Raw genomic sequence first — 72,089 nt, 5'->3', positions numbered from 1 at the left:
CCTGTAAGTCGCGTACTGGCAAAATACCAGCGCGTTTTGAAACAATTATTGCACTTTTTGTAACACTTCTGGCGGCAAAATTTTCTGGATCTGTTCCACCGCCCTCCTACCATCCACTATACTCAATTTTGCTTTTTGCACTCTGACCACATCTACACCACTCGGCCGCCGGCTTAAATAATCCCGCCTGGCTGCGAGCTTTCACTGTTGCTGGCATTGTTACGGCAAGCTGCGTGCTTATACTCTGAAGCAGTCTCTTTTGCACCCGGGCTGCAATAAACTGACTGTTAAAGCTTTGGCCGAGGCTCCCCGCCTCCGCAGCTCGCGAAAGCCTCTTCTGAGTCGGCCCTGGAAGCAGCCACTCGCTCTCAGCACTGTGAAACTCCAGTGGGCTTATATTCCCGAACTGTACGGGACATATCTACGCATCCGGTTTGAACGTCGTTTCGGTTTTTTTTTTTTTTGCCCCAAGTGCCGGACACCAGCAGCGGCATAGTGAAACAGCAGTCGCTTCTAAATCAAATAAACCCACCCTCTCCTCATCCCTTTTTCGAGCACGCGGAGCTGAAAGACATGGCAATGCCACTGCATCCGGCGTTAGTGCGAGCCAAACTCTGTTAAGTCTTGAGGCCGCTTGCTCGCGCACCGCCCACCAAGCGGCTTCGTTTCTTTGTACACCCTCTTGGAGCTATTATTTTTTCTTTACGACACAGCCGCGGGAAGGCATTCCGGGAAAAGGCAAGGCGCAGCCGATATATAAGAGAGGAGGTCGCGTGGGGAGCAAATGTATCAACGCTGTCAACCGAATAGCCGCTACAGAAAGCTCAAGGTTGCAGCGTAATAACCGTATCCGTCCCATATAACCCTAAGCAGTGGAAGTTGAGGAGAGTGTGTGTGGGGGAGGGGGTAGAAGGAAGGCAGGGGGGTGGGGGGGGGGGGCTCCACCAAAGCATCGTTGTCAAAGAACCGTCTCGACCAAAGGCGAAGGCGTCGTCAGCCGCGCGGCAAACAGGAAACATGCCTTTTTCCCTCAGAGCGTCTTATTGCGCTCACGTCGCGTCAAAAATAGCTGACCGTCAGTTTTCGCTCAGCGGGAGGTGCGGGAAGCGAGGGGAAATACGAGACAGCGTATAGGGATGATAGGAGGGAGGTAGTGAGAATACAAGAAAGAATAAGGCAGCGGTGGTGGAGAAGAAGCCCGGACCGAAATAAGGGACCAAAACGTTGATGACTGTTTCCAAGGGATGTCATGGTATTTTTCTACCGGGGTGTCCGTGTATTTCGTGCCACAGCGTTGGATATATTCGTTACTTACACATTGAAATCGATAAGTAAAAACAAGGCGACATGGACAGCAATCAGCTAGGATCCAGGACTCTTAGTTTGTTGCTCACGTCTAGCGGGGAGAACCCGAGAAGGCATCGCGGAGCGCGTCCTTTATCTCGTCCGCATTCCGCTACTCTTTAATCTCATTCTCTCTCTCTCTTTTTTTTTTTTCCATTCACATAGTTACATCGTTTATCATGAAACTCCGTGTTTGATTCGGCAAAAGCAAATTCTTCCATAAGTTATTGTTGTATCTAGCTTTAGTGGCTTTCGGGGTAAAAAGTGCGAGACGAGGAATTGCAGTTCCTGAGAGGAGAGTGAAAATGGCACGAAAAAAAAACGAATCTCTTGAAAAATAAATTTATTGCTTACTGTCATTCTTATCGCGTTCCCTTGTATTGTTACCCTTCGAAAGCAAACAGTGCTAGTTTTAAGACGGGAGACGGGAAGGGTTGGGGGGGGCTTCTCCAAACTTGAACTGCATCGGGAACTTCCTTTCGGTACCGATGAAAGAACTGATCGAAACCTAAGAGACTACAGACGATAAAGGCACTTGCTTTAATTGATGCGGAAAAGCACTACTATTTTATTATCACTGATATATTACATTCGAGTGTTCTGCTGCATCCACAACAGTACCTGTCATTTCTAAATGTCCTTGTCGAGGTTGTTAATTCTACCCATGGTCCTACAAAAAAAGCGCCTGCATTGAGAGTAGGGTTTGTTGCTACCCCTTGTTGTCGACGTCGGACCGAATAATATGATAAATCCTTCCACGAAGTTTATTCTCATTGTACTCATGCATTCATACGTTAAAGACAGTTGCGAACCGGTGGCGAAGATTGCTCATTCAAGTGCACGTTTTGCCTACGCCAGCTTCGATACTTAAAGGAGTATGACACCATTTTCTGAAGCACCGGAAGGAATGAGATTGTCTCCCTGTTTATACGCAGGGAGATGCCCGAAGGGAGATGCCATGTTTATACCGGAGATGCCCAACGTTGATGCCCGAAGCTAGGCTGAAGCGCCGCTCGAAGACGATATTTTCCTGCAAGTGCGATCACAAGCACACCACAAAGGCTATCCGTATGCGTCATTATATTCCGTCACCACCTAATCACCAGTCTTGCCAGTAGAAGGCGCTCGTGTGGCAAGTTCTCGCTAAAGTCCTTTAGTTTTCTCTAGTTCTCGCATCATTGGTGTCATCGGGTGCTCATCTCGGAGAGATCGAAACCGAAAATTGTCCTGATAAATGCCCTGATAATTAATAAAAAAATTGAGAGCACTGTAGAATCTACACTGCAGAAATGCGAAAGCTTGAGTTTTGGTGCTGCATACGGTGCGTTACGTTTGCTCTCATCATTATTATCAACTAAATGCCCCGTCATTATCAATGCTACTGTCATACAGCTGTATAACGTCACAACACCTGTGGCGCTCCTGGCGGAGTGAGGGGCAGTTAGGCCGCCGTTCATGCGCACCACCGTCTCTCATGGACGGCGCGAGTTGGTCGCCCAGCTTTGAGGCGTGACGTCATAACACCTGTGGCGCTCCTGGCGAAGAGAGCGGGAGTTAGTACGCCGTTCATGCGCACCGCCGTCTCTCACGGACGGCGCGAGTTGGTCGTCCAACTTTGAGGCGTGACGTCATAACACCTGTGGCGCTCCTGGCGGATAAAGTGGGAGTTAGGCCGCCGTTCATGCGCACCGCCGTCTTTCACGGACGGCGCGAGTTGGTCGCCCAGCTTTGTGGCGTAATGTCACACAGAGGTCATGCGAAAGGTCATTTCATCTGCACCGCCGTCGCACCGCAAAGGCTTGAAAGTGAAAGTAGTATTGCTTTCGCAATAAAACTGAGCTATGCTGGAATCTTTCGTGCTGCAGTCCCTCTGTTTTGGACCGTGGAGGATCGATTAAAGCAAAAATATTGAAACAGAAACTGTGCGTGTCCATACTCCTTTAAAGCTGCAAACTGAGCTCAGTGCGCTCCTTACAGCAGCATATTAGAATGAGCATATACGCGCTTGCCGTACGAACAAGATCGTTTAATTCATGCATGGCTAGTACCATCTTTACTTCAAGTCAATGCATGGTTAAACTGCTTAATGTCGATAAAACTAAAACAAAAAGCCAGGTTAAAAACAATGAGCTGAAAGATGGTTTGTCCTGAATATCTGAATGCTTTGTTTCGAAATGCGAGAACGAACCCGCGCAGAGCGAACGCGCGAGCGAGATCAGAAAAAAAAAAAAAAAAAAGGCGTCCAATGTTTTGTTAAAAGCTGACAGATCCATGGGCTTGATGATACTTTCGATACCACGCCTCTGGAGATGACTTTGCAGCCAAGTGAGCAGTACTAGTAATGCGAGCATAATCTTTGTATATATCGAAGAAAACGAAGGAGACAGGAACTGATCATGAAGCAAAACACATTTTGTTAATCTTCCCCAGTACCCTTTCTTTCTGTTCCTCTTCCTTTCTTTTTTTTTTTTTTTTTTCTTCACGGAGACCTCGCTCGCAATCTACTCGAACGTACGTGACTCAAAAGCAACTACCGTCCGTTCAGAAACCCGCAGCAAAAGCGGGCGTTGCTCTACAAAACTGCGATAAGTCAATTGAGAGGCATCTGCATTATTGAATTTCAAGAATGAAATCTGGACGCTGCTGGTGCGACGCTCGCCATGCGCCGCTCACGCGTAACACACAAAGGAAGACAAATGACAAGAAAAAATCAAGAAAAACAGAAAGCTGCAAAAGGCTACAGCCGAAGACAAAGCTTGCCTGCCGTGCACTCGGCGGAAGGAACCTCCTTGAATGTTTTATTGGCTGTGCCGAGCCACTGAATTGCGACGATAATACGGCTGCGTTGCTCTGAGAAACAGTCAGGTGCAGGTAGGCGGAAACGTCCGTGCGGCACGACTACCGAAGGAAGCGTTTTGATAAAAAAAAAAAAAAAAAAAAAAACGAGAAAAAATTGAAAACGGGGGAGGTAAGCGAGCAAGGGGCAATGACCATTGAACGTGCCTCACGCCTATTTGTGTATTTGTGTTTATTTTTGATTCCGTTTGTTCCACCGATCAGCCTTTGAAGAAATCGTTAGAGCGTGTATAAACACCGTTCACAATCACTAGGGCCCACTGATTAGAATGTGCACAACAAAGAATTCCATATTTGCGTCCTAAAGTGTTCATCGGTAAGGTCTTGGAAAGGCGTGTGCATAGTTTGTGCTGCGCACTATATTAAGCTTTCTCCAAGATTGCTCATTTTTAGCACTCGTGAATACGTTTTAGATTTAATTTAGGTTTACTGCGTACGCCGATTGGTATGCTTGATTGCACTTATCTATTTTCTACTTCAGGACCAAAAGGCCTTATGTATGTGCATAAACAAAACCCTTCTTTCACGAAAAGAGTCTGAACAATAAAGGTTAGAAGAGGAAGACAGAGCATAATAATGAATACAAGTAAACTCCACGAAATAACGAGACAGAAGTAAAAGTGGTCTTACGTTCTGCTTCATATATTAGGAGATATTTGGTAGAATACAGCAGCGCACTGTAGAAAATGTGATAAGTATAAGCCGCGGTAAAACAGATATGGTAACAGGAGTGCCCTATGACCACAGCTTAGGCACTGCGGTTCCCAGCTATCGTGGATCTTTAACGAGTTCTGTATATAGGTGTAAAACGAACTCGTGTTATGCGTGCGCAAGAAAATGTAGGGCGCATGTGTTCTCTCTTTTCTATATATTACTCATGAAATGCCCCATCCATTCTTTGGTGAGTGTATAGATAGATAATCGGTGCAATGGCATTCGAGATGCCTGTGTGATACCAGTTTTGGCCAGGTATGCTATATGTACTTTAATCGTATACAGTCACTAAAGTTAGTAGGTGCAAGGCAAGTAATACTTATAGCTTATAGCGGTATTATAGCTATGGATTTTTTCAGGTAGCCTCTCTCGCATTGAGAAAATTACGTCACTTCATTCCCCCATTAAACACAGCAAATTTTCAATATTCCGACTAACTGGAAGACTTACTTTGAGTTTGTTTCTATTCAATTTTTTTTGCAAACATTACGTTCGAACGTAGTAGGTCGTAGGACATTTGAGGCTGTTTTTATTCATTTATGAAGGCGGAAATCTCGCTTCTCCTTCAGTGACGCTATAGCTCTGGCAGGATTGCTTTTCATCTGAACGGCTCTGAAAACCACCAGAATCTCATAACAGGCCCCCATTTACAGCTGTCTATACGGCATTTACTCGTGTATTGAACGCAACTCGCTTTATCTAAAATCTCTGAAAATTATCTGAAGGCAACTGCATAGAAAGGAAACCAGCGAATACAGACGGAGAACAAGAGTAAAGAAGGCACAAACCAGAAGGCACACATCAGCACGCTGGTCCAGCGTTGTGATGTGCGCCTTCTTTGTTCTTGTCCAGCGTCTGTTTTCGCTGTTTTCCTTCTATGCACAATATGAACAAACTAGCCAGAAGTTTACTCCCCTGAACTAGAGTTCACTCTGTTGACTAAGACGAATATCTAAAAAATGTTAAGCGGTATCAAACGAGTTCTGCATATAGAACGGTAGCGTCTTCAAAAAAAAAGAAGAAAAAAAATGAGAATGGTTCAACGCTGCTGAACGGAATGTGGAGCGAAAGCATTAGCTGCGGGTGATCGAGCGTTCTTCTTCCTCTTCTTCTTCTTATTCTCCTTCTTCGTCGTCCTCTTCTTCGTTGTCTTCTTCTTCTTCTTTATCTTCGTCTTCTTCTCCGTATTCTTCTCCCCAGTGTTCTGCATCTTCGGCTTCTTCTTCGTCTTGATCTTCTTCTCGGCTGTTCAAGGTCATTCGTGACTGCGGCCACGGACTACGCGATGGGCCGAAACCTGGCTTAGTGTTGCTTTCCAAAAAAACGGGTCAAGTGCATTTCTTTCTCTGCTCGAGATCTTAGTCGACAGCGCTGATTTTAGACCTGCTTGTGTCATTCTTATAGAGGCCCGTAATGATGTCCAAAGTGAGCACAACTACGCTTCATTGTCAATAGCACAACTGCCAATATTCAAGCTGAAGCCCCAGTCGAAACATGTTTCTACAATCATTAATATGACAAATCCAACAGTTACCAAACAGTGACCCCATGTGGATGTTATACTGACGTGGCACAGTTTTCCAGAAAATGCAGCGTGACCGCTTTGCGAGTTAAAAATCGCTGACAGGTGACATGGCCAGCCGTTTATTGGTCAGTGGATCGGTCGATATCACGAAAACACATGGCATGGCTGAGCTGGCTGCCAACTCTGCCGCTGTTAGATGGAAAGATGATACCAAAAAAATTGGCGTGGATTAGCTCAGCTAGCCAGGATATACTTAGCCAAAGCATGTGTGCCTGGAGCTGGGCTGCCTACTCCTCTCCATCCAATCCAATCTAATCCAATGCAATCCAGTCTAATCTAATCCAATCCAAACCAATCCAGTCTAATCAAATGCAGTCCAGTCAAGTACAATCCATTCCAGAGAACTACAATCCAATCAGTGCTGTCCAATTTAATTCAAACAAGTCCAATCGAGTCCAATTCAGTCCAATCTCATCATGTCCAGTGCTGAGTACACGCTCGCCAGAATTGCGCCGCTGACGTCAAGTCAGGGGCGCAATTCTGGCGAGCACTCATCATCACTACTGTCATCCTCACGCTAGAGAAGGAGAATTAAGATGCGGTACGGTTGCTCAGTTCAGTTCAGGCGTTCAGTCGTGTCCGACTCTTCGTGACCCTATGGACCATGTCACGCCACGCTTTCCGGTCTCTCACTATCTTCTTAACATCACATAGCTTCATCTGCAATGCCTCGAGAATGCCATCTAACCATCGCGTTCGCTGCCTACCCCTTCTCCGGCGACCCTCAACCTTTCCCAACATCAAATCTTTCTCCAGCGACTCCTCTCTTCTCATCAGATGACCAAAGTAGCTGAGCTTTAACTTTAGAATTTGACCCTCCAATGAGCAGTCAGGGTATATGGTCGACAATATCGACTGATTTGATCTTCTGGCAGTCCAAGGAACTCTTAAGAGTCTTCGCCAGCACCACAATTCAAACGCGTCAATTCTTCGGCGGTCAGCCTTTTTCACAGTCCAACTCTCGCATCCATACATCACAACTGGAAAGACCATAGCACGAGTTATACGGATCTTGGTTGGCAGACTAATGTCTCTGCTCTTTACTAGGCGGTCAAGGCTAACCATTGCTCTCTTTCCCAGAAGCAGGCGTCTCCTAATTTCATGGCTGCAGTCTCCTTCCGAGGTAATCTTGGCGCCCAAGAACAGAAAATCTGTCACAGCTTCCACTTCTTGTCCATTGATGCTCCAGGATTTGATAGGGCAAGACGCCATGATCTTCGTCTTTTTAACGTTCAGTTTAAGCCCAAACTTCTCACTCTCTTCTTGTATGCGCATCAGAAGTCTCTTGAGTTCCACTTCACTTTCTGCCATTAAAGTGGTATCATCCGCATATCTAAGGTTGTTGATACGTTTTCCAGCAATCTTCACTCCAGCTGAAGACTCGTCCAGACCGGCCTTCCTCATGATGCACTCTGCATATAGGTTAAATAGGCAGGGCGACAGTATGCAGCCTTGCCTCACCCCTTTCTCAATCGGAAACCAATCAGTAAGACCATGCCCAGTTCTGACTGTGGCCTCTTGCCCTTCATAAAGGTTCCTGAGGAGACAGATGAGGTGAATTGGAACTCCCATCTCTTGGAGAGCTTGCCACAATCTGCTGTGATCTACGCAGTCAAACGCTTTCGCATAATCAATAAAGCAGAAGTAAATGGGTTTCTGGAACTCTCTTGCTTTTTCCATGATCCAGCGAAGGTTGGCAATTTGGTCTCTAGTTCCTCTGCCCTTGCGAAACCCAGCTTGCACGTCCGGAAGCTCCCGATCCACATACTGCTGCAGCCTACCTTGCAGGATTTTTAACATCACCTTGCTAGCATGCGAAATAAGCGCGATCGTACGGTTGCTAGGCAATGACTATGTGCCTCCCGCCACGCGAAACTTCTCATTCGTGGCCTATGCAGGTTTCGCTACAATAGAATTCCGAACACTCGGGTCCCATGTTAGATGCGGTGCCCCTAAGCATACATGGCAAAATTAATTTTGAAAAATAAATAAATTACATTACTAATAACTTTACAGAAAATCCCCAAAAAGTAATTAAATTTCGTTACACATCACTGCTTCCCAAAAGTAATGAAATTACTTTATAATTACTTCTGCTGAGTAATTCAATTACTTTTAAACGACTTTATAGTTTCTATTCATGCAAAAAAAAAAAAACTAAGTAAAGCTAGTAAACAAAACAACAACTTCCTCTCCAGACCTAGCGTCTTGCTGGCGCGGTGCTGTCTCCGCCATTTCAAGAGACCAAAGAAGCTGGTTATTTATTACTTCCTCGGTCCCAAGAATCGACATCGGCACCTTGTGCTCACTGCTCAGTAATGCTCAAACCACGGTTGCTCACGCCTATCTCCCCCCTCCCCCTCCAAAATCCTCCCTCGGCCCGTGGTGACGAGTGTAACCAGGCACCACTGTGGCCTAGCCGACGCGACAGGGAGTGCCATTGCGCCGCGCTCCCAACTAGTTTTCAACTCCAGCCTTCTTGCACCCACTCTCCCTTTGGCATTCCCTTGACGCCTTATATCCTGCTGCTCGTAGCTCAGACTCACTGTTCTGCTCAAGGCAGTCTCCTTTTGCCGATCCGTTACGCTGGCTTCGGCTTGCCGCACGTCGCTTCTGCTGTCGCGGCACTCTGTTGTCTATTGAAGTATTAGTGGCGCACTTTAGTAATTAGTAATTTTGAAAGGAATTAATTACTTTTGCTGCGAAATTACTACCATAAAGTAATTCATTACATTGCTAAATTACCAACCCGAAAAAGTAATCCATTACATTACAAATTACCGACAAAATTAAATTATAGCAATTTCATTACTGTAATTCAATTGCTGCCATGTCTACCCCTAAGCAACTCTGACCCGTTCGTATACGGCTTGGTTAAAGCCTTGCTTTACATCTTTGTCAGGTCACCCTTCACGTAATGTTCCAGCTTAGGAGTGTATGCCACATGAGCACATGTCAGATATCAAAAATTTAGGTTTAGCGATTAAGCGATTAATTTGCACGCATACAAATGTGCGTGCACGTGGAAAAGAGACAAGGAGAGCAGAGAGCGGGATCTATTTTACGTTGTTGCGTTGTAATCTCAAAGACGAAGTTTCAAAAACTCCAAATGTTTGGTTCACGGAATCACGGATCCGCCACCTTGCATTATTGATTGGTCTTCTCCCGGTCAGTTAAGGCTCACATTAATCTGTAATTCAACCGATAGCTCTTTACACTGTGGTGCAGTTCTTTAGGCTCTCCGAAAAGGCTACCCGGTTTAGCATTCAATATCATCATAAGCAGGCTATATGCACCGAAAAAAGATGAATGAGTTCATTACCGGGAGTAACTATGCATATCTTGGCTGCCAAAGTAAGAGACTTAGTTCATTATGCGGGAACGTTCATTATACGAGTAAATGGGTTAATATGGCTGTTTCTCTTCTTTTCTCATTCTCTGTATATATGTTTCTCGTCGCCTTTTTGCTTGGACAAAATTTTGCCCCGGAATATTCTACTGTCAGCTCTCTAGGTTTGATACTATATATCTTTTCTCCTCACCTGTCGGTTAAGCAGCATGATGGACGCTTCCAAGTACGGTATGGAGAGATTTTTGTTTTCTTCGAGCGAAGCACTGCGTCAGATATGGTAAGTATGCTTCTCATTTTTGTACTTACGTTTCTCGCCAATGTGAACTATCCTCGTTATGCTTTAACATGCTATATAAATATGCGAAAAAGAAAAATATATAATAATTGGCGCTCTACAGAGTGTATAAGCGTAATCTATAATACTGATCATAATGTCGTAGATGTCGCGCTAAGTGGGCCAGCCTTTACTATCTTCTTCCACCGGCGTTCACTGGGAGAAAGAGATAGAAACTTTTATTAACGAAAACCTAATATGCTGTCATAGAATACCATTTCGGTGTCCACTTCTTTTTAACCATGATATTGCATCGGAAAACGTGCATCTATAACCAACTTGTCAGGCGCATAGAGATTGGGCGCGTTTTCCTAACCGGAATTCGATTTTGTGATCCACTTTCCGCACAGCCTCTTTTTCGTTCTTAGACTCAATACATTCTATAAATTGAGAAAGAAGCGACGAAAAAGCAATACAGCAGAGGAGATGACAAGCGGTTGAGTTTACCTTTTTCTTCACATCTATTTTTCATGTTGTTAAAGTTTTTTTTTTTTTTTTTTTTCAAAATCGAGAATGTGAGCTCTACTTAGTAGCCCAAACTTCGTACGTCCTGTGCCGGCTTCGAGAAAACAAGCATCAATCGTCGTCTACAGGTTTATCGGCATATGTTCGGGCATAGGGCGTTCTTCCTCCGTTCGATGACGCTCTCTAATGAGCCACAGTTGCTCCCTTTATACAAAATAAGCTTTGTGGGAATCTTTAAAATGAGGCAACTATTGAATATTGTAGGATACTGCTATATGTTGATCGGAGAGAGTGGTCGAAAGTTCCGGTGCCTAGGAAAATGGGCTTTTTAAGAGCTTTTTTTTTTTGTGTGTGTGTGCATTTCGTTCCGATAGTACACTGCATGACAGTGGCTGTGAGCGAATGAGATGGATTGAATAGAAAATTGTATTTCTGACGCATGTTGTGAGCAGGCCCCTGTATAAATGACAAGAGAAAAGTAAACACCGAAAATCACTCCTTACTAGCTTTCCGTGATAATCACGTCAATATTTCAACGCAAGTCACGCTGTTCTGTACGAGGCCGGTCCCTGCTTCTTCTTGACAATCTTTATTTTGTAGAAGCGGATGCCGGCAAAACGTTTTTTTTTTTTCTTTTTTTTAACATTTTGATGTGAAAACTTCACTCTAGTCAACTTCGAGTATCGCGTGTGCTCCATCGTTGGCAGGAGCTGCCAACTCGGGTCGCTTCTTTCATACCGGAGGATGATATCAGAATCAGCCTGCCAGAACGCTTTGTATTCACATTACCCCTAGAACACGCAGGCACGTCCATACGGCTTAGTTAAAGTGGGACTTTATATGTGGGCTCGTAGCTTACGCTCTCGCGTCATACCTTTAAAGGCTGAGGTTAAGTGTCCTCAAACGTAACGCCCTGCACTGATATGGTGGGATAGGATAATAATGTAGCAGGCAAAGGAAGTTTTCGCTTCTATCAGGGTTTAACCAGAGCCAAACCACAGCTACTTTTTTTCTATGAGAGATCGGTAACACCCACTGACGACTTCCGGGCAATGCGACCTTTTCTGTATATAACCCTCTAGAATGCACGCAATTTTAGTGTCCCTTTCGAGAAAGTGCCCCAACAAACTATTGGTGCGAATGCGATTCGCACGTATTTCAAGCGCACTTGGTGTAGCTATGGTGCACTATCTATTGCGACGGAAATGGTCCTGACATGTGGCGGGGTTGTGGCAGATAGCCTAGGGTGACAAGTACTACTGCCGCTGGAAACTTGTGAAAAGGCATCAGTTTTAAGCGGAAGTACCTCATCCTCAGGTAGGTCATAAGAACATACTAACGAGACTTACATTCACATTCAAGGTAGGAAATGGCACAATAGATTTCTTTCAGTTGGCCACGAATATTATTAGCATTCAATTTATTAACACTCGTGACCTCGTATCCACGACGCAATAGTCGATCATGTGCAAACTGCGATCAGTTATTATTTTTTTTTTTGCTTAAGAAAAGCGCATCATACAATTTTTTTAAGTGCGAAAAACTAGCTGAACACTTAAAAAAAAAAGAAAAGAAAGGTTAGGGTGATTTTGAATTCTCGGTTTCGGAAACAAACACATTCAGTATTATATAATAGGACTTTCTTCGCGTTTTAGCAAGGTTTGCCTGAAAATTCTGCTTATAGCCGCTAGTCTGCAACGCAAGGTTATCATAATTTCCTCCACCTTAGGAGCCGAATTGCGAAAAGTCATCCCCGAATTTCGATAAAGCCTGATTTCAAAAAATCAACTGATGAATATTTTTGTCCTCACGTACGGCTAAGAAAGTGATCATAACAGCGCACCGCGTCCGAGAGCACTGTCTCGTCGTAGAGCAGAAAGCGCGCTCTCAGAAAGCATGTTTGAATATGCCGCCAAGGACAGAAAATAAAGAAGAAAAATTGCAAAAAGAGAGCGCGCCGAGCATGGCGCCGAGCCTCTTCGATCGTTACGTCATCGCGCTCTGCGTCATCTCGAGCGCCGCTGTCGGCGGTCCCAAGGCGCATGCGCGAATCGGGGCAACGCGTCTGGCGTTCCCCCTTGGAGCCGGGGATCACCCCCACGAGACCGTAATATAAAAAGCGCGATTGTTTTTCTCTTTATTTTCGTCTCCCACTGCGTTCAGCGAGCTCCGACAGACGGTGAGCTGCGGCTCGTGTCGTCGACATTTTCTAGGGACCGGTTCGTTCGATTCCTGTGTGCGCAAAACGTGTAGAACGAAGCCGCTCAAAGTGGAACAAGACTGACCATGGCGAAGTGCCCCATCGTGACGCTGTCTGACGGGAACAAGATTCCGGCGCTCGGCCTTGGAACTTGGAAGGTGAGCGGGGTGTTCCTTTTTCTGCTCCGCTCCGTACTGCTTTCCAGGAAGCGCTGAACGGAGGCCAGATTGCCGGCGTGCGCCTTTAACGGTTCAGGCACGTTTTTCTCCGTGTTGTAGGCGCCGAGTGTTGAAAACGGCAAGTAAGTAGGTAGCGGCTAACATACTCCGCGCGTAATGGAAGTATAAAAAGCGCCGCACGACTGCCGCTTTATTTCGCTTAGACGCTTAATTTGCTTGTTCGTTTCGTTCACCGATAGGTGGTTCAACGCACGTGGGCGGTCTTCTCTACCGCATTCACATGAAAACATCGCATTCAGAATAACGCCGCCACAGACGCTACCGTCGCTGAAAACAGGTGCTACCGCTGCTTGCGGTCAAGTTAATAGGACGCGTAAATCATGCGTCTGCTGCGGTAAGCAACTTTGGGTTTACCAGGGCATTGAATGATGTGCTAGTTGCGTGCATTGCGAAGCGGGGAGTGCTAATCAGTTATTGTGACGGGGGACGAACCCGGTGCGTTGTAGCCTAAATTTTGGGAGTAGGTTCGGACGCAGAATTCGTAGCATATCTCGGCGAATTTTTTATGCTTGCACTTGAACTGAAAATAGAACAGTCCAGCCAACTTTGGCGCTTACATTGTAAGCTCTTACCGCATCGCCGATTGCGCATGGTGCACTGTGTCGCATTTGACATTGTAATAGCGAACAGTCGCGCTGCGGGTAACTTGTATTTCATATATTGCCTGGATTACACGCTATTTCAAGATTAATTGAATGACGCAATAACGCAGAGCGCGGAGCACGCGCCGCACGTGGACGTCTTTCGCACGATCTCCTTGTGTTGTGCGATATCTACGCATCAAAAATCCCCAAGGGGTCTAAATTAATTCCGAGACCTCCATTATGGCGATCCTCATAGCTTCAGTAGCTTCGGGACCTTAAATCCCACATACTATACCATACCGCTGCATACCGTACCGTACCTTACCATACCGTGGCATAACCTTGTCATATTATGCCTATGACACGTCATACCACACCGGGCCGTATCATACCGTGTTATGATAATACATGACATTCCATACGTATTAGCAAAACAAAATTCGGAAGCTCAACTAGCTATCAGTTGACGCACAACATTTATTTCAAATCACTGACAGTCAATTTAAGCTTTGCGCTGAGGCTTCTCCTACATGAATAACACGTTCGTTATATCCGCAGTTTGTGCAACAGCCGTGCCGCCTTTTAAAGCTCTTATCATGAACTCATAAACATCACAAAGCATCGGCATCCTTGAGAGTGCGGTACAGTAGGTTGCCATAATGGCTAACTGTGCCACGGCGACTGTGAATTTAATGGAGGCGAAACGCTAGTGGTCAATGTATTCTGCGACATTCATGCCTGTTAATGTAAAGAATATCAGACAAAATTTAACCGGCCCCTTCCAAAGGTTCCATTAGGCGTGCTTTGCTCATAGCACATTGGCGCGTTACAACCCAGCTACCAATTGAATACGAGCCATTTAGTTTCGCTACCATTTTGAATGCGAATCGCCCATCGGATCGGATACGAATATGTTTTAGAATATTCACTGCATACACAAATATTTGTGCTAAGCGAATGACCATCCTAAACGGCAAAGCGCTAGCGACGACGCTGATGCTAACTTAGAATAGGTAGTGCTTTATTAGTGCTATAATGAATGGAGGGCGTTATATCTATAGCTGTAGAAAGGGGCAACACTGATTATCATCGGTGAACAGGGAACACTGAGTCAAGCTACTAACTCCAAGACCGTCATATATAGAAAAGTTATCATTTACTGCCGAATACATTATCCTCGTATCTAAGTTGGCGAGAGGGCCAATGAGTACTGGTAAGCCATTGACTCCTGTATTGGTTACCACGGGAGTTCTTCCTAAACCTCTTTAACGCATTGCCTTGTGCGAGTTAGTTACGGGTTCCTAAGCTCAATATTTCCCGCGAAATCGCGGAAGCAGAGAGAAAATAAGGGCAGCCTCTAGTTTGGGACGCGTGTATTCTACCACAAGCATTGGCGCGTCGCATAACTAGAGCTCAGAAGAGGGGTATATTTAAAGGTACTGGGGGCATGTATGTAGCTGTTGCGCTGACCGTGGTTGCCTCCTCTAGGAGTGATGAAAAAAAAAAATTAGTAGGTCGCTTTTACGCTTTCTCTTGGGAGTAGACGCGGGAACGCCTTTCGTTCCGCGAATTTTCGGCGCTGATATCGACACTGACACAGAGTTTGGCAAATTGGACAACATTGCTCTCATCACGTGGACACCACAGTTCATTGAAAATGTCAAAACCTTCCTGTTATTGTGATTATGTATTCTTACTCTTGCCACCCCTTATGTAACACCCCTTTTTAGGGGCTTTTAAGGTAACGAAATGTTATGTGTTGTTCAGAAGATAGTGATAGACCGGAAAGCGTGGCGTGACATGGTATATAGGGTCACGAAGAGTCGGAGACGCCTGAACGACTGAACTGAACTGAAGGTAACAAAATGAAATGAAATGAAATGCTAAACGCCTTTAGTTGGTTCGGCTTTTCGGGAAGGGAAGTCCCAGTATCTCTCTCTCTTCTCGGTGGACACCTGCGCTTACAATAAGTGGCACACTATTTGAGCTACGTACTGCACGTATGCCGTCGCTACGAATCGCTGTCGCAAAGCAGCCTCCGACGTGATTTACGTAGGGATGCTAAATGGGAATAGAAATGGTATGACGACACCCTGAACGCTGCGCAAAGAACGGTTTCACCACAATTCTGACAGGAAATCACGTAATGTTCGCTGCACGTTTTAAACAAACCTGGCTTACGGCGGCGCCCCTTTGGACCGGGCGAGCTTCATGGGGCATTGCGTAATACCAGCCAGAAAGTACACCAGGCAGGGAGACACGACCTCTTCACTGTTTGTTTACAGGAGAGTTTATCAAAGTTTATGGAGAATAATCTGCCAGCGGCTGCTCACAGTCTGCCAAAAATGCGCCTCAGACTTCAGCTTAACAGCAGCTCATACATATGTCGTTGGCAGGGATTGTGATGTAAATTCGGTAACAGTTCATGCGGATGAGAGCGCTGCACGTAACTGATTAACTTCGAACAATTATTAAAAGTGGCGGAAGGAAATAGCTACTAGCCAAGCTCCCTACAACATTTTCTTGATTTCAGTTCGGAAGAACTGTGCTTTTTGTGTATTGATCCATTTTATCTTAGAGCGCCTGTGTCACCAACAGGCAGGACCATGTGATTTGAAAAATGATGGCAAGAAGAACAAAACAATAATCGCTTCCGAACCATCCTTACAGAGCACATCTATTCCATGTAATGGTAACCTTACCGAAATGCTTGAGCTCCAGGATGTTGGAAGCTGTGTGCATGTTCTGAGCTCCAGCGACGTTTGCCTTCACTACAGTCTGCGCCTTCGCAAGTGTACGAGGCGGTCAAGGAGGCGATCCGCGTCGGCTACCGGCACATCGACTGCGCGCTCGTCTACGGCAACGAGGTGGAAGTGGGACAGGCCATCGCGCACGCCATCAAGGAGGGCCTCGTCACCAGGGAGGAACTCTTCATCACCAGCAAGGTGAGGTGTAACGACCTATATATACTTCTTCGTTTATTGCTTTTCGCTCTCTCCTTGTTTTGAAATCTGGACACTTCAGGACAAGGTTACGCGGCGCGGTGGCGCAGAGGTTAGGGTGCTTGACTGCTGTGCCCAGGGATGCAGAATCCAATCCCGGCCGCGGCGGCCGCTTTTCGATTAAGGCGGAAATCAAAGGCGCCCGTGTGCTGTGCGATATCAGTGCATGTTAAAGGAACCCTCCGGGTTCGGACAAGCCATCACTGCCAAAACGAGCATGTGCAAACTGGAAGACTGGCGGTACATAAAGTCAGCGAGTGCACCTTTTCTACTTGCGCCTGTCTGAGATTAGATACGGGAAAACGAGCATGTCCTCAGGAGTAAGGCCTACCTGAAGCCGCTGAACTTAATACCAGGGAGATCTATCACACGGGAGACGTACTAGTGTAGCACACTCTTAACTGGTGTGGCAAAGCGTGGCCACTGCGTTTGCGTAGGAGGCGTCATCTATTAGCTGTAAGTCTTAACTTCTTAGCATAGTACAGGCCTGGGCGCGAACGTCATGACGGTAACGAAACGCTGGAGAGCTTTCTTTTTTTTTTTTTTTTATCACCTCGAACGAGTTTTGAAATACCACTGAGACAGCATCTTCGTGTGTATTTTCAGTGCGAAATTAGGGAAAATGCCGGCAAGCGATCGAGGCATTCGAAAGCTGTGACGTAGACTCTAGGACGGTAAAAATATAGGCGATAAATATACGCGTAGACACTAGGGAAAACGATAGCCTCAGAAACAGTTTTATAGGTGAAATGTAGAAATGCGCTGTTTCGTGTTCTATAATTATTAGCCTGTATTTGCAGAGTGCGATAGAAAGCTCAGAGAAATACGGATATAGTGCTCAGAGCTGACGCGAAAACTTGCAGAAATGTCCACTGTGTGCAACTAAAAAATCAGTTTGGGTGGCAATAGGGATATAAAATTTGGGCATTAGGGTGAGAAACAATAGAACTTGTTTTAAATTCCAAAGATTTATTCTCCAGTGCTTAAGGTTAGGTGAGACCAACGCGTCTATAAGACGAGAATGATAAGCAGAAATGAAGAGCTGTGGAACACGAAACCGTAGGCAGGAGTGTAAGTGCTAGATCCAGTTGCAATGTTGTTTCGGCCTCAAGGTGTCCACAACGGCATCCTTCTTTCACGGCAAGCTGGTTTCGGTACATGGCGCGTGAAACAATAAAGGCTATATGAATCTTATATATTTCTCTTTGCGTCACGTATTCGAAAAGATGGGCCCTCTTGCTGATTTCGTTTAGTCGCGATTTGTCACTCTACTCGCAAATGTTTTCGTACGTCGATGTAAAGTGGTTCTGGTCGTTGCACTGACTGCGCCTTTGTCAGTTTGACTTTTACTCGTGTACGTACAATAGGGCTTCCGCGAAATACTGCAAGAACTGGCATTTTTTGCCGTAGCAGCGGCTTCGTGTAGTTGCTGCGCGTATAGGGCTCGTTTTGTTTTCCGTTTTGTTTCCTTACTGCCTGCAGCTGCAACGACAGGTTGCTAAGGAACGAAAAAAGAGAGCGCCTCATGAATTTTACTGCATATCAGCTGCTTAATAGCCGCGAAGGTTATTCATCGCGCATGTTATATTATACGCATAACCTAAGCCGTCGTCTATGCCAGCTGCCGGGTCATTTTAAATTTAGAAACGGTTGCACTCCCTCGTGTCGAAGGCGGAGCTCTGCGTCCATTGTGCACTTTGTATTTACATGTTAAGTTGTAATGGTACTAGTGAAGAAAAAAAAAACATCAAAAGGACGACTGCCGGCCTGCACGCATCAATGCCTAATACAGCCACTTTCTCGTCCCAATATACCCATACGGACTTCCTTGCCCGGCGTCCTAGAACCAGAATGTCTAACTTATCAAATTCTCAGGGGTCAAAAAGCGTCAGCTACTCTGTAAGAGTTTGTCATTCTCTCCAAGCTGCTGCTTTATTGTGTTCATGTTGCTTTCTCTCTGCAGCTAGTTCACAAGTTACTGTAGCGCCAATATCTGCGCGAGGCGCCAGCTTTACAAGTTCGCTGTTCAAGCGTACACGCTCGAGCTAATAGTACACATGCCGAGAAGTCGTCGGCTCACGTTTGTATATTACTACCCCTCCAACTAGTTCAGAGATGGAACATCGCAGTGCCTTAATTTACAATTTATAACGTGCGGAGTTAGTGCGCTTTCTGCTGATGCCACAATTGCACGGGCAATGAGCGGGACATGGAGGCGGGCGCAACGAGATAAGTACGCTACCAGAGACCCAAGATCTTGTCCGCTGTTGTTACTGCTCTCTTTTTTCTTGGCAGCTGAATTTAGCGTTCGTTTGACGCCTCTCGATATTCTTATCTATCACCCTAAAGGTTCCCAGTAATTGGTGTGCAAGAATGCAGAGTAGGTGATTTTTAAGAAAGTTGAAGTCGGATAATGTATCTGGCGTTTATGCTGTGTATGGCAAAAGTGGGATTGTAAGCGTGGATTCACACAGACTCCTCTCGCACAGAGAAATGATCACGGTGCTTTAATTATCGAGTCAACAGTTGCAAGCATATAGGTGCAGTGGTGGAACAGCTGCGCCATTTGCGCCAAACTGCGCGCCGAATGAAAGATCCTGCTTCATGCTGATACAGAATCGTATTCTTGCTTAGGTTTGCGCCACACCTGCGCCCCACCTGCGTCAAAACTTCATTGAAACTTTGGCTAGAGCGAATTTGAAACCTTCGCTTTTAAATGACAGCTGCGCGCTCCTTTCAGCACTGTGCCGTAAAGTGTATGGATTTCAGAAACATTCGAAATTTCAGATAGCCTGTGAACAGAATCTAGACAAAGATTTGAGCTGTACCACGCGTTTTCTTTCAGAGTCCCGAAAAAAAAATATAAAAAAGCATGTTCCTGTATCTAGTATATATATCCTGTATGTATTCCCTTCAATTACGCCGTCACGGAGCAGCAGGAAATGCAAATAAATAAATAAAAATAAATACTGATTCTAATCTTTTGCAGTAGAGGGTAATTTCATCGTGCGATAAAGGCCTGATCGAGTAGGCGCGCAGTCCCAACTTCGGCGACAGCTCTTGACGTCCTGCGCTGCACATTTTCCCTTCTCCGGTGTCGTTTTCTCATTTTGCTGCGATGGAGGTAGAACCAGTCCAGCTGACGTATACGAGCCCAGAGGTTTCCAAGCCACGGTCGGACTGAATGCAGCGGCGCGCCATTCAGTCCGGCCATGTCCACTCTTGGGCCGCGTTTTCTTCTCTCGCCTCGATGTTTGGTTGTCGCGGTTCAATTCACACGGCACATAATCTCATGCTGTCTGTGCCTGCGGCGAAACTCCCGAAAGCCCCCTTGGCCCCGTTGCGGTGCGCCCTGCAAGCTCAGAAGACAGTTATAGGATGTACCCCCTTTTCAAAAACACTCCCTCCCCCTCTCCCCCTTGAAACTAGAACACCATTACCTACAGTCTACTCTTCCGCCATGTGCTGCTTCAATCTTCGGAAACGGGCTTAGAGAAAATGCATATTCGTCACTGACAACGGCGCCTTAAATGTCAGCTGTTCTTGACGCTCTTTCTGGCCGTTTATTCGGTGTTCCAGCTGTAGTCCGGATCCCGTTGCTTCTCATCGCTCGATCACGGTGAGGGTAACAGCTGCGAGCGCGCTGCGCAGCGTTGAATAAGGCTCTGCCACGCCTTGGGAATGATGGCGCTTTTGCCGTTGTGTCGGGCAAAACGGGCCAACGTCTACATCGTCTACGTCGAAGGCCCTTACGGCTGAGAGGCTCGGGCAGCATTTCGACAAAGGCATGCGCGGCAGCGAGCGCTTTTCTTTTTCTGACTCAAAGTATCCCGACTATCGGCAACACTTATGTGTTTATTCTTTTGTGTTTTGTTTTTTGCCGAACCTACGTTCGTCGGACGCTGTCACTATCTGTCATGAAGAACGTATATTGTCTAGTATTGTTTTTATTTAAGTAATGCAAAAAATAGAAAATCTCCCTATGCAAGCAATGTATAAAATTGAAAGCCGCGATTAAACTGATGCGAAATTTAAAATGAAACATACAATGAATCTGCCGTTACACTAGTGTGCCTTCGTTAGACGCGTTGCGCCATCTACCGATGTTGACATAAAACACCACAGCACAGAGTATCGTGCGGCTATCGCAAAGTTTAGCAAATGAGCCTCGAGGCTAAAATTACCCTTGATTTATTGTGCAAAAACGCGTGCCAAAAAAGTCAAAGGCGTACAGAAACGAGCATGCAGCAACATAATCGGCAGCAGTAAGAGAAATGCTTTCGCATCACTCTACCTAAGCAAACTTAAGTGCACACCTGAAATTTTTTTGACTTTGCACTTGTTAAGTGGTAACCATAATTGGGCAGCGAAATTTAGACATGCCCTTTCAGGATTAGGTGGTCTTGACGAATATGAAAGCTGCGGAAAACCCGACCATTGGTTTCTGCTGTGCGTCGAGCAAGTTTCAAAACTCCTTTCGACGGGCCCGTTAACAATTCTTGGAGCATATATCTGCTGGGAAGGGAAGGGACATTTTGGTACTGTATAACTCTTTCTATGTTCATTGACTAGGTGACAAGCAGCTGTCTTCCTCAGTTTGGACCAATTTGCGGCACACTTCGACTTCCCCGTTAAAAAGTCTTCGAATCACCCTTGTGCAGAGTGCATGGGCGCCGCTGTGAAAGAAAGGTTTCTAGAAGCGGCGAACAGCCGCTCCAGTATCGTGAACTGCGGTTGCCTGACTTCCCGGTGTGCGCTCCTTTAATGCTTCCGACTAGAGAGGTTGTAAGCAGAATGAAATATTTAGTGGCCTCTATTTCTGTCTTCGTTTCCGCAGTGCTGGAACTCATTTCATAGCAAGCAGGCAGTGGTGGAGTGCTGCAACCGAAGCAGGAGTGCGCTGGGCATTACTTACATCGACCTTTACCTGATTCACTGGCCTCAAGCGTACAAGGTAAAGGGGAAAGAAGGATGTAAGCAGATAATCATAAGATTGAAGCTGCCTTTGTGTAAATGCTTGTTTCTCTCTTCCCCGCTTCCGCTGAACAACGCACAGGAAGGCGGAGACTTGTTCCCTAAAAACGAAAATGGTGACATCCAGCTGGCCGACATTGATTACCTGGAGACGTGGGAGGTAAGCTTGGCGTAAGCTTTGCCTAGACTATACGTAAACAAGTTGCCGATAGGTCCCAACTCTTCGCATGTAAATATATTTGCATCACAGTGGTATGTTATCTCCCCCTCCCTCCCCCTCTTTTTCTTTTTTTTTTTTCCCTATAGGGAATGGAAGAGTGCAAGCGAACAGGCCTGGTGCGCTCCATCGGTGTGTCCAACTTTAACTCTGAACAAATCACCCGCCTAGTTAAGTCCTGCAAGATTAGACCCGTGATGAACCAGGCAAGTTTAATTAACATTTTTCTACCAGTGACTTACATTTCACTGGCACTCGCAACGCAGTTTGTTCTGCACACGAAGGGAACGTGCGCCATTTCACAAAATTGGAACTCGAAATGGGGCCAGCACTGGCAAAACGAGCTGTTTTCTGCGTCGTAGACGTTACCAATTCCTTATTTAATTCAAAAAGTGCCGCAAGCTTAAGATTTACTGCTTCACTGTGGGAATGGCATTTTTATGCTGGCTGCGTACGAGTTCATTGCATGCCTTCTAGGCTGTACACAGGAGGATTTCTTGTGAATATGTTAGAGCCGGCAGTGTTCCTCTCCGCCTTGTGACCGGGTAGCTTGTTATTTACTTAGTTTTGTGCTCCTTTCAGTGCGTGTCGCCAGTATGCAACCGTTTACTAATCATACTGTATATGCTACGTTGCATCGCGCACCTGGTACAGGTTTTTATAATTTGAATCGCTCATAGCTCCTTTTGCTTGGCCAAAAAGGAGTCCGAAACGACCTTTGCCAGCGACTGTGAGGTAGATTCGGGGGTGAAATATTAATCGCAACATACATGCAGTAGTACCTATAGCGATACATGCTGCAGTGACGGATTGAAGTGCCAGCGCAGCTTTTGGAGCAAAAGCAAACTTGAATTTTTCATTTTTTTTTTACTGCGCTTGAATGGTTGTTTCTAACTGAGCTATAAAAGCTATAAAAGCACCTGCTTTTAACTATCAATTCGGTTTTACTAACGAACCGGCTTTGAGGTCTGTGCTCTGTTCGGCCTCAGCTCTTGTTGGATTTTCCGTGCGAGTATACTTGTGTTTTTGAGAGCATTTCACAGCAGGGTGCCATAGTGTTGAACTGCGCGTCGCACTCTGTTTTCTTTAGGGGCGCGCGTTTCCTAGGAGGAGAACATTAGCTCTAAAATACGAGTTCTTCGTTCGAACCCATGCTGTGTTTGCATCCCCTTTGCTACTGGAACGTGAGAAGCGCTCCTTTTGTCTCGACTCAGACCCTCATTAGCGCGGTCTCCCGCTGTCCTGTCGTCGCCCGAGTGAGAGAGGCAGGAGGCCATAAAACTCGCAAGAGGGGTCAGGTCGCGCTGCACATCTGGTGCGCTTCGCGAAGGTTTGACGGAGAGAAGCTGCTGTGATTGTGTTTTTATTTTATTTTGGGGAAAGGGGCGCGCTCTTGGCTGGATCGGCCAAGCGCGAAGTGAGTTCGAGTTGCTGGAGGTACTCCGTGCGACAGGGCGCTCGTGCTGGCCTAGCGCTGGGAGTAGAGGCTGTGTTGGGACTGGTGCAAGAGGTGCCAGCTTGACTGCGGGGACGCGGCGTCCCTTGTTGCTCTGTTTAGTGGCCTCGCGGCCGACCGCGGCTAGTTGTCATTAGTCTTGATTCTTGTACCGCCTACTTGTATATAATCTGTATAATGTTCTCCGGTTCATTACCAAGTCGCTCCACCAAATTACTGGCTCTGCTTCCACCACCGCAAAACCCAAAAATTTTACTCCGACAAGGCGTAAAACAACAAAATCATTACTAAATGTAAAAAATACAGGACATTAATAGCTCATGGATATTGCTGCGGTGAGTGGATGACAAAGAAAGTCCGAAACCACAATCTATGACAAGTGAACGTCCTGGAAAATTCAGCAGCTGAGGCGAGTTCACTTCAAAGCGAAACATAAGTGCGCCGCCATGTTTACAGCGCACGCGAGAGCCACGAATGTCCGGAGTCAGCGGAATGCCATCAAAGGTTTTCGCTCGATTTGAAATAGCGTTTTGCGAATACGCTTTGAAGCACGTCATCGTCCACATACCATTACACTTTCACTACATTCCACATCGTCAGAACGTCGCCTCAGCGCTCATTGCTGCTTTGGTAGTGCTGAAGGAACTGCTTGGATAGAATACATACTGTCGTCTGTGTGAGAAGATAAAGGTGCGTGACGCACGACGACGAACTCGCCCGTTCCGAATCTGTCGGAGCGCAACCGCAATGGAATGCTCGCGTGTACTTTTAAATGCGATTTAAGCACTGTCGCGATATGCGATTCATTTTGATTTACTTAACCTCTCATCATCGAAGGCATTACAGAGTGGTTGAGGTGAAGGAGAAGGAACCACGTTATAAATGAAAACGTAACTCCACGGACGTACTGCAACCACTATGGAAAGTGCAAGTCCTGTGTAAGCTGACTTTTTTTCCACGGCGTAACACTCATTTAGCCTATTTAGCGCATTATAAAGTCAGGTAATAACGTTTTCGCATTCTCACACGTAAGCAGTCAAGTGCATCGCATTATAAAGTAACGTAATAACGTTTTCGCATTCTCACAAGTATGCAGAATTTAGGTGCATCTGCCGAATATTTTTATTTGTAACGCAGCTTCTAGTGTACTGCATACTAGAAGTCGTGTAAGAAGGTAGCACTCTTTGGACTAACGCAGAGATAGGCTCAATAATTGAAAGTTCAAATATGTCATTCATATTTGGTAGTATCATGTTCGCTGCCCTCAGTACATGCCATTGTCTTAGATTTTACCGGAAGCGTGTTGTAATTTGTGCTCGCTACCCGTGGCGAGATGGGATTTTCCTGCAGTCATCCGATCTTCTGTCGTGCGATCCTCAGCCGTCTACGGTATGGGGGTGTTACTCCCGCAAGAATGCGCCACGAGGGGACTAGACGCTACAGTCGCCTTCTAGCCCCGACGTGCAGCCCTAGCAGACAGAGCTGTGACCCCTGTTACGACCGTGCATCCGCATTTGCGCGCTCTATTGTTCGCCTGTGGGCATGGAAAAGTATTGTGAATATGTGGTGATGGTCCAATGGCTCTAAGTGAGCCTGTTTCCAGGAATCCTGTTTTGTAAGCCTGTTTTGCTTTGTGGACAACCTGCAAATGCCAAATTGACCCTGTCAAGAGAACGTCTGGAAAAACACAAAGAAACGTCCCCCTGCGGGAAATAGCAGGAAGTGCTTTCTTTCTTTTGTTCACCCTTCCAGTCGAGAAGTGCTATCCTCCAGTGATAAATGCCTCCTATCCAAAGGAGACGACAGAGTGACATGTCCGCTGACGTGCAGGACAAGAAAGGAGCATGACTCATACGGCCATTAAGTGATTTCCCGGGAATGCAGGAAAGATTTGCAATTGTCGAAAAGGGACAATGTTGGGAGCCCTATGCGGCGCCACGTGCACTCGGGTTTCTGAGAAGTAAAACCCCTTGTCAGAACCAGCCTGTGGTTTCTTTGCTGAAGAATAGAAATGTACCTCCTCTCCTCGCCGTTCCCAAGCTTTTCCCGCCAACAAGTGATCACGCCCAACGAATGAATGCCGGACCAGTCAGTGCTTCAGACCATCAGTGCAGTGATGTGTTCGATTGGATGCCGATACCTGAGGGGCGTGCCCTGGATTTGGTTGGTCAACATCTTCAGAGAGGGGCTGGACATAGGGGGGTTTTAAGGACGCTGCAGAGCACGAACTGTCGCTCTGGGCCCTGGGTAAACGGCTCATCCAGTCGCTTCTCGCTATGAACTCTTAACGCTTGCCATTTTGCTGATGTACCCTTCTTTTTCGTGTAAATAATCTTGTAAATAAGTTTCTCAAAGTGCCATTAAACCTGCTTGTACATATTTCACCAACTTCGAAGATTCAATCCTACTTCAACCCCGAGTCTCTGCACGCTACCAAGTGAAGGCCGGGTCGACGTAGCCCCAGCGTCACGACAACTGGTGACCAGCGTTGGGATCTGAATCTACAAGCCACAACATCTGATGACTGGAGGTGGGATCTGGATCTACAAGCTACAACATCTGGTGATTCGAGGTGGATCAGAATCTACAAGCCACAACATCTTGTGATCGGAGGTGGCATCTCAAGCAACAAGCAGGAGCAACAATCGGCCAACAAGAGGGCAGCTCGGAACATCGATCGCATGTGTGGGTGAGTGCTTGGCTTTTCTTCTGATGTGGACCAGGTTCTAGAACAGGGTTAGATTTTAGAACTGGTAAAGAGAGTGTGGAAACGCCTTTAGGTTGGTAGTTTGCACAGTTGTTTTGGAAGTAGCAGACACTCGGAGCGATCATGGACCTACAAAAGCTGCAGAAACCGGACCTGTTGCTATTGTGTGAGGAATTGGGAATTGATACAAGTGGTTTGGCACGAAAACCCTTGATTATAAAGGCAATCACTGATCTGGGAACCGATGATGAGGAGCTCAGTGAAGCATGGAACCTCATCGGTCAAAAAAAGGAACAGCTCAGACAGCAGAAAGAGCGTGAAATTGAAAGAGAAGCAAAAAAGCTGGAGCTAGAAATTGAGCTCCGGAAATTAGAACTAGAGTTGAGCAAGAGGTCGGGCGATTGTCCCCAGCTAGCGGTACCTCTTCTCAACAAGGAGGCAGATTTCAAGATGTCAAAGTACATGCAGCCATATGTGATATCAGGGGATATCGGTCTGTATCTGGCTAACTTTGAGCGAACTTGCGAAAAACTGTCCTTCCAGCGAGACACGTGGTCTCAGAGATTATTGACGGTTCTGCCCTGCGAGGCAGCGGAGGTTGTCGCGCGGCTAAGCAAGGAGGACGCGGATAACTACGAGAAGGTCAAAGCTTGCCTTCTGAGAAAGTATAGGCTTAGCGCCGAGGCGTTCAGACAACGTTTTCGGAACGCTACTAAGTCCAGGGACGAGAGTTACCCTGAATTCCTGTACAATCTAAGAGTTAATTTGGGCGAGTGGCTAAAGAGCACTGATTCCTACAGTGATAGGGACGCTGTAGTCGAGCGAATTCTTTTGGAGCAGTTTTATAACTGCCTCCCAGAAAAAGAAAGAAATTGGTTACAGGACCGAGGCGAAATTAAGTCGGCAACTGAAGCTGCCGAACTCATTGAGGAGTACGCTTCGCGTCGACAATTCAGCAACCCAGCAGTGGATAGGCTCCGCAATCCCAAGTTGAGTGTAAATAACCGTCAGAAAAGGCACTTTGCTAGATTTGCAAACGAAGAAAGGAAGGCTTCTTCAGGCAAACGCCCTAGAAAGGACGGCAGTGAGAAAAGTGGGGAAGTGACCAACGCGCAGAACACAAAGAACAAGCTTGGGGCTAGGAAGCCGCTCACATGCTTTAGGTGTAATGAGCAGGGTCACATTGCCGTCAACTGCCGGAAAGAAAAGTTTGTTTTCTCGTATGTCAGTGACTGCGATGAAAATATGCAGCTTTTGGAACCTTACATGCATGACCTAGTAGTCAACGGGAAGCCTTGCAAGGTACTGCGCGATTCGGCCGCAACGATGGATGTTGTCCATCCGGTGTATGTGTCGCCTTCCGACTATACAGGACAGTGTGCGTGGATCCGCCAGGTAGTGGAGGAACAGAGTGTGTGCTTGCCAATCGCGAACGTGGTCATCGAGGGCCCTTTCGGCAAGTTGACAACCGAGGCTGCCGTTTCAGGAAAGCTTCCTAAGTGCTATCCGTATTTGTTCTCCAACAAATCGGATATGCTACTGCGAAAGAGGGGCATCCTTTTCGGAGACAGAGTTGTGCCAGCCTTAACACGTTCAAAGGCGCGAGAACTAGCTACACTGCTAATTCCAGAAAAATCCACCGCGGAGGAAACGACAGCTAAAACAGTGGTCGATGCGGAAGATAGCAGGTCAGAAAACTTTGCGAGCGAGGCATCTCAGATATGTCAACTTGAAAGTGAGCTTGATGAGACGCGGAATGAGGACGTCCTTGGGAGTAACCTCTTGCCGCCAGTGTCTAGTAATCTAACGAGACTTTTAAGTGAAAACCGAGAGGACTTAGCTATGGAGCAAACCATGGTAAATCTAACGTTAAACCTTCCCGAGGAGATGGAGGACAACTTGATTTGCCTCAGCGAAAAAGGAAGCAACGCTCAGGAGCTTCTCAAAAAGACGGAGCAGAGAGGAGAACTAAAGAAATCCCAGCTGTCCGATCTGGGCGAGATAATAACAGAGTTTGAGGCCTGTTTCGTGGACAGGCCAGGCAGGACTGATTTGACTGAGCACGATATTGAGCTGACTTCAGACGTGCCAGTGCGATCAAGGTGCTACCGATTTTCTCCGAGGCAAAGAGAAATTCTGGATAGGGAAGTAACTCGCATGCTGGAATTAGGAGTAATAAAACCCTCGGAAAGCGATTATGCTTCGAATATGATCTTAGTAGAAGCTCCAGGTAAAGACCCTAGGCCTGTGGTAGACTACCGAAAGCTAAATTCTCTCACCAGGGATCAAGTGTATCCTATTCCGAATATTGAGGAGAGAGTAGAACAGGTCAGTAGAGCGGCATATGTGACTACGCTGGACCTTACTCGAGGATACTGGCAAGTACCGCTCACTGAACGCGCCAGCAGATACGCGGCTTTCGTCACTCCGACGGGCAGCTACCAGCCAACAATGATGAGTTTCGGGCTCAAAAATGCTCCATTTTGTTTTTCCCGACTCATGGATAGGGTTTTAAATGGGTGTGAAACATTCGCGGTGCCTTATTTAGATGACATTGCGGTTTTTTCCGACTCATGGGCGGACCATATGGTACATCTAAGAGCTGTACTGAGCCTTTTGCGTCAAGCTGGACTAACCGTAAAGGCCGAGAAATGTTGCCTGGCAAGGGCGACCGTGGACTACTTGGGTCACAATGTAGGTCAAGGTTTCAGGAAACCCAGCGAGATTAAGATTTCTGCGGTAGCAGACTACCCGCGGCCGAGCACGAAGACGGAAATTCGAGCATTCCTGGGTCTGACGGGATACTACAATCACTACATCCCTAACTATTTATCTTTGGCTAGCCCTCTGACCGACGCTCTCCGCAAGACAGAACCGACAAATGTAGTCTGGGACGAACAAAAGGAAGCCTCCTTCGTAAACCTGAAGGCTGTGCTGATTAGCCGTCCGGTATTGCGAGCTCCAGACTATGACCGAGAATTCACGGTCCAGTGTGATGCCAGTGATCGAGGGTTAGGTGCTGTTCTCTGCCAGAGAGATGACGACGGTAATGAGCACCCCGTGCTCTACTTGAGCAGAAAACTGAGTTCTAGAGAGAGGGCTTATTGCGCGTCAGAGAAAGAATGCGCTTGCATTGTATGGGCCATTCAAAAATTGCAGTGCTATCTTGGAGGGGCCAAATTCACCATAGAGACGGACCATTGTCCCCTGGCTTGGCTGCAAACTGCGACATCGAAGAACAGTCGCCTTCTTAGATGGAGCTTGGTTTTACAGCAGTACAATTTTGAAATAAGATACAAAAAGGGGAAGTTAAATGGGAATGCGGACGCGCTTAGCCGCTCTTTCTAAGCGGTCCGAGATGTTCCTCACCATGTATCCAAATTGATAATCAGGTTTTATTTTTTTTTTCTCGTGCGCTTGTATATGTGTGACTATGTAAAGCAGCACGTTTGGTTTTCTAGGAATACGTGGGTCCTGAACGTCTTGAGAGTGGGCTTTTCTCGAACAACAATGGCAGTTTTCTTTTAACCTGGTCTCTTCAGACGGGAGCCGAGTGCTTGCTTCGACATGTGGTTGAGTTTCAGACAGCTCGAGCAATTTGGCCTACAACAATCAAGACAACGCGACAAGCAACAGCGAGCTTCAAGCGTTCACGTGCAGGCCATTAAGTCGTCTCTTCATGCAGCAGCTGCGGCTGCTGCCCTCCGAGTCTCTTCTGGCGGGGGAGGAGGCTGTTACGACCGTGCATCCGCAATTGCGCGCTCTATTGTTCGCCTGTGGGCATGGAAAAGTATTGTGAATATGTGGTGATGGTCCAATGGCTCTAAGTGAGCCTGTTTCCAGGAATCCTGTTTTGTAAGCCTGTTTTGCTTTGTGGACAACCTGCAAATGCCAAATTGACCCTGTCAAGAGAACGTCTGGAAAAACACAAAGAAACGTCCCCCTGCGGGAAATAGCAGGAAGTGCTTTCTTTCTTTTGTTCACCCTTCCAGTCGAGAAGTGCTATCCTCCAGTGATGAATGCCTCCTATCCAAAGGAGACCACAGAGTGACATGTCCGCTGACGTGCAGGACAAGAAAGGAGCATGACTCATACGGCCATTAAGTGATTTCCCGGGAATGCAGGAAAGATTTGCAATTGTCGAAAAGGGACAATGTTGGGAGCCCTATGCGGCGCCACGTGCACTCGGGTTTCTGAGAAGTAAAACCCCTTGTCAGAACCAGCCTGTGGTTTCTTTGCTGAAGAATAGAAATGTACCTCCTCTCCTCGCCGTTCCCAAGCTTTTCCCGCCAACAAGTGATCACGCCCAACGAATGAATGCCGGACCAGTCAGTGCTTCAGACCATCAGTGCAGTGATGTGTTCGATTGGATGCCGATACCTGAGGGGCGTGCCCTGGATTTGGTTGGTCAACATCTTCAGAGAGGGGCTGGACATAGGGGGGTTTTAAGGACGCTGCAGAGCACGAAATGTCGCTCTGGGCCCTGGGTAAACGGCTCATCCAGTCGCTTCTCGCTATGAACTCTTAACGCTTGCCATTTTGCTGATGTACCCTTCTTTTTCGTGTAAATAATCTTGTAAATAAGTTTCTCAAAGTGCCATTAAACCTGCTTGTACATATTTCACCAACTTCGAAGATTCAATCCTACTTCAACCCCGAGTCTCTGCACGCTACCAAGTGAAGGCCGGGTCGACGTAGCCCCAGCGTCACGACACCCCCAACCCGCGGTGCGAGAATTCGCTACTGCGGCGGGTTCGAGCCAAAGGGGACAGACACCGAGTTCGTACTCGAACAGTTTATTGTGCTCGAGTACACGGCAAAGGAAAACACACTAAAGAACAACCGCCGTGTAGCGAGCGAAAGCCGCGTACGGGAGTGAAATAGAACCACCTAAGGGAGAAGCACGCACGAGGAGTGAGAGGTACTGCTCACCTGCGTGCGGCTTCGTGCTCACGGCCCGCGGCAGTCAGTGCGCGCTGGACCGGGAGCAGAGGGTGAAGGCGGCGGTCTCCCGACGGGAATGCTGATCCGTGCGCGTGCACGCCCAACCGTCAAAAGACACCGAGGGAGCTGCGACAGACGCGCATCTCACCTCGGCTCGGGGAGAGGAGGTTTCCTGGGTATCCGGTAGGAAAGAAGGAAACCCGTGTGGTGTCGGGGGTGTTGTGTCGCCGCGGGAGCCTGGGAGGATGGGACGGTGGTCAGTGTGCCCTCTCCTCGCGGTCCTCCCCAAGAGCGCACGTAATCACGCGTGTTAACTACGCGCGGCCTGAAACTGCTTATCAAGAGTAATATAACTAGAGTGTGCATTTACACTACGTTTTAGTACTCGCTGCTTATATTAGTACCCATTTGCTTCCGTGCTGTACGCGCGGCGCTTTGCAGTAAACTGTGGAGTTGCGTACAGCTACTGAAGCTAAGATGGCAATGCCTTCCAGCCCCAAAGCACAAGAGGCTAACAAAAAATGCCGATTTTATTTAATTTTGCAATATGCAGGACGGCACAGCTCGACTTCAGACAGATTTGCGTGAAATATTATTTCAGTCCGTGCCATTCTAACTTGATTTTTAATGCTTGTATCAAAACCATATTGCCATACTGTCGTGAACAATCCTTTTTTTGATAGAATAGTTCATTATACTTTCTGTGATTGCGCTGATTGAGAAGAATAATTTCGCTGATTACGAAGAATAATTTTATTGGAGTGAGCATAACTTTCTGCGGTTTAATACATGCTTGCTATAATTATACTCATTTGTTTTGGCGCAGTACGCGTGGCGCTTGTACCGTTAGCAAAGCTGAGATGAAAACGCTTTCTAGCTCCAAACTGCTGCTAGAGCACGTGAGGCAGCACGCTTCTTTTTTTTTTTTTCCCCGTACAGACGGGGAGAACACGACTTCCATCGCTGCAGAGAGGGCAGCCGCCCTCCGTATTTTTTTTTCTTGCAGGAGAAAAAAAAAGCGCTCTGGCGTGGAGTCACGTGGGAGCGGCGAAGCCCCGCCCGAACAGGTTTGACGGCGTCCGGCGGCCCTTTATGTTTGAACATCGCGCCGTTCCATCCGTCGTGCGGTGTCCCCCGCCGGTGCCGCCGCGACGGAGAGGAGCACCGGCTGTGAGAATGAGGCCTAACCGTCAAAAGACACCGAGGGAGCTGCGACAGACGCGCATCTCACCTCGGCTCGGGGAGAGGAGGTTTCCTGGGTATCCGGTAGGAAAGAAGGAAACCCGTGCGGTGTCGGGGGTGTTGTGTCGCCGCAGGAGCCTGGGAGGATGGGAGGGTGGTCAGTGTGCCCTCTCCTCGCGGTCCTCCCCAAGAGCGCACGTAATCACGCGTGTTAACTACGCGCGGCCCTTTATAATGGGGGCAGGGGATTATGAATCCCCACATACCCCCCTCCTTAAAACCGCCGTACGGCTAAAAGTAACCGCGTTCACCCAGAGATATACTGAGTGGGGGCCGGCTAGACGCCGTTTAACTTTTAAACCCATTTAAAGAAAAGCGCCAATATATAAAGAGTTGCAGACAGCTCACAGCCATGGGTGTCGGAGGGGGAGGCATGGCCGATGACCACAGGAGGCGACCATGGAGCAAGGGTGGAAGTGTCGATGACCGCGGTAACCACAGGTCCCGCTTCTTCGCCGTCAGTCAGCCAAGCACGGAAATATCGATGGCCGCCGGCGGGCCTCTGCATTCATCCTTGGCCAGCCAGGGCATGCAGCCTGCCGGGGAACGGTTAGGAGCTGCGTCTTCGCGTTGCGTAGCGTGCTGCAGGCCCCCCTCAGCGGGTCGTCCGCTCGCTCCCGGCCGGCCTCTTTTCCCTCCGTCGTTGACGCCGCCGGTGGCGAGGGCAGCGGGGTGCCAAACTGCTCCCGCTGGTGAAGCCACGGCCGCGAGCACCGAACGGCGCCGAGGCGGTCCCTTTGCTGCAGCTTTTGTCGTGCAAGCCGCAGGGGCCCGTTCCACGAACTCCGGCTGGCTCGCTCCGTAGCCGACCGGAAACCGTTTGTCTTGGCCTGGTTGACGGTGACAGCAGGCCCTGGGTGCAGGAACGCGGCCACTCCTTGGACGGCTTGCCCTTCGCTGCTGCAACGGTCGTCGTGGCCTCCGCCGGCTCCCCTCCTGGCTGGCTGCAAGACTGTCTTTTTCCTAGTTACACATTTTTTTTTTGTTTTACGTTTACGGTATTCCTCTCCCTTTTTTTTTTAATCTAACCCCACTCAGTCTTTTCCAAAGAGAAAGCGCGTGCTTGCTCTGGAAGCAAAATGTACTGAATATCGACAGGGCGTCCCGCCCGTGTTCAGCACGAGAAATTACTCCCTGCGCGTTGGTCAGAGTTACGTCTGCCGTGGGCGCAAGTTGTAACGAGGCGCGATGTTCAAACGACGACATCGGCCTCCCGGTACAGCTGCCTGCTGGCGAGGGAGTGCGTCCTCCTCGGGCCACTCATTCCCTCTGTCAACGTGGGGTTTGAGATCCCAGACATGCACCGGTCCGCCGGTCGGTCTTAACTTCAAGTCCGCCAGCCTGTACACGAGCGAAGAGACCTTCTGCCAAACTCGGTACGGTCCTGACCATTTCGGCGCCAGAGAAGCGGAGAACTTCTTACTGGCGTCGCTCAGGACATGACTGCGCCTCAACACGAGATCACCCGGTTTGTAGTGAATTTCTCGGTGAGAGCGGTCATACTGCGCTTTCTGCTCGGCGCGAGCAGTGCTCAGATTCCGTCGTGCTTTGTCCAAAGCCTCCGTCATCTTCGCGCGCAGCCCGGTCGCGTAGTCGGCGCGTGCCGATCGAGCGTTCGGGTTGTTGCTACGAACCTGTAGAGTACGGTCTACTGGGTTCGACAGCTCCCTGCCGAGGTTGAGGGCGGCAGGTGTGTACCCAGTTGAGCGATTCACGGTTGATCTGAGAGCAAACCCAATCTCGGGGAGACGGGTATCCCGGTCACTGTGCGTCTCCGCAAATGCAACTAGCATGTGCTTGATGTTGCGGTTCACGCGTTCCGTGGGATTCGCCTGGGCGTGGTACGTGGTTGTTCTCTTGTGCTTAATGCCGAGAGCAACACAGGAGTCCACGAACAGCTTAGCAGTGAAGTACGATGCATTGTCCGTTATCAACTGCTCGGGGTAGCCAAACCGTGTAAACACCTCAACCAGCTTCCCCATGATTACGCGTGCCGTCAGCTTTCTCAGTGGGAAAAGCTCCACCCATTTGCTGAAATGGTCTGTGACAACGAGCAGAAAGTGGTTCCCGCTCGGGGTCCTGGGATAGGGTCCCATGACGTCACAAGCCGCAATCTGCCAGGGAGCCTGGCTATTGATCGGCTGCATAAGCCCAGGTGTGCGTCCACCACGTGGCTTAACCCTTTGGCACATGTCGCACGAGCGGGTGTAGCGAATCACCTCCCGCTTCATGCCAGGCCAGGTAGCGAAGCGACACAACTTAAGAAAAGTCTTACGGCCGCTTGCATGCCCAGCGATGCACGTGTCATGAAAGTAGCGTAACAACGCCTTTCTCAGCGTGCGTGGAATCACCACCTTGAAGGACTCGCGTGTATCCTTATCGGAAGGGAAGTATCTCAGCAGGACGCCGTCAGAGTCAAGCAGATAGGAATCCATCGCGCTCACAGCTGTGTTCGAGCCCCCCGCACGGGCAGCAATACCAGCTGCCTCCATGTGCGCCGCGGCCGCGCCGCCCGGCTCCCTGAGCCCGTCAAACACTTTCTGACAAAATGGATCCTCTCGCTGAGCCTCTAATAGCTCCCTTCTGCTGAACGCGCTCCCCACTGAACTGACGCAGTCCAAGTGGTTAACGCTTTCGCCCAGGGAAGGCGGGTCGGCCGCGCTTCCCTCGGGGCTATGAACGAGCGCAGCTGCAGTCGCGCTGCTCCGACTGAGGGGCGTCGCGGAGGGGGTAGCAGGGGTACTGCCCCCGCCGCCAACGGGTGCGCGCGAAAGCGCGTCTGCTACCACGCTGTTCTTACCTCTCCTGTAGCGAACGGTAAAGTCGTAACGCTGGAGAAGTAGCGCCCATCGCGCTAGGCGTCCGCACGGCTCGCCTAGGCGTCTCAGCCATGTGAGTGCCATGTGATCTGTCTCAATCACGAAAGCGACTCCATCGACGTAGTAGTCGAACTTCCGCAGGGCGAAGATAATCGCGAGACATTCCTTCTCTGTCACGGAATAATTCTTCTCTGCGGGAGTTAATGAGCGGCTGGCGAACGCCACCGGCCTCAGGCTACCTTCGTGCTCCTGAAGCAGAACTGCTCCTAAGCCCAAGTCACGTGTATCCGTGTGGATCACAAATTCCCTGTTCAGGTCAGGCAGCCTCAGCTCTGTGGTTTCCGCGAGCGCATTAGTGAGGTCTCGCAGTGCAGCCTCTTGCTCGGGATCCCAATGCCACTTAACACCTTTCCTTAACAGAGTCGTTAAGGGGGCTTGCAGAGCTGCGCAATCTGGGATAAACTGGCGATAAAAGTTCACCATCCCCAGAAAGCGTCTCAGTCCGCCTACATCTGTCGGCGAGGGGAACTTCCGAATCGCCTGGAGTTTTTCCTCGCACGGCAGAAGGCGTCCATTGTCAAGCGTGAACCCTAACAAGGTTATTCGGGTCGCCGCTATCTGAGTCTTATTTGGGTTCAAATTGATTCCCGCAGACCTCAGTATTTCCAGTACGTCCCTGAGATGGCGTAAGTGCTCATCAAAGGTTGCCGAATACACCACAATGTCATCTAGGTAGGCAAGAGCGTAGTGCCACCTTGCATCACCTAGGACACGGTCCATAAGACGCTGGTACGTCGCCGGAGCTCCAACCAGGCCAAATGGCATTCGGGTAAACTGGAAAAGACCCCTGTGACAGGTGAATGCAGTCTTCTATCTGTCACCGGGATCCATCTCCACCTGAAAGTATCCTCTACTGGCATCGAGCGTAGTAAAGTACTTCGCTCCGCCAACATTGGACACGATCGAGGGAATACTCGGAAGTGGATAGGCATCCTTCCACGTCACCTCGTTCAGGCGGCGATAGTCCACACAAAGGCGGGTAGTTCCGTCCTTTTTGGGCACCAGCACCACTGGAAAACCCCAGGGGCTGTTTGAACGTTCCACGACGCCTGTATCGACAAGTTCATCCAGAGCGTCATCAAGCGCTTTCCTCTTAGCCAAGCTGACTGGCCGGGGATTGCACTTCCAAGGAACGGCGTCGCCTGTCAATTTTGTGCCTTACTAGCGTAGTACAGCCAGGCCGCTCAGTGAATACTGCATCGTACTCGTTCAAGAGCTGAGACAAGCGCGTTTTTTTCTCCCTTGACAAACTGCTCAAGTTGTTCAGCAGAGGGTGGGGAGGCCTGCCTTCCCCCGCGGCGCAAAGTGCAACCGCAAAAGGGGCAGGGGGTCGCGCGGGAGGGGAGTCAGTCCCCTCCGCGCCTTTTCTCTCGGCGCGGTTGACCGGCGAATTTGTCTGCCAGGCAGAAGGCGTTTCGAGAAGCTTTTTCGGGCTCTTGTTGCGTACGTCTGCGCGCGTAGCATCTGATAGCAAGGGTACTTCTGATGCTTTTTGAGGTTGAACGAAAGGTTTCAGGGTGCCACATGCTCGCTCCCTATATCCTCCGTTGCAGACGTCAATAACAATGCCCGTCTTAGCGAGGAAGTCTCTACCAAGAATGATTGGGACCGACAGGCCGGGGAGGTGGGTGAGGCGCTGGCGCCTGACTCGTTTCTCCCATCGCACCACAAGCCGCGCGGCGCCGCTCGCGTGCGCCGTGCCGCTGGCTAGTCGGAAGGCGAGGTTGCTCTCTCGCAATCGGATCCCACTCCGACGGAGATGTTCGCATACCTCGTCGCCAAACAACGAAACGGACGCTCCTGTGTCTAGCAAAGCCATGAACTTACGCCGGACGACAGTAAGCTCAATAAGTGGCACTGGCGTGTCGCTGGGGGGACCAAAACGACAAGCCAACGGGGCCAGGAGTTCGTGTGACTCACTGAGCACCGCTGTTGACGCCGCCGGCTGTGCAGTCGTGCTCAGCGGCGGCTTCGCTTGTTTCCCGAAAGCGCGTGCTCTCGGGCAGCGGGGCGCCTGCATTCCCTGGCGTAGTGCCCTGGGTGGTTGCACCGATAGCAGAGGGCAGTCGGCCGTTGTCGGGCGGGGCTGCTGTCGCCGCGCGCCGATTGACCGTACCTCTCTGCAGGGTTTACCGTTGCAGGTGCGCGTTGCACTTGCGTCCTCGTGTCGGGATGCCGACCACGATTCTGCGTGTCTTGGCCGGGCGTAGCGTGTGCTGTACGCATGGCATAAGTGTACGGGTCGAGAGCTCGGTCAGACAGGTGCCAACCGTTTCTCATTTGTCCGTCACTCTATGCAACCATTTCGGCTCCCCGGGAACGAGGTCGAAAAGTGCCTCCGTTCCAGGCGCATCGCGGCTCAAGTGCGTGCGACGCCGGCAGGGGTGGCCGATAGGTGCGCGAAGCGAGAATGTCCGCCTGTATGCGCTTGGCTGCCGAGGCGAGCTCGTCCAATCTCTGAACTGAGCTCCTCGCAGGTAGGCTGCGAAGGTAGGGTGAGCTTGTCGCGTAACACGCTCTACCTTCTCGCCGTTCGGAGCCGAGGGGTATGCGAGACGATACAACTCGTCCATCGCCCTCACGTACTCGAGCAAGGACTCGTCCGGATGCTGAGTACGTAGCTCCAGCTCGCGCCGCAGACGCCGTTCCGTTCGTAATCTGCGGGCAAGAATTCCTCGCGAAACCGCGTTCGGAACTCATCCAGCGTGCTTGACCGGTGGCCAGTGAGGCGGAACCAGCGGGCAGCCTGATCGGTCAGTGAGACTGGCATGACGCGTCTCAGAATCTCGCCATCGGGTAGCCCTGTCGCCTGTTGGTAAGTCAGCATGCGGTCCAGGTACTCGTTGGCACTGATACGATCATGATAACCGCTATAACTGGGCAAAACCACCTCTAACCTCGGTCTCGCAGCTGGCGCGGATGTGTGCAGAGTCGTCTGCACGACACCCGTGAGGCTTTCTATGAGGCGCAAAGCGTCGCGCAGCATAGCCTATTGGGGATTGGTCTGGCCAGAGAAATCTGGCTGAACGACCGGCTGGGATATGCAGGGTAGCGGCCGCTCCGTGCACTCCATACCTCGCGGCGTAGCGCTTGGCGAAAAGTGCCCTGCGTCGCCGCGCGTCTGAGTGAGTGCGTCGCGTGAAGCACAGCTCGGCTCAAACGATATGAGGTCACTGGGGCTAGCGTCAGCCTCTGTGATTGGACCGGCTGTAGCAGATACAGCCGCGCCAATAGGTTGCCGTTGGGAAGCCATATCGGAAAGCATTAGCAGAGACTGAAAGTCAGACATGCTCGCTTCCATGGCCTATCTGTGTCGAAAACCCGATACACAGACACTCGGTTTATCGCACCTCTGGCCCCACGTTGGGCGCCAAGATATGGGGGTGTTACTCCCGCAAGAATGCGCCACGAGGGGACTAGACGCTACAGTCGCCTTCTTGCCCTGACGTGCAGCCCTAGCAGACAGAGCTGTGACCCCCAACCCGCGGTGCGAGAATTCGCTACTGCGGCGGGTTCGAGCCAAAGGGGACAGACACCGAGTTCGTACTCGAACAGTTTATTGTGCTCAAGTACACGGCAAAGGAAAACACACTAAAGAACAACCGCCGTGTAGCGAGCGAAAGCCGCGTACGGGGGTGAAATAGAACCACCTAAGGGAGAAGCACGCACGAGGAGTGAGAGGTACTGCTCACCTGCGTGCGGCTTCGTGCTCACGGCCCGCGGCAGTCAGTGCGCGCTGGACCGGGAGCAGAGGGTGAAGGCGGCGGTCTCCCGACGGGAATGCTGATCCGTGCGCGTGCACGCCCAACCGTCAAAAGACACCGAGGGAGCTGCGACAGACGCGCATCTCACCTCGGCTCGGGGAGAGGAGGTTTCCTGGGTATCCGGTAGGAAAGAAGGAAACCCGTGTGGTGTCGGGGGTGTTGTGTCGCCGCGGGAGCCTGGGAGGATGGGACGGTGGTCAGTGTGCCCTCTCCTCGCGGTCCTCCCCAAGAGCGCACGTAATCACGCGTGTTAACTACGCGCGGCCCTTTATAATGGGGGCAAGGGATTATGAATCCCCACAACGGATAGCCGTCTACAATTTCTTTTCGCGCGGCTGTCGTCTACTTTCGTAAGAGGAACCCAATCGATGAAGACATTTTATTCGCACTTGCATGCAGTGTCACCATGATCTGTGTGACGGCGCGTTACGTATGATGAAGAGGGATTCACGGAATCAGAGTATTCCGGGACCCACAGCGCTGTCATGTAACATTATAGCTGGCTTGTGACATATGTTTTTCATGCAACTCTTTCTTTGTAAGAATGTATTGCAATAACATAAGATTCCCGTGTAAACCGGCGACTTGCGGCTTATGCATATTCCTCGCCATGCAGCCACACAATGTAGGCCCACTATAGAGTGACTTTTGGCGCTATGTGTAGCTGCGGGAGGAGGAAGTTTCGGGAAGAATGTGGTGCGCTACCGCGCGCTGCTAAAGGCTCGCGACAATAGGGAGTTTTAGAATAGGGGGACCCAAGGCTTGGGGCCCCCAAGAAAATAGCGTGCGGCGGCGCAACGTGCTAGCCGAGCGGCGAGTTTTAGAATAGGGGTTTTCCCGACGCAGCGGAGCCGGCCTTGCGTTCGTCGATTGCAGCGCCACGACGGTAAACCAAGAAAAAGAATTTAAATATATAAGAGCCAACAACGCTATTTTGTTCATCAAAACGTGCTACTATTGCACAAAACTATATTAAAACTACCAGTTATATAAACTGTTTTTGTCATACAAGACGAAATCGGCCAATTGTCAATCCAGGCCGAGGCCGGAAAAACTCATTTGAACCTTCCGCGCTTTCCGCCGTCTGGTCCCCATGGCAACCGAACGAGGCGAACTCGCTAGGCCTAGCAGCTCGGTAAATCCGGAAGCAATCAGAAAATATAGGGCGTTTTATTGCTAAAATTTGATGGTGCGGGCATCATGAGACATAGCATAAGCTTCGTTGGCCTTTCGTTTCCCATGAACGCGTGACACCATGGAGCGGTGACGACGAATGTATGCCGAGGCGAGCGGCCGCCGCTTGGCCGGTCGCCGCCATGTTGCCGTAACCCAAGCGACCTAACGGCGGCTTGGGGCGAACGCTATTTCCGAAAAATAGGGGCCGCCCCTAGCGTTAACCCAAGACCCCAAGCGCACCTTACGTTCTGCGCATGCGCATTTCGACGCCCCAAGCTCCTTGGGGGCCCCAAAGCTTGGGGCCCCCTATTCTAAAACTCTCTAATACTGCAGGACCAGATGACATCGAAGAACCATGCGCACTTAAACCTTCTCAGCACATGCGTCAGGAGTGAACTACAAGGTGCAAGTCTGCCTGGCTCCTAGTCGCGGATCAGGCAGATGCATTATATCGTAGTGGTATGCGGCGTCGGTACGCGGTAGCGCTCCGTTAGAATGCCTTATGACGTTTGCAGTGGTCGCGGCAGCACTGTTACCTGAGCGCCCCGTGCTTCTGCGCAGATCGAGTGTCATCCCTACCTCCCGCAGAAGAAGCTGATTTCCCTGTGCAACGACTTCCAGATCAAGACCACGGCGTACAGCCCACTCGGTTCGCCCGACCGCCCCTGGTGTGTGCACTTGCAGTGACTATATTTAACGCGCGATATTGTACATCCACGCTGAGCGCTCGAATAACTTAGTAAATCTGCTGTCAGTTCATAGTGACGATTTTCTTCCTTAGCGCTGTCTTTTTTTTTTTTTTTTCGTGGTCATGTTATGTTGGCTTCGGCTGTTAGCCTTGAGCTTCGGCTGTTAGCCTTGACATTTTAATTCCTTTCCGAATATTTCCTTTGTAAGCATATACTGTCGTTCACATGCCCGCCTTGACAGCGCCAGTTTCGCAATCAGGGGAGTTTAATGTATTCAGGGGGCTCGTTAAGATTAGGAGCGTGCATAGAGACTACTTGGGAAGGTTGCAGAAGTTGCAGAAAGGATGATTTAACTGACCCTTCGTCATTTTCTTTAATCGCCTTTATTATAAATTTCCTGGAAAACGCGAACACCTGAATGCCCTCCTCTCACATAGTTCCTTCCCATCACGCATCCATATGCTATGATCATCCAATACAGTGGATGATACGAGCATATTCGCTGTATATATGGGTTGCTGTTGCAGGGCGCCTAAAGGGGAGAAGACGCTGATGGAAGACGAGACAGTGAAGGCGATTGCCAAGAAGCATGGCGTGACTGCCGCACAGGTCTGTTGCAATCTGGTATTCTGGCCAAAGAAACAATAGAGAGTTTTAGTACTGCGTAGTGAGCGCTACGTACGCACAGCCCACGTACTTTGCGGAATGCTACGCCACGGTCGCGTACATGCAACAGAAAGACTTTTAGTAGGGCGGAAGCGTATACGTACGCAGGGGTTTGAAAGCTAACGCGGCAAGCGCAGTGGCCTGTGCAGTGGCATCTCGCAGCCATTCAAGAACTGAATTTTCCAGCGCAGGAACTCCTGCTTCTTTCTTTTTCCGACAGGCGAGAGATGGAACCTGTGCTGCAAAGGTGCTGGTTTGGTTCGTCGTTGTTACAGAGGATGAGGATATAATTAATAACTTTAACCGAATCGGAGCACTACCCCCAGCAAACGTAGTAGAAAACGAAAATTAACAATACAACCCCGTGCAAATTTTAAATTCGAAGAAGCAAACCGTTTTTCCGAAAGAAACAATGTCATATGCCAAAGCAGTTTTCCGAGTTAACAGTGCGCCTATGATGTCATCATTCAGTGCAAAGTAACTATGAACCTCGGAGAATACACTGCGAAACTATACGAAGTCTCATTAGAAAAGCGGAGTATATTTAAAATGCCACGAAACGCATGCCGTAAAAGTCGACACCATGGCCCATAGGCAAAGAAAACTTACCAAAATAATTTTCCGGTTTAGGCCAGCCCCAATGAACACGGCAGATGGTTAAAAGTTAGCGAATGTTTTGAAGAAAAAGTGACAAAATATGCTACAGCTTTTTTGGAGCCAAACAATATTTAACGCGCCTTGATGAATCTGCGTTGTAAAAACCAGCATACGCCTGAAATTTAGCTGTCTGCTCTTCCGAAAGTTTCAACGTTCCCTCTTAATGGCGGCCACTCAAATGATAGAAGCTTTTAAGCTAAAAGCAGTCATCGCTCGGCACGAAAAACGAACCGTGCACAACAACAGACGACCAACAGTCCGTCTGCTCACACGAATGTGATTCGCGGTCGCCGGCGTCGTCTGCGATCGAATAGAGCGTCGGCTGCGCCGCCGTCTGCTACAATGGACCGTTCCCCTCTGAAGTTTAAAAATGCCTTTTGAATGTAGTTTTGTCTATGGGTTGCTTACTTTGAATGAAACGTATTAAGAAAATTTAGTACATGAGGCAGCTGTATACGAGAAGCTTCCGCGATTGGAAGAAGCACCCAGCGCATAGCGAGCGCGTGTGCGGTATGTGCGGCTTCGCAACACATATTTTAGCGCCGTTTATAAATAGATTACCCGCGGAAGGACTCGGCATACTTTGTCACACATTTATTCAAAGCACTCGCCAACATTTATTGATAAGCAGCCTCCATTGGTACTGCACTAAACATGAAAGATACTGCGGTAAGTTGTGTTTACATGTTTTCTAAGATCCCTACCAACTCGTACCCCTATAAGTCACGCAGCGTTATATAGACACTCCGCCTTTGAAATCGCATTTCATATTTTCGCAGTCTGTTCTAGGATGTTTGTAGTTGCTCTATACCAAAAACAAAATCATAGGTGCCCCCGTGAAGACATAAAATGGCTTTGAAATCTTTCGCTTTCACATATTTTTGAATACTGCGTTTGTCGATAGGTGTAAAGCCCATGGGAAACTTGGTACTTACTGCTTCAAGTTTCAGAGATCCTGGCGACGAAATACACCAGCTAGAAGTTCGAGCGTTCGCGCAGCGCATTCATAGAAAACAATTTGTGCGTCGCTTAAGGCAATCCGCGCCCTCTACTGCGGAGCAACAAATGAATTACATTTTACTTCTTGCGAAACGTCAAATCGCCTGCAATGAAAAGAAAAGAAACGAAAACGCGCTGCGTGTTTGCTGCTTATCATGCGCGGCCATATAGCCAAACGTGTCTGTCGAGCTTCCTCATACGCGACAGCAACATGCAGACGGTTCAGCGAACGCACGCAGAGGTAGGGATTTCTGCGTACGCGAGCAGCGTATACGCAGTACGCAAGAATCGTGATGCGTATGACGCATGCGCAGTAAGCAGCACGCAGGCCGCCTACGTACGCTAGGGTTCTGCGTATGCTTACGTACGCAGTGCTAAAACTCTCTAATGACCTTTCGCGTTTCACGCTTACGCGTACAACGCTGAGGACATATATTCTTTGTTCCAGGTGCTCATCCGTTATCCGCTGGACCGCGGTCTCATCACTATCCCTAAAAGCACGAATAAGACTCGGATTGAAGAGAACTTCAAGGTTTGTCTTGAGCACTTCCAAGAGCGCATAGAAGCCGCTCTTCTCTATGATTATATTGTGAATACTCGAAAATGTCTAATAATCAATCGAATAACTTTCTGTTCGATTGTGCAAACGAATAAAGTAGTGTGCAATCGAAATTATTCTAAACGAATCGAATACGTTCTCAGCCTTTGGAATGTTTTTTCTAATAATCTGCACGATATTCCAATAGTCCGCCATAGTATTTTTCCTTCGACGGCTGTAGGAAAACATACTGACACCGCGTACGGTTCCGCCGCTTTTATCACGCGAAGGATGAAAGGTTTAGCAGTGAAACGTGATCTGCTATGGTGGCCTTCATTCGTTATGCTCATACGTGGCCTCTAAGACTGCACAACGCGGCAAGGTTTGGGCAAGTTCAGCAGACTTTGCCTTTTTGAGGCACGGCTCATACACTCCAAACACAAATAATCATAAGATGGGAAAAAAAGAGTGAATAACGTGTCGTCTGGCGCACTTCCCTGTGAGAAGTAGGCCCAGCATACCCTACATTTTTATACATCTTGGAATAGATTCTTACGTTATACATTACGCAATACATTTTTATTACTAAAAAGGCGAAATAGATCTGATCTGCGACGGAAGCGGGTTGTCACTTCAAAACATGTGAAGTTCTTGCAGTTCAAGATTTTAACTGACGTTTTATTCTCCTCTAACGGAAACCTCAGTACTTCTAGTGTCGTAGGTTTGATAGGCACATCAAACACTGTTTTTTTTTATATATATATACAAGAATGCCTGGTGTTGCCAGAAGTATATAACTCTGCATATTTAGTGGAGAAAAGCCTAAGGTTTGAAAAGAACACCCTGTTTCTATAGAGAGAGCGATACAGGATGCGTTGCTCCATTTTTGACTATCTTAAAGGCTAAATCGTGTTAGAAGCGTGCGCGCATGTCGCATTGAAGTGTAGCTCTAATTTATCATCGTTCGGCATAATTATAGCAGGAAAGTTTGGACGCCTACGTTTGATTGTTATAGTTAAACCTGCTGGCATTGTGTTTCGACTCACTGGTGGAGGACCGTGTTACGTCTTGTGACGGTCGTAGCTGTACCTCCATTCACTTATAACACCGCATCGCGATGCATTAGCGTTTCACCGTTTCGCAAGCTAATTGCGTATCGGCTTGTACGAACGTGTGCACAAGTAGCGAATACAAGCAAAATATTCCGGATTAGATTCGGTGGCAAATGTGCGCGATTCGGTTCGGCAAATATACTTTTCGCGCATTCGTAATTATCTGGACTGCGGACCTGCTGACTCATTGGTCCATTCTCGCAGTGAATGCATTAGCTTCTCAAAAGCTGCTCCAGTGGCTTAGAAGCTGCGTCGTTCTGCTGGTGAACTTAAATTCCCGCGTCTAATCCCAGCCGTGGCTACTGTGTTGGGACGAAAGCTGGAATAATTCACTCCAGTTCTGTTTATTTTGGTTGTATTTGTTTCTCGCTTCGTCCCAAATAATTACTTTCCCTTGAAGCGGTCTGCATAACAGCGTGCTTCGTAAGCCTCCTCGTAGACGTCTTTTCAGGTTTAGAGAAAAAAAAAGTGTTTGCTTATAATGGAAAGAATAAATGCATTGAATTGCTCAAAATTAACCTTTCACATTTTTATATGCGCAAATACAGAACCGATGACAGCGTGGCAAATGCTGTCATCGACTCGGAGTCTTTTGTTTATGAAGGCCCTTATACAAGCAAACCCTGGACAGGAGTGATGCAATCCCGGCCTGTTAAACGTTCGGTGCTTCCAAATTCCGGCATGCAAGTTATGAATGCAAATAACCTTTAAAAATAAGAGAGCAACACAACCACGCCGAACTGCCTCGTTCCCAAGCAGTGTACATAAGGTACTCAGATTGGTTTTATGAGCACAAAAACCAATCTGAGTATGAACCAACTAGCCCCACAACGCATATTACTGAAATACATAAGGTAATACGTTAAGCAAATAGGCTGAAGACATCTTTGACTTAACATTTTTAATGTTCACCCAGGTCATCGAACGTATTATGAAAGGTGTGCAATCTATGTGCGTGCGCATCAGTCAGCCGTGGTTCGCTAGTTTAGTTCTCTCCACGAGCTTGTAAGCATATATATATATATATATATATGCTATATATATATATATATATATATATATATATATATATATATATATATATATATATATATATATATATATATATATCGGAAGGAGAGATTTCAAGTTAGATTTCAAGTTAGATTTCAAGTGCGCATATATGGCTCGACGTGCGAACTGAGGCGTACCTCATTTACCCTTGTTCGGTGCTCCTTCATACAGTACAAAACAATCTTCTTCCTCTCGTTCTACCTCGATGCCCAGTGAACAGAATTACGAATCACATCGTTTTCCCTTTTAAATCGTTTGATTCTTTGGGTTTTCATTTTTTCGTAGGTTGTTCCTATAGCGGCTTCCTTGGCTATTTAGAATTTTCAGAGAGACGCCTTTCGCGTCAGGTAGCGGAAAGGAAGTGTAGTCATTTTTAAGCAGACCAGGCTCGCTGCATTAAGTTTTTTGCCTTTTACGTTTCCAGGTTTTGAGCTTTTCCCTCGACCCCGAGGACGTCGATGCCTTGAATGGTCTTGATAGGAACTTCAGGGTGTGCGTGCTGGATGCGTAAGTAGGCTAGCTTTTGTTACATATTTTTTTAGACTGAGGGTCCCCTAATCTCTGTGCTCGCCGGCTTTTTTTTTTATTTTACCCTTTTTTCACAGGGACGTAGGGAGCAAGTATTACCCCTTCAACATTGCCTACTAAAGAGGTGGTGACATGGTCCGTGCGTTTGTTTGGCTGCATTAAAGCTTTCAGAGGATTCCTTTTGCACAACTCATGGAACTGTTCTTACCTAATTTAAAGTTACCTCATTGACGCATAGACCAGTGCTTTTTATTTTTGCCTAGGACAGCAGCAATGATCCTGATACCTGACATAAAGAGATGTATCCCTGCCTGACATTACCACGGGGAGGTGAACTATTGGGTTATGTGTATCACTAGTCAAGCCAGTGGTGGGTTGCGTGGGTTTCCAAATACAGGCAGTGCGCTTCACAAACTTTACCCGTAGAAGCCATCGAAAAAGGGTAGGAGTGGAAGTTATCAGTGAAAGAAGGCAATAACAGTGTAAAGTCAACTAGCCTCAATCAAGCATAATTAAAATGTAATTTTTAACTATTTTTACTAGTGTTCAAGTATATTGCCACAAAATGACAACATTACTGATTATACAGAATAACTGAGGCTACGTGTGGCCGCGACCTTTGATGCCCTTTTAGCTCGTTTTTGATGATCAGTAATTTGCTGCCTCTTGCCTGTCAATACCAGTGGTTGCTGAAAAGAAAGGGTTAGACTTAGTACTAGGAAGAACTCGTCTTAGGTCCGTATGGAGACATGATCCCTATTGACCAAGTCATCAGCAGTACCTCCCTCTTCAACACCTCCTCTCCATATATGGCCCCTGGTGTCATAGCTGACCATGAAAGGTACGTGGGTGGCTCCAGTGGGGTGCAAAGGTAAGTAAACACGGTAACCTCATTCTTCAAAGCAGCAATAAAGGAGTGCATTTGGCAGCACTCCGCCCAGGTTGGAAGTGCTGATGAGTAGCTTTCAGGTTTCTCTTGGAATAAACACGTTACCAAGGTAGCGGGAATAGTGTCAAATTGTCGGAGTCGTCGCTCCGCTGCGATGTATCTCGCTATTTAGCTCCAAATCTAGCCATGGGACACGCGCGGGGCAACGTTTTCGGTCGCCGCGTAGTGTCTGCACGCGGCGATAGCAAAAGCGATAGAGTACACTGTTTGGGATTTCTCAGGGGTCAGGTCGGCCCTTGTAGTTTTGTTGCCGCCATTAACAACCACAAGAAATAATGTTTTCTATACTGGGCCACATATCGCCTAAATCGTCCGTACTGCTTACTGACATTGCCTTGTCTTTGGTGCATGCACAGAAGTGGCCCTTCGCAGTGATATCCGTGACACACTAGCGGTGTGAAACTATGGCGAGTAGAAAGTGGTGAGAATACGCTTCCGGATGCCTTGCATTTCCCGCTCTGTACGCGTGGAAGGCCGATAAATTTTCCAATTTGTTTACTCACTGTTGCCTTGGGCTATTTCGCGATGATGGACAAAAAGTTAATTATGAAATAACCACTAAAACGCGCTGCGCGCGGAGGAGCAAGAAAGTATAGCATCATAGGTGTTTCGCTGGCTGTACGAATTCAGGATCAAAAACTTGCAGACCAGACAGGCACTGACAGCATAGAAAAAAAAAACTATGACGTGTTGTACGCGACACCGTTGGCTGGTAGTCTGGGAGTCTCGCCCTTAAGATGACCGTTCCACCCGCTTTGGCAGTTTTGTATTGTATAGCCAGCATCTGCTATCTGCCTCAAGGACGTTGCGTTGAAGGAACGTCGTGCACTATCTCAACTCGATACGTTATGCATTCTTCTTTGAAGGTGCGAAGGCAAGGAGAACGCAAACGCCGGAAGGCGAAAGCAAATCGCACCGTGTGTGAAAACGGTTCTCTTTTCCCCATGCCGGATGGCGGTTGCATCCGTCGTGTAATAGAGTGTTAAAGCAGTAATTTGGGTCAGTTGGGGATGGTTGATGATAGGAATGTAACTGCGCTAAAGTGCGATGAACGCGTGAACATAAAAACAGAACGTGAGCAGACGCAGCTAAATTTATTACGTCAACCTGGACGAATGTATGCAGTCACCAAGCTAAATACAAAAAGCACAGCAATCTAGTGGTGACGGTATCATTGCGTTTCACGTATTCTCAAGGTGTACACATTTACAGTCCCGCTCCGCCGGGGTGGCGCAGTGGTTACGGCGCTTGACTACTGCGCTCAAGGATGCGGGCCGAATCCCGACCTCGCAGAACCCCCTTTCAATGGAGGTGTGAAAAGCTAGGTGACCGTGTGCTGCGCGATGTCTTTGCACGCTAAACAACCACAGGTCGTCAAAAGTTCAGGTGCCCTCGAATACGGCGTCTGTCATAGCCTGAGTCGCTTTGGGATGTTAAACCATCAGAAACCAAACCGAACATTTACAGTCTCCAGGTGATGCGGAAGGGTGGCTCGCACAATTTTTGTAGTTGTTGTTGTTGAAATAAGCTTCCTTGTCTTCTTTGGTCTTGCCGTCCTTGTGGCGGAATAATCTCATATTCGAAAAAAGGGGCCGGCACCTTTTTCTCTGTACTTCAGTTTTCCCTCCCTTGCAAGCCTGTAACATTCATTGTAACAGAGTGTGACTCGAATGTTTTTTGTATGTATAAGTGAACAGCAATGACTAGTTTTTGCATGTGCCCGTGCTATGGTAGGACAAGCTGGATCATGGTTGTTCGATCAGCCACTGCTTCAAATACGACCAATAAAAAAGAACAACGAACAGCCCGAAGGTGTTGCAATATTACTATTTTGCGGCACAAAAATAATTTAAATTTGAATAGCTGCTGCTTTGCAGTTGTATTACATTCGTCCTTTTCTTTTCCGCTGCTTGTGATTCACTAAAGCAACGCAATGGCCTTGACAGCGTTGAGCTTCACCTCGATCTCGGATGTTTACATGCAATGCGCTCCGAACAATAACATTCCGACTATGCTCGCTGTGCTGACGGCAGACCTGTACGACATAGCACGGTAGCACGGTATAATCCATGGTTGTCTAATATCGATAATCCAGCAGAGCGGGGGGAAGGGATGTCCAGCTAGGACCTACAGGTACAGATGATGCTCACCAACAGTATCATCACCAGCTCAATTCAATCGGCTTGTGAAGGGAGCCCACCTTAAATTTCTTCCAGGTGTAATAGAGAATTTTCATCTTTGTCATCACCATAAAAAAATGGAGACAGTTACTGGCCACAGTAGACAATAAAAAGAAGAACACCGTGCATGACCAGCCGAATTTATGTGGATGATGACTCAAGGGTAGGCGCGATGTCTTGTGATCCAGTCAGAGTTCGATAGAGCAAGATTACTGTACTGGGAGAGGTTTACTCTGGTGTCGTCTCCCGCAATGTAATGCAAACTTCAGGCTTCGTGAATGAATGGTTAGCTGGGTATTACAATTCCGCTGTTTCTTGCAGGTTTTCTGCCGAATACGCACGCCAGGTTCCTAATTAGCAGGTTAATAACAATAAATATCTTGCGTAACAATAGCCAACCATCTTGCTGGGAATTCGCACATATATATAAGACGTTTCGTTAGCGTAAAAGTACTGACAATTGTATACATCAATCCCAAGATCAAATATGTGTCTATAGTCTGGGATCCATTTGCTAAAAATAAAAATGAGCAGAAGGGGCTCAGAGAAAGCCGGTTTATTTATTTAAAATTTAAAATCACCGCATCCCCCACTTAGTTCATGAAGGCTAATATTATTCAACCCCTTGGAACACGAAAAAAAAAATCTTGATTTTCTTAATTCTTTGCTTTATCTTGAATTACCTTTGAACCCTTCTCAATACTTATCCACTCTGTCCACCCGGCAAACACGACATCATCACATTCACTCATTAGAACTGTATTTTGTGAAAACTGACTGGTAGCTTGGTAGGGTAGTAAAGGAAAAAAGGCTAATGTGGCTAGATAATCATTTTTGAAAGGAGCAGGAGAAAGTCACTGCTTGCAATGCAAGTACACATCGCAGTGTAGCAGCACACCGCTGTGGTGCAGCTTAAAAAAAAAAAAAAAACACGATGTGTTAGGAAAAATACATCAGTGTTATTGTATTTTATGCTGGCTAGTGTTAGAAACAGAATATAGCGTAACTGTACTCCCCTTGACTGAACGCCAACGGGGCGGTAACAAAGCAATACTGAAAACGCACCTCTCTGTTGCAGAGTCCCGTCGCTCCATGTGGTGTGCACCAGCGGCAACAACAGGCGGCGTCGCGTGGCAGATCGCCAGGGATTGTTGCCAGAAATTTTTGGCATTTAGTTTAACTCGAACCTCTGCTTATCTTGAAATTTTGCCCGCATTTCACAACTTAAAGTTAACGAGGTTTTACCGTATATCACATAAACTGTGAACAACCAGCAAAGGATGGACCCCCCCCAAAATTTGGTCAAAAGTGTGCCTTGTGGCAGCTTGTTTGTCTCCCTCATTTGTGTTTTGTCGAGGTAGCTATTCATATGTTTCAGTGAACTGCAAGGCTGGTTGCAGTGAAAAAGTGGCTTTTTTATTGTTATCTCCAGCCAGCCAGAATTTCTGCTGGCTGGCTTAGAATGGATGCAAGCAGAATAAGAAATTTTAAGACCATGCCAAATTCATTTATTTTTGCAAACTAAAACCACCAATGGGTTGTAAGAAAACTGGATTGGGTGTACTGCTAAACAGCAGTGCCATGTCTAAAACATTACTTCTCTTTAAAATTCGTGAGGACAGAGCTAGTTGCCTGATGCTGGTGGCAGAGTGCCCTAGACATGTAACGCTGATCTCTTTATAGTACTGTTCCACAGCTAATTCTTTCTACTCCCTGATTGTCTGTCAGTATTTTGAACGATGGTTTCGGATAAAAAATGTCTCTCAATGCAGCCTTATAAAAAGTTACGCACCTATTGAAGGCAGTAAATGATTTCAACGCTGTTAATTGCGTTGTGTCAACGATGCTGTACCCGAAGGTTTGATTCCTCCTCCTAACTGTTCATTGCTGTTTTTACAGCATTTTTTGCACGAAAAAAGCATCTTGTGAAGCAACCTAAAAGACAGCACAAACCCATGTAATATGCAAGTTGTTTGCTTGTGGCTAATTGCAAAAAGAATGAAAAAAATTCACAAAGCAGATTTGAACCACTGTTATTGGCACAGTGAGAATCAAGTTAACATGCTACTATTGAGAGTACAGAATCATGTGACCGAGACTGCTGTGCCACCAAATGGCATGCGGAAAGCCCATCTAAATTTTGAGCATGAAACATGAGCACTGGTGTGCCGTTTACAGAGCAGCTTTCAAGAGTGAAATGTGTGGTATGCCTGTGCATAGCATCCTGAGCAAACCTGAAGACATTTGGAAGCTGGTTTTGTTGTTTATTTGTTTCAATCTTCTTGTGCAGTTTTTGCTTGACTGAACTTCAATCAAAGCAAGCTATATTCACCTCTTGTAGAATTAGCTTAAGCACCTTGCAAGCAAGCTGCAGCGACATTAGCGAAGGAAGGTCCCAGATGTGCGCATCCCAAGTAAAGCACCTCTCTAGCATGGTTGTTAGTCTTAGTCTAGGCTCTGGGCGCTTTGTATCTAATGGGAGCTCTTTTTTTGTAGACAGTTATATTTTCCGTAATGTTGTTTATATATATATCAAGGCTGGATTTCATCTAGTTGACTCAGCTAACCAAGTGGAATATTTGTTACTGTCCTTCGTGTTAGCATTCATTCTTTGACTCTCAAAATGTAAACCTTTGCCTTGTGAACATTTAAACAAGTGCACGCGTTTTCTTGATAGGTGTGCGGTCATTTCTTCGGAAATTCTAGTGCATGTGCTGACTTATGTGCTGCTCTCAAGTCGTGTAGAAGCAGCATGTTACAGGCTACATGGGAGAAAAAAAATGCTAGGTGCTGGCTATGGTTGAAATACCCTGAGGGAATATTCGCCTTTTTCATGCACGGACAAAAGCCGGTTGGAATCATCTTATGACGTTGTCTTAGTTACACTTGACATTTTTAAGGCGTATAGGCATTAAGGAAGTATGTCGGCAGTTTTCGCCTGTCCAGTACTGATCTGCATTCTAGAAAGAGAACTAGCCCGTATATCGGAAAACGAATGATGTCTTCGGATAGAGCATCAAAAAAGGTGTACTAGAATTAAGAAACGGTCGATGTAGATTAATTACTTCATTAGAACTAATTATTTGTGTAGAAATGCATAAATATGGCCGCCAGAAACTTCCGGTTTCGGTTCTCAACTTTCGGTCACGTGTCTTGGCGGACGTGAATGAGTAAAATAATTATGTCGACGTCGGTGCTATGTCATGAGGTGTGACGTCAATGCTAAAGTGTTCAAGAGGCAGTTAGGTCAATCAGACGTCGAAATAGCGAAGGGGGTAATGTCGACGTTCAAGCGCAGTCACGTGGTATCCAACTACCATGGGGTGTTATGTCATAGCGTGACGTCACAAACCGGAAGCCTCTTCTTCCGTGTCTCTTATTACTTTCAGAAAGAATGCTTACGCATATTCCTCCAATGCGGGTCCCGCAGTGATGTGAAACGTTTTTATGCATACTTCTGATTGTGTTCTGTATCCTTTTCTAATAATCTTATATGCATATGTCGGCTCTGCTTGGTGTCAAGGGTCTGCAGTATGCACTACACAAAGCAATCAAATAAATCAATAAATTCTCTGCGCTCCTGGTGGACGAGCTGAACGTTTTCACGGCGCACACAAGGAATGGCTCTAGTGGCTCTCGCGGAGCATGAAAAATATGCAGTTCGTAAAAATAACAAGAATGCAGCTGTTGACAAGAGGTAAGCTGGCTTTCGCCAATGCGAACTTGTGTATGCGATCAAAGGTTAGAGTAGGGTTGGAAATTAAGCTGCGTCGGGTAGGTAGAGGGTAGCTAGATTGCTTTGAAGGTACATTGAAATATACGAAATCAGGGCGCACAAGCAGACTTGCGATGACTATCATTGGGGGGGGGGGGGGGGGGGGGTAAGAAATCTGGCAATGTCAGGAGCGACTGAGAGGATTTGCGAAAATTAGCAGGCCAGAAAAATTTCGTTACTTGCACATGAGGAATGTAGACACAAATGAGAGAAAGCGAGCTGGACAGCTATCAGGAAAACATTTGCACTGCTGTTGGAATGGAGGGTGGGGGCAGGGACATCATTAATGAGTTACGAAAATGGTACAGCAACAGAGAGGTAGTCTGTGGGAAAGGATGATGCAGACGAAATGAACACAGAAAACATAAAACATGTAGAAGTAGAAAATTAGCGCAGATGTACCCAGTCAAGTGAGAAGAGGTCCGAATGGATGGGAGAGAATGAATGATCACTTGACACTTTTCTACCGCTCAATGCAACGCATCTGCCGTAGAAGTCAACGCTTCACACTGTACTGCTGGAGAAAGTTCATCAGTTCACCAAGAACCGTTTGGCCTTCAGCAGCAGTACACTGTAAAAAGATGCGGCGTTGGCTCATTCGCATTGACGGACGCACGGACGGATGGGTATCCGTTTCCTTTAACCTATCCTTAAATTCAAAATTTGAATGAAGCTACTTTGTTGCTTAGTTGTCTTTACAGAATTTATTTTATCCGAAAGCACATGCTTGAGTGAAAAACCGATTTTATGCCAAAAGCAATCAGTCAATTTTATGGCACGTTTTCTCTTTTATAGATAAAGAGAAAGGAATTGTTACATTCGGCATTTACAGCAAGTAATGCCACCGATTCACCTTGACAAGTATTTTTCACTCGTTGTCACCAATAGACTGTGTTATTCACTGTAACAGTATTATTGCATTCACCATAATTGCTCTATAAGCATGCTTCGAAATGGGAGAGTTACGCGTTTCTCTCATAACTTGAATTCCTGGGTTAGCGAATGTGGCTGACCTACGTGTAACTCTGCTCCGTTCAACTGCTACGTGCCATTATGGGACCTGCAACTCTGCTACTTTCAACTGCTACATGCAGCTCTGGGACTGCAGTTCTGCTACGTTCAACTGCTACGCGCAACTCTGGGACCTGCAACTCTGCTATATTCAACTGCTACGTGGAGCTCTGGGACTGAATTCTTCCTACGTTCAACTGCTATGTGCAACTCTGCTACATTCAGCTGCTACATGCAACTCTGGGACCTGCAACTCTGCTACGTTCAACTGTTACATGTAACTCTGGGACCTGCAACTCTGCTGCGTTTAACTGCTACGTGCAGCTCTGGTACCTGCAACTCTGCTACATTCAACTGCTACGTGCAACTCTGGGGCCTGCAACTCTGCTAAGTTCAACTGCTACGTGCAACTCTGAACGTGCAGCTCTGCTACGTTCAACTGCTACGTGTAACTCTATGACCTGCAACTCTGTTATGTTCAACTGCTACGTGCAACTCAGGGACCTGCAAGTCTCCTACGTTCAATTGCTGCTTGCAGCTCTGGGACCTGCAACTAACCATGATGGAGCGTCGCAGTATAGCCGTCGTCTCGTCGGCGTTGTGAGCGACAAATTGCAGGCATGGTGGTGACAGGTAGTAGCTGGCAGCTGACATGGCCGAACACTGCTTCCAGGATGGTATGAGCGGCTAACGACACCACATGATATTAGAAAGATGGGAGGAGCTACCAACTAGGGTTGCTCATTTCAGGTGGAAAAGTGGAACAAGATTCAACCTTTCACTGCTCTTGGATGCAAAGTAAAGCGCGCTACTCCCAGACTACGCAGTCACGTTCATGGGGTTTGTTAAAGCGGGGCTTTGTAGGTAGGATAGGACGCTATCGCGTCATGCCCTTAAACGCGAAGCTTTAGTGTCCCTCAAAATTTTCCCTTTACATTTCTTTCCTTCCGGTATATTACTGATAGTACTAGATGACACTGGATTCTCATATACAGGCATTCTATTTTTCTTCTATCCAAACATGGGAACCTCTTTTAATAAAAATTTCAGCAGTCGCACGTAAAGAAACGCTCATGAAGCAACGCCTGATGAACAGTTATACGTCAAAACGAAAGTTTGCAAATTTCACATCCTAAAAATTTTCTTCTCAGCGACTATAACGTCCTACTCTTCCACCCAGCCTTAATCACTGGCAATTTTTTGAACGGCGTAAATCCTTTATATCATCTTTGCTTTTGTTTCTTGTACTTTTTTATGAATCAAGCTGAAAACAGCTTGATTTGTTAGCGGAATCTTCATGCGCCAGATCGACCGCGGCAATGAAAAAGACATTATTCTCACTCTTATCCAGCCCGGCGCTCTGGGGGATATTCCAACTTTGTATTGAGTATTTTGTTTCGTAATTCCTGGTTATCGATTTAGCTTGCTTTGAAAAAATCCAGGTTCTTCTATGTAAATGAAATACGCGACAGCGTTGTGCCCCTAAGGTAGGTTCATATCGTTGCGAAACAAATTGCGATATCCGCTGCGTAAAGTGAGGGACAGGTATTTGCGGCAGCTCATCGCGCCGGTCGTGACGCGTGCCTGACTTATTTCATCAGCTTCCAGCACGTATACCGACGTTTTTTATGTGCCTGCATGCTTGCGAGCTACTACGATTTTGCTTCTTTATTTTACACTCCTTCGTAGCCTTACTTCTTGTCCCGGTGGCGAAATACCGTTTTAGTCAAGCCACGCCGAAGCCAGTGTAGGCGAAACCGGTTTTGACAAAGAGGGGTGCATCCGTTTGCACTAAGCGAGGGAGCCTCAGAGCTGCATGGGACAGAAAGGTTTCGTTCCCTTTAATGGACCGAATGGTAGGGAAAGAGGAGTGATCTTGTTTTTCGAAATTTACGAAGCTCCGCCTAGCGGCATGCAAGTTGCTACTTCGCCGTCCGTAAGTTACTTCTTTTCTTTTTCTGAACAACAAATGTCTCGCATTTTAGTTGCGTAACACAGTTTGTCGTCCTACGTTACATCCGATAAAGGCGCGCTGGTTTACGAGAAAGAAAAATTACTGAATTACGTACTTCTCTGGCACGTTGAGTGTTTGTATACTTAAGGTGCTACCCGACGGGAAGCTTTTTTTCCTAATCTGGGGTTGCAAATGCAAATAGGGTCTTGAAAGCATCGAGCTTGTAGCCGTCGAGTGAGCTCCTTCTAAAGATTCCTTTTATGCAACAGAGGCAAAATTCAAATCGGGATCACTGTATAATGCTATCCAACGAATCGACCTGAAACAAGTCATTCGATGTGCATGTGTGATTCAGATTCAATTTGCCACAGTGGAACCTATCCGTTTCACAACACAGCTTGTGAAGAGCGTCGATTGTTGCGAAGAATGACAATTGAGTAAACCAACTTTGGCGGCACGTCTTCACGAGGTACACGCTCAATCTCCCTCTATTCTTCTAGATTCCTAGGCTAACTGGACTGGTAAATTATTTTGACGAGCGTGCACACAGTTACGTAACTTGCTGCATGAGGACATCTATTCAGCTATATTTATCAGTAGCGTTTCTTCCATTTTCATATTGGCGAAGTATACTCCGCAAACGCATTCCGTCTCCGTCTAAAGCTTCACTCATCTTGCTACATTATTTTTGGTTTCTGCATTCTGTTTTCCGATGCTAATCATATATTTACTCATGCGTACTCATCACTGAACAACTGGTGTGATGGGAAGCGATTTCAAGTATTATCTTGTGGCGCACCCAATTAATACTGTCAGCAATAAACGGAGTGACAGGCGTGGCACGGAATAAACTGGTCTCTGCAGCTGACGTGGGGAAGAACTAAGCAACTCGGCGGCGGCGTTATAGCTGCAACGTGCTCGACGGTAACGAACTACGAATTTCCGCTACTCCCCGCAGCTTAAAATATAAAACTACATAGAAAACACTATGATAAACCGCCCAAAGCAAATTATAAGAGTCTCGAACATTGTAGGCAGTCGCGCTTCGCTACAAACATTCGAAGTAAATCTCGGCACATCTTGCAAGGTAGCGAAACTCGTATAAGACCCCTGCGTGACAATCGAGGGAGGCCCGAGTTATGTGGCACCGACATATGCCGCCCTGGGTTATGTTTTAAATACTACTGCAAAACAAAAGAAGATAGCCAAAATAAAATAATTACGTCATTATGACGTGTATTGGTGTGGTTTTTTAATGCTTCTTTTGTAAATAACGAAAGACAAGGCCATCGATGACGACAGAATTTGCTCGACCAAGCTGGCAAAAAAAAAAAAAAAAAAAGAAATCGTCCCGCAACTGATAAGGCGATTTAGATTCACAGGAATATTAACTGCCAAGTTAAGACTACGCACGGTTTTGGAGGGGGTCAATTCTGAGCCTGCTTATCCGTCGTCGTCGGCCTCGCTTTTCTTCAGGCGAGATGCTAAGGTATGCTGTAGATTGGTTCTAGGCGCTTCTTAAATAAATAGTCTTAGAGCGAATGCTACATGCCTACAAAACTAAAATGAGCTATACCCTTCAAATTTGCGCTACATCGCGAAACATTTATTCATTGCCGCATTATAGGTGCCCCGCTACGTAAAAAGGGAAATAAAATCTTTGGAACTGTAGGAGGGTGACCAGTCTCCATTTGGCCGCCACAGAGTCTTCAGAATTAGAACCTGGTTATTAAGGCGAAAGCCTTACTTGGCTCGTGGTGAAAATTTTGCGTGAACGAGATCTGATTTCGAGATCTGTCCGCAAGGTGTGTCCGCGGGATATCGGAGTGACTAAGCTAACCTTTAAAAAAAAGTCATCCTCCACCGTATCCTACTACCCCTCCGATCACCAGCTGAGCGCGTTAACCGACTATGTCATGCCAGGCACGGGGGAAACATATCTTAGTTTTCCTTGTCTAGCGTTCCTGCCGTCTCAATGGCAACGTAGAGCCACGACGACACCTTCACCCCGGTATTCTGGAGGGAGCATGGCGCACACCATCTGCCGCCAGCTATGAAGACCAAGTGATAAAAAAAACCTCGAGTGAAACTACTCACCTCGAACCCTTCCTGAGTCCCTAGGGTTTAGTAACCAGTTCCGGGTGAGTTAATCTGCGGTGCAAGCTATCAAAAAGCGATTGGAGTATTGGTGGATGAAAGGTAGAACTATGAAATGAGGTTGGAATGTTGGAAACAGAATAAAAAGCAGTAACCGAAATGAAGTAGTTGACGAATTACAACATTCAAGATGTCAAGGAAAAAAAAATTCGCGCATGGTGGCAACTGCCATCACACCGTTTCAAAAGTGACGACGCTCTTATATTCCGTCCGTCCATCCATCCATCCATCCACCACCATCCATCCATCCATCCATCCATCCATCCATCCATCCATCCATCCATCCATCCATCCATCCATCCATCCATCCATCCATCCATCCATCCATCCATCCATCCATCCATCCATCCATCCATCCATCCATCCATCCATCCATCCATCCATCATCCATCCGTCCGTCCGTCCGTCCGTCCGTCCGTCCGTCCGTCCGTCCGTCCGTCCGTCCGTCCGTCCGTCCGTCCGTCCGTCCGTCCGTCCGTCCGTCCGTCCGTCCGTCCGTCCGTCCATCCATCCATCCATCCCATAGAGTTCCTTACACTAACTAGAGGGAAAGCTGAGGGCGCTGCACTTCAGCCACCATGGGCGCGCTAAGAATCATGGGCCGATGTGCTACTTGTTGCGGGACAGTCGGTTTTTCTCGGGTACGTGGAGTGGCGTTACTGCGGTGTTTCCTTTTCGTCATCATCATCATTTGAAGGTGCGTACATAGACCACGAAAGCCATAGTAGCGAAGGAGCAAAAACAGACGTCGCCAATAAATGGTTTTTGTTTCCCGAAATGCCACTAAAAACTTCCTTAAGTGACTGCGCAACCATAAATATTTTCATAGCGTTTTTTAATTTCAAAGTTTGCCTATTAAGTGCGAAATATTGGTATTTGTGCTACTCAAAACTAAGCCAATGGGAGAAAGAGCCATCGCTTATATTGGATAAATATCACACTGACATGCTGTTTCTCTCTCTTTTTGTAATTTATAGTCACAATATTCAATCTTAGGACATTATTTACGGTAGAACAATGTTTATCTTTGCATTAGTTTTGGCCAAAAGTTGTAGCTCTGCACTCGGTAGCTCTCCGGCCCATGATGCTTTGAGCGCCCATGGTGGCTGAACTGGCCGTCTGGAAACTCCATGTAAACTCCCATAGACGGCAGCACAGCTTTCCCTCTAGGTAAGAGTAAGAAACTCTATGATCCATCCGGCATAGAAGAAGTTTCTGTCCTGTACTGTGTGATCGGTGTGTTTGTGCAAAAAAAAAAACAAACAAACAATAAAGTAGAATCAGCCCCAAAGGCTTTCGCCTTATCGCTCTTAAGGGGTCGTAAGTGTTTCAAGAATGTTAAGAGCGTTACCTTTTACTATTTACACTTGCAGGTTTCTCGTCCGCTTCTCCTTTGCTCTCAGATTCAAGATGGCAGCCAAGTCACATGATCATAGCCACAGCGTTGCAAAAAAATTTGTTGGAGGCACTTAGATCTTTCCGCAACTCTGCACTCGTTTTACGCTTTTTAACTCATTTGCTGTTTAGTTTACTTTTTGCTCATTTTCCTTTTTTCGACTGTTTGTGCAGAACTTTGACACATTTTGCACAATTTCGATGTACGTGGTTGTTTTGACGTCTGGACACTATATCGAGTTCCTTGGCTATTTTGGCATATAATTGAGTTTTTTTACTCTGATTGATTAACTAATTACTCCACATCAAAGAAAATTTGTACACACATTTTTTGCCCTCTATCTCATACAACCTGTCTTTTACTCCTCAATCAATTCATTTCTCGACATTGATGGTGTGACACCTTCCGCGGACGCAGAAATCCTGTCCACACTCGTGAGCCTATAACGGCTTTCGCCTTAATAATATCGTAGCTTCCATGTGAACACGTGACAGTGAAATTCCCCACCTGGTTCACCGTGCGTGACGTCTTGAAGGCCACGTGATCGACTCGAGCCAGCCTCTACACCGCTCACCCCCCCCCCCCCCCCCCCACCTCCCTCACTTATGTACTGTACTATCGACCGGCCTTAATTAAATATTCAGTCTGAGAATGGGAGTGTGTCGCCACATATAAACACATTTTGTGGCAGAATTGCAGTCCATCTGTTTAAGATAAAGGGTTATGAGGGTGTCAAACGAAACGGCATCATACGTCTCCGAGCATTATTTTTCGAACTAAATCCAAACATCTGCGAGGAATTCGCACAGACGACCTGAAAACCGTAATGAGGTGCGACCTTCGGGGGGGGGGGGGGGGGGGGGGGGGGGGGGCGTAGCGGGCGAATTAGTGGCTATAGAGAGGTGCCGAACGAATCGTTATTTTGTAATATACACTTTGGTATCAAATTAGACGACCTAGATTTAAATTTTGTTACGCTTGAAGCTCATACTCGTACGCGTGCGGCGGTCAAGCTCTTTTTTTTTTTTTTTAAGTATACGCCAGGAGACGCGATATTATGAAAGGGTCACGCACGCCACTTGCGCCTATGTAATGGTTCCCATCAACGCCGGGAAAGAAAAAAGAAACAAGAACAGTACAGGTGCCACGCTGGCGCAAAAAGGATATTACCTCCTGGACAGGAAATTCAAACTGTGTTGACTGCGTCTTACAAAGGATGTTATTGCGCATTCTATCGTTGGCGTGGTAAAGATCTGCCAGTGACTAAAAGGTGCCCTCACTGTGACACTGCACCCGAGATCTGTGATGTGAGTCACTTGTGGACGTGTCTAGCAACGACTCCAGTTAGACAACGGCTACTCATGAAGGTGGGCCAGCTGTGGAACCGCGATTGTGATTGCGAGAAATGGACAATGGACAGTCACTACGCCACTAACCTCTGCGAATATCTACGTGCAACTGAACTTCATTCCTTCTTTTAGCTTTCTATCTCCTGCATCCCATTCTCCCTTTCTCAACCTATGCCTTGTGGCAAACTTTTCGAAAAAAAAAAGTAAAAACTGGCTGAGATGTTTTTCAGTGTTTATTAATTACGGTCTTGTCATCAGCGGCGGGTGTAAAGCTGTAAACAGTTCAGATGTATTGCTCACATTTCATTTCATGCTTACAAAGTCAGTGTAAGCGGAAGCGCGAACTGTTTAAGGTGCACAAGGCACTTGTGCTAGCTCAACTATAAAATCCGTAATGCCTGAAAATTGTACTCAGGTCCAGGCATCTTCATGCATATGCGTGTTCCAATGCACCATTGATTACAGAGGAGCACTGCCACGTGGCGGAAAGTAAACGGTTCAGCGTCTGCAAAAAGCTCATTCAAAACATCTCAATAAAATGTACAAATTTCGCGTGATCTCAACGCTTCTATAAGCGTGTCAACCATGCAAAAGTAACAATCACACACGAGCCCACCAGTAACATCAACTGCGAGCATGAAATTACAGCTACGACAAATTTCTTCAGAAATAGAACGTATTTTCGAATATATTCCTTCGCAATCTAAGCGCCAGAAATGGCATAATCCTACTTACAAAAGATAACTTTCATTTTCCGAGTTTTCTTCATACCTCGACAATTCAGTCGTCTTTCGCCCGCTAACCACATCTGCATTTCCACACAAAAGACCCGGAAGAGGTGAAATCCGAACGGTCCCGCAGAACCGCGAACTCTTAAAAGACGAGCCTCAATTCCGTTCAAATTAAGGCGTTAGAGTTTGGACGAGCAAACTTAAAGGCGGGGCAGGGTGCGCTTTCTTTGCAAAGGCAAATGATGGCACGAGCGTAAAAAACCAGACTTTTAAAAAAGAAGTAATGGCCCCGGCGGCCAGATACAGCGGCAGATCTGGCCACTACAGAAAAAACGCCTGAGAATAAGCGAGCGAAAGAGGTTTCCGCTGTGCCGCTTATGGCGGAGGATAGCGCAGAATTCGCTAGACTCGTATTATCGCATAAATCAATGCCCGATTTTTCGAACGACCGCAGAACAGCAGCAGCAGGCGAGCGAAGGCGCGAGAAAGCTCGAGGACGCGCGTGAACGTGGCGTGGCGCTCGCACTCATTCGGCAAAACGTTGTTGGCCGCCCGCCACCAAAACCACCGCCACCGTACGCGCCTCGCTTTATTGCCTCACCAGCCATAAATTCTCGGTAGAACGGCCAGCGAAATTAAAGGAAATTAAACAAGTTTCCGCTCTGGCTAAAAAAGGAGGAAAAGGGAACGAAAAGGGGAAGTGTGAGAGAGAGAAAAGGACGAAGAGCTGAGAGGGCGACGAGACGACGAAAGGCGAGCCTTTTGTGCCCGGACCCGGGGCTCTCATACTTTCCGTCGCGGCGGCCCCTAGGCAGCAGCCGAGAACAGGCCATTAAAAGCGTCTCTCCACGCAGCTCGCGCCTGCCGCGGGCGGGCTTGCCTGTAATGCCTGGCGATGGCCCGTCTGTTCAGCCACGGCTGCTGGCCTGGCTTTCTTTTCCTTGTTGCTCCATTATCAACACAGCCGCTTCGAGCGCTAACCCTCACATTCGCTACTTCCCCACTTCTTCCACGACGTCCCTAAATGCTTGCATTTGCTATTCCGTCCTCTCCGCTGATTCCTTCCCCACCTCCCCAACTCCCGCTCTTTGTCTCTTTGTAGGGGAACGTTACCAGGATATCGCTAGCTGACCGGAAAGCTTAGTTAGTAGCGTCCGTTGAATTGAATCGGGTCCGCTAACGCAGCGCACTTGTCCATACATTCTTTCTCCATTTCTCTTTTCTTTCCTCCACGCGTGCTGCATTAGCGGTTCTTCAGTGCGCGAAGCTAGTGGTTTCGCGACGCCGAGGCTCAGAGCCTACAGGCCTGACTAGCAGCGAAACTAGGAACGAACGTATGGTGGGGAAAGTTGGTTGAGAAGGGGCACAAGGGAGTGAGCAGTGACAAGGGAGAGAGGAAGAGGCGGTGATAGAAGAGCGCATGCACGCCTACACACCCTGCGCCGCGATGGATATCAGTTCATTAATTAGGCGCGCGCGCACGTGGAGCTTTGTGCTGCGTTTGCCCTTCACGTCGCTACGACGTTCGAAAGACGGCCGCGATAGCGCCGAGGTTGCGGATTTAATTAGCTGCACTTTCTTGAAAAGCGGACTACTGAAATAGCCCGATAGGGAAGGAGGGAAGGTGCTCGACCACAAAGGTCAAGGAGGTGCGGGCGTGCTTCATAACAGAGCGTATATAAAAGTGGAGCCTGTTTACCTACGTAGTCTCTGTGGGCGGACTAACTATGACCGTCTACTTTCTTATAATGCCAAACAGTTGATCTACCTTGCGCACTCACGGCAATTTTCGTGACTCTTCGGCCTAGCCAGAAACGTTAATGTAACGATCACGTGAACGATGTTCTAATGGGTAAGTGGGGATGCAACGGCGAGAGCACTTCTACTATGCATACGGGTACTTCATTGAGCGCATCAGTATTCCGCCAGAGAACCTATCGGCTAAAACTGAGCGCTTACGCTTCTTAAGCACTCATACACACGCACGCACGCACGCACGCACACACACACACACACACACACACACACACACACACACACACACACACACACACACACACACACACACACACACACACACACACACACACACACACACACACACACACACACACACACACACACACACACACACACACACACACACACACACACACACACACACACACACACACACACACACACACACACACACACACACACACACACACACACACACACACACACACACACACACACACACACACACACACACACACACACACACACACACACACACACACACACACACACACACACACACACACACACACACACACACACACACACACACACACACACACACACACACACACACACACACACACACACACACACACACACACACACACACACACACACACACACACACACACACACACACACACACACACACACACACACACACACACACACACACACACACACACACACACACACACACACACACACACACACACACACACACACACACACACACACACACACACACACACACACACACACACACACACACACACACACACACACACACACACACACACACACACAGCATCTGGCCACTAAAACTTGATCTCACCTAAAGACAGAAGCATAGAAGCAAGTTACGTTTCGTCAGTCATCTCTGAAAGTGAAGCGCACATATCTCGCTTCCGAGAGCCAAATAACATTTAGTGGTCACATTTTGATTAGTAGTTAGTCAAACAACTCATCATCGCCATTTTTTCCCTGTGTGTTGCGTAGTGTTCCTTTTCCTTTTTGTAGGGCCGTTATGCGTACTCCAGAAGAAGAAAAGCAGAGGGGGGGGGGGGGGGGTGTTCAATGTTTTTATACCTTTGAGAAAATTCGTCAATAGCTAGGAAAAACAAAAAAGAAAACTGGATCTCGAAACTAACTTGTTCCTACAGCCTAAGTTGCGCAAGTTTGGAGCGTTCTCTATTTTGAGAAGCTATCTTGAAAGACGAAAACACATGTCTTGGATAGAGTCCCTTTTATATCGTATTTGAAGCTCGAAACCAGGTTGCCATGGAGCAAGAGGTTACGGTTGTAGGCTTCGTTTGTTACACAGAGTTTAATGTCTCAAAGAGACTCAGCCTATGAGAGACGCGGTATAAAGGAGGACTCCGGAAATTTCGACCACCTGAAGTTATTTAACGTGCACTGAATCGCAAAGCACACGGGCGTCTTGCTTTTCACCTCCGCCAAAAAACCGGCTGCTGCTGTAAGGATTCGGTCCCGCGTCCTCGGCCACAGTAGTCGAGCGCCTTAACCACTGAAGCACGTGGTGGTGCCGTTGAAGTTGTACAGTAAGCTATTCTAAATTTCCTTTGGAGTCCGGCCACCTGCATATATTTTTAAGTAACAGCCTCACTTGACTCCTGAGTGGCGTCCGCAGGAGGTGTCCGCTGGACATGTCCACAGAATGTGTCCCTGGGAAAGGACGACAGACAACCCCAACTTCGTACCAGAATTGTGACGAAATATGTTTGTGTCGGGCTCAGGGTGGTGCAGTGCCATTTCACTTCCCATTTATCATCCATCTGCAAGACAAGTTGCAGGGTAATTTATGATAAAGATTTTAACTGGCGACATATATACCTACAACTTTATGAGCGGTAGTAATAGGTATTAAAGGCAGTTCAGACGTTCTCCGAGAAGTGTGACGGGTACTGCACCTTCCATTTCTTCAATTACCAATTGTGAACCCTCTGTTAGACTCTACTGTGAGCGCGGTGCACCAACTTTCACCTCCTTCACATGTATCATACCCATCATCGCCATCGTTCACTGGTGTTTTAAAGATCGCAGGGAGAGTTCTAGCTACCGCTTGGAATAAAGGCGTTTGTTAAAGCGGTGTCTCGCAACTGGTGGTGGAGCGTAGTCGCCGCAGTAATAGGTGCAGATTCATTATTAATATAAACAGCTCGAACACGAAGACAAGGGACAAGAAACAAGAAAGCCACAGTACAAGCGCTGACTCACAACTAATAGGCCCAGATGCCGGCTGCGCGCGGGTCCCATTGCCGTCGTCCATACTGAAGGACTCTGATGGCAAGCGAAGGCCGGAATGAAGCTTCAGGGGGACAGTAGATGGGCCCAAAGAGAGAGGCTCGCGATACTGAGGGCACCTCCGCCAAGTGTTCCCTCATGCATTCGTGAAGTGATCTCCGGCTGGCGATACTTATCGTCGGCGTCTGCCCTCATCTCCTGCCGCGACCGCCTCATTCACATGGCGGACACAAAGCTCGAACCCGATTCTTCCTCCTCCCACATGCGTGTGCTTGCTGCACATGACTACGTTTTACGCCTCGGCGGTGAACAACTCATCATTGTTACCGTACATTATGCTTTAATTATGCCAGCACAACGCTGGACCGGCGACGGCATGGCGCTTGCCTCTTTCCTCACCGATTTCAATCGCGGTTGGGTGATTGTCGCGGCGCTTAACACTCGTACCAAGCCTTTATTACTACCAAAAGTAAGAAGTGCTGGATTTCATTTTGACGGAGACCCTGTTACCCTCACCACTGTTTCCAACGCCTCACCACCATCTGCTACTGCCTCTCCGAGCTCTTCTTCTGCACTCGCGGCAACCATCAGCACTGACCTAACTTCTGCATAGTCGGTTACCTCGTTCGCAGTCCTTTTGAAGCATAAAGGCTCTTTTGATGCGTGCGTGTACCTCACATTTAGAACAAACTTGTTTCACCTCTCATCACATAGAGACTGAGGGCTTAACTATGTTCGTCTCCGTTCATATCACGTTTTATCATCAGTACGCAATGCCATTGAAGACTAAGTTGACAAGATGCTGACACGAAACATCATCCAGCCCTCGAGGAGCTCCTGGTCCTCTTTCGTTCTCGTTCTGAAAAGGATGATCTGTGTGTTTCCTCGTAGTTTAGCCGGTCCTCAACAAGATAACCCCTACAAACATAATAATAATAATAATAATAATAATAATAATAATAATAATAATAATAATAATAATAATAATAATAATAATAATAATAATAATAATAATAATAATAATAATAATAATAATAATAATAATAATAATAATAATAATAATAATAATGAACCGCACCAAACAGTGTTTTCACACTTGTTAATCGGTTAAAGCGGCATTAAACCCTGACTAATTGTTCACTAGCCCATCCATCCGTCCGTCCATCCATTTATCAATCCCTCCCTCCCTTTCTCCGTCCGTCCGTCCGTCCGTCCGTCCGTCCGTCCGTCCGTCCGTCCGTCCATCCATCCATCCATCCATCCATCCATCCATCCATCCATCCATCCGTCCATCCATCCATCCATCCATCCATCCATCCATCCATCTGTTGATCCACCCACATACCAACTTATATCCATCCATACATTCGTCCGTCTGTAGTACGTAGGTAAGTCAGTTGGTCGGTTAGTCAGTCAGCTAATCAGTCGGTCAATGGGTCACTAAGTCGGTGAGTCAGATAGTCAATCGGTCGGTCGGTCGGTCGGTCGGTCAGTCAGTCAGTCAGTCAGTCAGTCAGTCAGTCAGTCAGTCAGTCAGTCAGTCAGTCAGTCAGTCAGTCAGTCAGTCAGTCAGTCAGTCAGTCAGTCAGTCAGTCAGTCAGTCAGTCAGTCAGTCAGACGGTCAGTGGGTCAGTAAGGCAGTCAGTCGACCGGTCGGTCGGTCGGTCAGAGATTTATTTTTAAACAGGGTTTTGGCATTCCTTACGATTTGCGAAAGTTCTTTCCACTAAGTTCTTATCTTGACAAACAAATCTTTACCTTTAGGAGATTTAGATGACTGGGAATGCGCTACAAGCCACACAGCGTATCTTAGAACAAAATCCTCAGCGCTCTAAACGTTCAACAAAGGCTGCCATACTCGATATCTAGTGCTTGTTTATCGCGCCAAACTTCTACAAATCCTTTTTTTTTTTTTTTTTGCAATCCAAAGCTTAACGAGTACCAGTTTCTTTCTTTTTTTCTTGCGTTTTTCCTCGTTCACTTCATTTCGTTTTCTATTTTGAAATGCCTCACTTGCCTTGCCTTTATTTTCTTACCATTCTGGCAGTTGTCTGCATGAAGGTCATTATATTGAAGCCCCCCTAGGTAATGGCGAACACTATTTAATGTTTTCTGTTCCGCAGCTTCATCGACTTCCTTAAAGGTTGTCGCACACCTTTGCAATTACTTAAATAATCGTTCAGACTTTGTCGTTTCTTTTAATCAGACTCTCAGCGCGTAATGGGTAAACGCTAATTCCTAAATGAGCAAACATTAGGCTCGCTCACAAAAGCTATTGCTTTTTTAGTATTTTGCTCTGTTAAACAAAGCGCATTACTACGAAGGACGCTCAGTCTCTTCGCTGCACTCTGCGCTGTCCTCTACTCTCTCTTGGCTTTTTTGATATCACGCGAGCAGAAAGCTTAACGACCAAATCATAATGAACAGCACTAAATAAACAAACTTTCAGAATCTAGAAAGCAGACCAATCTCCTCAGCCTTGCTCCGGATTTCTTCATTTATCTCTCTCCTCAAACAGCCAAGTGATGCTAGCAAAAAATAAATAAATAAATAAATGAAAAGGCAACTCTAATTGCAAGCTTTTCGTTCCGGAAGAACACTAGTTGAATTTGAGCGCCGAAGGGAGGCACTCAGTTTTTTTTTTTTTTTTTCTCTCTTGCTTAAAGGACGCGTGATTCACACACTCTTATGACAAGTAATTTATAGCACGAGAACTGGCAGAAGCGCCCACCTCAGTGTGTGCCTACTACACTGAAGTCAATTAGGTCTCAAAATAATCTGGACAACGTTCCAAGTCATGACAGCCGACTTTTTTTTTCTTCCGCCCACTCTCTTCAGCTCGCCGAGACTGCGCAGTTTGTACTGTTTAATTTTGTAATTGCAAAGTCTCAGGCACTTCCGTTCCGGTCCCTATTTGCTTTGAGCTCCGGAAATTGCGCTTCCCGCAGTCAAAGAACGTACGGCTGCTTTGGCTTCTTGGTAATATGAGATACGTCACTGCCATAATGCTAGACTACCACTTATTGTCTTCATCTTGTGTTTCAAGCGCATCTGTTTGATGCATATTCACAAAGTACTGCCAATTACGGCATGAATTCCGCTTCTCGCTACCACACTTTTGTGCAATTCCTGAATAGCCTGACCTGGCTGAAAGCACAGTAAAAATTAGGGTATACGTATTTTTCTTAAACAGCTGGCGGTGAATAAGAGGTCGAAAACTGCACCTGAAATGCATTCTTAGCAAAAACAAAACTGATTTTGCTTTGAGCTATATTAAAGACAATGCCCTGATCACTGAGCCGTCGCTAGACTGATACGCGCAAGAGTCTGTACTGAACATTCTTGGGCTTGGCATCCCAGCCGGCGGTAAAATAATTGATTAGAAGAGACGCTACCTTCAGGATGCTGGTAGCGGCTACATTTGACCTCGGAGCAGTGAAGTGCTCAATTTATTTCTAGTTTTTTTTCTTCGCTAAAACAGCAGATTTTTCCTAAGATTGAATAAAGAAAACTACGTCAATGCCGGCCAAAACATGTCAAAGCACGGCCGGGAAAGATGCAAAGAGTGCGATGGTGGCCATGTTTAGCATACCCTAGAATTAGCTACACCGCGACCAGGCAAGGGATTTCATGCTGACAAGTGCTGTTAATAGTCACTATAGTTTACAGCTAGAAAAAAAAAAGGAAAAGATATAGTGAAGGCAAAACATTTGGTCACTGGTTCTTAGTGGATCTAGCGAACGCATTATGGCTTCCGGTATTTCGTTGCTGTCATGTGCAAACTGAGACATCATTTCTAGAGTTCTACAAAATCGTATTCTGGCGAAGGAGCCAAGTGACCAAAAGAAAGTTGTAGTTTGGAAAACGCTGGGGGTAGGGGAGGGGGGGAGGGCAAAGCAACCATTACTAACACGACCAACATGCTTAAACTAAGGCAACCGTTATATAGGTACCACAATAAGAGGCAAAGACGTTCGAGTCGTTTGAAAACAAAGTTCAACAAGCCGAGCGACAAAATCCGAAGGTAGTTGCAAAGCAGCCTATTTTCCTCATTCAAGCGGCCGTCCGCTTCTTGTGCAGTAATTCACTTCCAGTTCATACACGAGCAACTCTACGCTGAAAATCATGCTATGGAAAGATTGGTTCGTCCTATTCTCGCTTACTCGGCTTCGCGCTCTCGAAAAGTCTGTTTAAATGGCACAAGACATGAATCAACTTTTTATTCCACGCGAAGGTATGTTCACGGTGAGAAAACATCCCCGTGAGTACATTGAGTCTCTTTGCTCGTTTAAGTGATGATATGCACAAGAACATGTTTGAAACAAAGAATGTGCCTTATACATGATGCTTCACTTATAGGCCATCTGCTTAACGCGGCGCCGTGAAAATTAGTAATAAATGAGGTGAGGTGGCCAGTGCATCAATTAAAAATATAGAAACCGCGCAAAAAAAAATATTACACTAAAAAAAAAATCCCTGAGCATTCACTGCCATTTTGACCTACGTCATTCTAGTTCACAGGCCATGCAAAAGATCCCTACAGGATGCCAATATGCAACACCATTTTTACTTTTAGGTTTGTATAGTTGTTTTTCTATCTTTAGGGTCGGCAATAGCGTCGCTGCTCACTGAGTTCCAGACTTCCATTTGGTTCAGGCTCAAAGATGGCAGAAGCATTGCGTCACTTGAACTGTACCCGCTATTCAAGGAAAAAAAAAAAAAAAAAGGATGCAATGTGAACAGTCCTCTACTCCATAATGGGCCATAATGTTGTTTTTCATTGCATGTCATGACCATGCGAGCATATGCTCACAAGTGGTAGCTCACGGATTTTGAGCTATACGAGCGATTTTGACAAAAATATGCCGGACCTTCATACTGCTTTCAGTTCCGTCCCCAGGTATCCCGCCAGGAAGTCGCTCTATAAAAATATAACACCAGCGGTGACGTCAAACCGTGACGTGGCGTGTATGAGCTATTCAAGTGACGTCATGGCCCCATTTTGTGTTGGAGGGCGCAGCTTTAGCAGGGCATGCCGGAGCAGGCGATGATAAGGCGATTAGATACGCTTGCAGCCTTTCGCAGCGCTAGATGCGCGATAAAATGTCCGCCACAGTGACGTAGAGGCATACTTCCCATAGGCAAGGTCCTCGCCGGCGTTCCGAAATTCTCCTCGCACCCCCGACGATCAGGGTAAGAAGGAGTGTGGTTATAAAAGAAAGCACTGTGGCGGAACGTTTATCGCGCATCTAGCGCTGCGAAAGGCTGCAAGCGTATCTAATCGCCTTATCATCGCCTGCTCCGGCATTAAAGTGACATCATGGACCCATATCGTGCTGGAGGGCACAGCTTCAGCAGGGCGTGCCGGAGCAGGTGATGATAAGGCGATTAGATACGCTTGCAAGCCTTTCGCACAGCTAGATGCGCGGTAAAATGTCCGCCACTGTGACGTGGAGGCATACTCCCCATAGTGTAGTACAAGCTATAGCAAGCAGGCGGAGACAAGAGCAGCCCATGCTTCCAAAGCAGTTACTTCAAATGTAGTGGGAAGAGTTTTCGAGTGCAGCCAGCAGACAGCACAGTTTTTAGCAGCTGCTCACGACAAAAAAGAAATAAAGAAAAAAAAAGAGAGAAAAAAGAAAAAAACGTGCTGCCATCCGTTAAACATCGCAGATCACCGGCATGGATTCGGTTTGAAAACCGCCTTTATGCCTCGGACAAATCCTTCCAAAAAGCTCAGAGTTATTGTTTGTTTCCTCGCCTCTGTTCAATTCAAAAGCTCCCATAATAATTCATGGGCCTTGTGATTATAGAAACGCTTTTCCATTAATTTTTGTCAGTACTGCTACACACTTGCAATAAACCTTAATCGCGGCCAAACTGTAAGTCTATATGCCTGCAAGCTCGCAAGTTCCGAAATTTATAGAGTATGGGCCGATACAGAGTTCGCATTACCCAATACTCCCATCATGGCTAAATCGCCATTAATACGGCCTCCTTTTCCCCTCTAAGCACTTATTCTCCCTAGGCCAAATTCTTACACCGTACTGTCATCTCGGAATACTGAAGAACCTATCGGGAGATAACATTTCACGCTGACCCCTGCACTTATATACACTAAATCGCAACCCTTGCTATTTGCTGCAACTGTGCTTGAAGATCCCCTTTTTATTTCTTTTCGTATTGTAGTGAACGTATCAGCGAACAAATGTGCCGCATTAGTCAGCCCCATTGCCCGTGCTTAATGAACATGTGCCTCCCGTT

The 72,089-nt window shown here is 47.3% G+C and overlaps 1 protein-coding gene and 1 pseudogene across 1 annotated transcript; one reads left to right on the top strand and one right to left on the bottom strand.

Annotated features, from left to right (window-relative positions):
* Nucleotides 1-12,692: 12,692 nt before the first annotated feature.
* Nucleotides 12,693-46,510, top strand: LOC146186248 (aldo-keto reductase family 1 member B1-like). Its single transcript, XM_084607110.1, has 10 exons — nt 12,693-13,008; nt 16,451-16,618; nt 21,513-21,629; nt 21,732-21,809; nt 21,956-22,072; nt 40,596-40,702; nt 41,251-41,332; nt 43,494-43,577; nt 46,173-46,255; nt 46,354-46,510. The coding sequence occupies exons 1-10, from the start codon at nt 12,937-12,939 to the stop codon at nt 46,394-46,396; spliced, it is 951 nt and encodes a 316-aa protein (XP_084463236.1). The 5' UTR covers nt 12,693-12,936; the 3' UTR covers nt 46,397-46,510.
* LOC146186249 (uncharacterized) lies at nt 37,054-38,347 on the bottom strand (annotated as a pseudogene).
* Nucleotides 46,511-72,089: the final 25,579 nt, after the last annotated feature.

This window comes from Amblyomma maculatum, chromosome 6 (assembly GCF_055883805.1).
Source record: "Amblyomma maculatum isolate TAMU_Amacu chromosome 6, ASM5588380v1, whole genome shotgun sequence".
Classification (NCBI taxonomy): Eukaryota; Metazoa; Arthropoda; class Arachnida; order Ixodida; family Ixodidae; genus Amblyomma; species Amblyomma maculatum.
The sequence above is the reverse complement of the archived record's forward strand: the minus strand, read 5'-3'. Positions and strand labels throughout refer to the sequence as shown.

Coding starts and splice junctions, on each gene's coding strand:
- LOC146186248 (XM_084607110.1), top strand. CDS start 12,937: ATGGCGAAGTGCCCCATCGTGACGCTGTCTGACGGGAACAAGATTCCG. Junction 16,619..21,512: donor AACTCTTCATCACCAGCAAG/GTGAGGTGTAAC, acceptor TCGTTTCCGCAG/TGCTGGAACTCATTTCATAG. Junction 43,578..46,172: donor GGATTGAAGAGAACTTCAAG/GTTTGTCTTGAG, acceptor TTACGTTTCCAG/GTTTTGAGCTTTTCCCTCGA.